This window comes from Macaca fascicularis, chromosome 5 (genome assembly GCF_037993035.2).
Source record: "Macaca fascicularis isolate 582-1 chromosome 5, T2T-MFA8v1.1".
NCBI lineage: Eukaryota > Metazoa > Chordata > Mammalia > Primates > Cercopithecidae > Macaca > Macaca fascicularis.
This window is the reverse complement of record NC_088379.1, coordinates 183,588,016-183,660,104: the sequence shown is the minus strand read 5'-3', so window position 1 is coordinate 183,660,104 and position 72,089 is coordinate 183,588,016.

Genomic DNA, 72,089 nt, shown 5'->3' with positions numbered 1-72,089 from the left:
CTATTTAAAGAAAAACGGACCCATATAGGATCCAGAGTCTTTTACCTTAAAGTTATGATCTCTGTGCTTCTGTTTGAGAATGCTCATTCTCTTTCATTGGTCTACTCTCTTTCCTTACGTCAGTAACAGCATCTCAAAATGCCTAAGGAAGAATTCTCATAAGCAGATTTTCAAAAAGCCATATGTGCTTATTTTCAATAGCTAATTGCACTGGGCTCTTGCCAGTAAGACAACTGATCCTTTGTGTAGTTTTCCTGTTCAGAGAGTGTGAGATACTGCTTCATTATCCTCCCCTTTCCTTGTTAGACTCAGTAGTTTGGAGATTTTCTGAGGGCGCTGAGTTCAGCCATGCTGATGCTTCAATGAAGCATGTCTCTCAATTTTATCTCTGCCTATACCTGCTCAAAATAGGATAGAACCATGCTTCCTCAGTCCAAATCTTCCATGTCCAGTGACTTGAGTTCCAAAATCTCTAACGTATGAATACCAACACTGTATTAACCCAAAATAATTATTTGTAAAGTTCATCAGCTCTGTTTCTAGAATGCATAAATATATGTTCCAAAGATTCTCAAATTTTAAAGCATGTAACATATCACCTTGAAATTTTATTAAATGAAGAATATAATTTAGTAGGTATGAGATAAGCCCCAAGATTTTTTTTATTTTGAGGAGAGGTTGTACTCAAAATATTCAATAACTTAATTTGTATTTATTTCGGGAGCCACACACCCTCAAAAGCCAAAGTTTTAGGGATTAATCAGGAGTTTCCTATTTGCTGTCATGTATCCATATATGCATCCTACTAACAAAAATTCATACATTCATTCAACAAATGTTTATTGTAACTCAGCTCTGTTCCTGTGCCATTCACTTTCTAGGTGCTGGATATGTGTCATTCACAATACAGAATACATTCCAACTGTGCATGTTTGTGCGTGTGTCAAACCAAAAGCAAGAGTTTCATGTTCAGGAAATTCACTATTTCTGGTAGGTCATAACTTAGAATATCATATAAAACTCTTTCCTGCTACCAGAAAATTTTTAGGCAGCAACTCTAGTCTTGGAGCATAGTATTGTAACTGTGCTCGCAGCACTGTCGCAACATTGGGTATTGTATCCCTCCATCTCTAATAAGATATCAGTCCGGGTGTGGTGGTTCATGCCAGTTATCCTAGCACTTAGGGAGACCAAGGTGGGTGGATCACTTGAGGTCAAGAGTTCGAGACCAGCCTGGCCAAAATGGTAAAACCCCATCTCTACTAAAAATACAAAAATTAGCTGAGTGTGGTGGTGCGTACCTGTAATCCCAGTTACTCAGGAGGCTAAGGCAGGAGAATCGCTTGAACCCGGAAGGCAGAGTTTGCAGTGAACTGAGATGTTGCCACTGCACTCCAGCCTAGGCAAAAGAACGAAACTCTGTCTCAAAAAAAGAAGTTATCAGACAGACATATGTACACAAACACACACATACACACACGCACACACACACACACACACAGGAGATAGGATAAATTTATATATAAACATACAGGTATTTTTAATTTTTCAAACACATACACTCACTTTCCTTGTTACAGACTATAATTTCTTACTTTATTTGCCTTCTTATTCTTATAAATGAACTTACTTCAGTTTGATTGTCATCTTTCCGCAAAAACCAACATTCATTGAGCACCATTTTTAGGACTTTCTATTTTGGTTACATAATCTGTTAACATTGTACTTATAAAATATTAAGATTAAATTCTGTAAACTACAATTTTTGCAATCCGCTCCCTTTTCAAAATACCATTCCCTTTGCTCATGAACCAAGTCCTCCACCACCACTTTTGTAATCTGTGTGTCATTTCCTTGACCTTCTCCCAAGTTAATCCATAGCACTTGCCTGAAACTCCTACTAATGAATTTAATGAATTTATAATACTTCTATGACACTATGACAATTTTTCTTTTCTTTCTTCTTCTTCTTCTTTTTTTTTTTTTTTTTTTTTTTTGACAGGGCCTTGCTCTGTTGCCCAGGCTGGAGTGCAGTGGCACAATCTCAGCTCACTGCAACCTCCACCTCTTGGGCATGTAGCTGGGACTACAGGCATGCACCACTATGCCCTGCTAATTTTTGTATTTTTTTGTAGAGACAGTGTTTTGCCATGTCACCCAGGCTGGTCTCGAACTTCTGTACTCATGCAATCTGCCTGCCTTGGCCTCCCACAGTGCTGGGATTACAAGCATGAGCCACCATGGCAGCCCTATACTTTTCCTAATGCACAATTCCTACTATTACAACCTGACTGCTTAAATAATATCGTTGAATGTTGTCTAAAATCACATTGGATTTCCAATTCGTAACTTGCTTTATTATTTCTTTTTTTTTTTTTTTTTTTTTTTTTTTGAGAGGGAGTCTCGCTCTGTCGCCCAGGCCGGAGTGCAGTGGCCGGATCTCAGCTCACTGCAAGCTCCGCCTCCCGGGTTTACACCATTCTCCTGCCTCAGCCTCCCGAGTAGCTGGGACTACAGGCGCCCGCCACCTCTCCCAGCTAGTTTTTTGTATTTTTCAGTAGAGACGGGGTTTCACCGGGTTAGCCAAGATGGTCTCGATCTCCTGACCTCGTGATCCGCCCGTCTCGGCCTCCCAAAGTGCTGGGATTACAGGCTTGAGCCACCGCGCCCGGCCTTGCTTTATTATTTCTTGATTAACTGACATCCTCTTTCCTTACCCACCTTCCCTATGAACTCAGATTTTATAATGCTTCATTCCACTATACTCAAAGAAAAAAAATTCGACTCTTTCAAACTCTTGTTGCCTTTAAATCTAAAGTGTGTCTCGTATAAAAAGCATAAAAAATGGATTATTCTTTTTAGCTATTCTGTCAATCTCTGCCTTTTGATCAGTATGTTTAAATAAATTTATTTAATATAATAATTGATAAGGTAAGATTGACATCTTACATTTTGTTACTGTTTCCTATCTGTCTTGTCTTCTGTTCCTCTGTTCCTCTCTTGCTGCCTTCTCTTTTGTTAGATATTTTCTATTGTATCATTGTAATTCCTTTGTTTTTTCTTTTTATTGAGTTATTTTTTCAGTGGTTGCCCTAGAGATTACAGCTAATCTTTTAAAAATAAAAGCCAAGTTTAGATTAATATCAACTTAATTTCAATAGTTTATGAAAAATTCCTTCTGTATATTTCATTTCCTTCTTACTCCTTTGTGCTATTATTGTGTGAAAACTCCAAACTCCATTTTTTTATGTTATATGCCCCTCAACACAGATTTATAATTATTCTTTTATTTTGCTATCTTTTAAATAAGATAAAAAAGAGTAAAAAGCACACTTACTTCACTCTTTGAAATTGTGTATGTAGATATTTTACAAGTTTTAAAAAAATTTTGTAACATTCAATTTAATCTCTAATATCTTTTTATTTAAAGTTAAAAATTGCAGCATTTATTGCAGTTTAGGCAGACACGCTAATGATGATTCTCTCAATTTTTGCTTATATAGCGATGTCTTACTTTCTTACCTTTTGAATGATATTTTTGCTGGAAATAGAATTCTGGTTGGCAGTTTTTTACTTTTAGCATTTTGAGTATGCTGTCCCACTGCCTTCTGGCCTCCATGGTACTAGATGAGAAATCACAAGCTGACCTGAATTTGGATTCCTTGAACTTGATGCGTTGCTCTTCTCTTGCTTCTTTCAGTATTTTCTTTGTCTTTGGTGTCCAACAGTTCGCTTATGAAATGTTTAGGTCTGAATCCTTTTAAGTTTATGCTACTTGGATTCATTGAACGTCTTAGGGGTATAACTGGTCTTTTCCTTACATTTTGGAATTTTTTAACCATTTTTCATTCAAATACTCTTTCTGTCCCTTTCCTTCTCTCCTCTTCTCTGTGACTCCCGTTATGTATACGTTGGTAGATTTGAAGGTGTCCAGAGGGCCTTGAAGTTCTATTATGTTTCTTTCTTTTTTTTTTGTATCCCTAATTTTATTGCTTCTTCATTTTGGCAGTTCAATTCTGTTATTCAGTCTGTCAAATACATTTCTTAGTTTAATTATTACATGTCTTAACTCCTGAATTTTTATTTGTTTTGTAATGTTTGTATTATTATTGACATTCTAGCTTTGGAGAGACATGGTTCTCATACTTTGCTTTAATTTTTTAGATGCTAGTTGTCTGAATATATTTAAAATAGCTAATTTGAAGCATTTTCTAGTACATCTAACATCTGGGCTCCTTCATAATTTCTACTGATGTCCCTTTTCCCGCATAGGCCCATACTTTTTTTTTTTTTTTTTTCAGATGGAGTCTCGCTCTGTCGCCCAGACTGAGTGCAGTGGGGTGATCTTGGCTCACTGCAAGCTCCGCTCCTGGGTTCATGCTATTCTCCTGCCTCAGCCTCCCAAGTAGCTGGGACTACAGGTACCTGCTACCATGCCTGGCTAATGTTTTTGTATTTTTAGTAGAGAAGGGGTTTCACCATGTTAGCCACGATGGTCTCAATCTCCTGACCTTGTGATCCGCCCGCCTCGGCCTCCCGAAGTGCTGGGATTACAGGCGTAAGCCACCGTGCCCAGCCCGGCCCACACTTTTTTTAATGTCTTGATTTTTTTTCCTTAAATGCTGGATATTTTAGTAATACAATGTGGCAACTATGGAAAACAGATTCTACCTCTCTCCTCAGGTTTGTTCTTGGTGTTTTTTCCCAGATTATATCCTTGAGAAACTTAGGATTTTTTGACATATAAAAAACTGTACTCATTTAATGTGTACAATGAAATGTACTTGGAGTTAAGTATGTATAGCCATGAAACAATCACAACATCAAAGCTATATAATAGCTATATTATTATATAGATAATAAATATATTATCACCTCTTAAAGTTTCTCACCACCCTTTTATCATTATCATCATTATTTTTCTCCATGTGTTGTTAGAACACTGCAAATCTACCATATTAGCAAATTTTAGGCATACATTGCAGTATTGTTAGCTATAGGCCCTATGATGTATAGTAGACCTCCAGCACTTATTTATCTTGCATAACTGAAACTATCCATCCTTTGGCCATCACCTCCCCATTTCTCCCTAGTCCTTGTCAATCAGCATTCTATTATCTGTTTCTGTAAATCTGACTATTTTAGATTCCACATGTATGAGAGATTATACAATATTTGTCTTTCACTGCTGGCTTATTTTATTTAGCATAAATTTCTCCAGGTGAATCCATCTTGTTGAAAACAGCAGGATTTCCTTTTTCAACCCTGAATAGTATTCCATTATATATGTTCAGATTTTCTTGATCTATTCATCTATTAATGGAGATTTGGGTTGATTCTGTATCTTGGTTATTGTGAATGATCCTGCAGTGAATGTGGGAATGCTAGTATCTCTTTGAGATCCTGATTTAACTTCATTTGGATAAATACCCAGAAGTAGGATTGGTAGATCATACAGTAGTACCATATATAACTTTTTGAGGAATGTCCATACCATTTTTGATAATGGCTATACAAATTAACATTTCCACCAACAATGTATAAGGACATCTTTTTCTCCACATTCTTGCCAACATTTGTTATTTATTTTTTATTAATAGTTATTCTAACAGACATAAAGTCATCTTTTATTTTAGTTTTGATCTGCATTTCCTTGATGATTAATGGCATTCAGCACCTTTTCATATACCTGTTGGCATACAATTACAAAGGATCAGAAGAAACTACTATGAACAATTACATGCCAATCAATCTGATAACCTAGAATAAATGGATAAATTTTTAGAAACATATAACCTACTAACACTGAATCATTAAAAAATACAAAATATGAACAGACCAAGAACAAGTAAGGAGATTTAATCAATAATCAACAATCTCCCACAAAGAAATGCCCAGGACCTGATGGTTTCACTGGTGAGCTCTACCAAACAAAGAAGAAATAATACCAACCCTTCTCAAATTCTTTCAAAAAATTAAAGAGAAGCAACACTTCCAAATTCACTCTGCAAGGCTCTCATACCCTATAATTACCCAAAGCCACAGAAGGACAAGATAAGAAAAAATAATTATAGACCAACATCCTTCGTAAACATAGATGCAAAAATCCTCATCAAAGTACTAACAAGCCAAATTCAACAGAGCATTAAAATGACCATACATTGGGATCAAGTGGGATTTAACCCTGGTGTGTTTGAATGATTCAACAAATTCATATCAAGAAATGTGACAAACAATATTAACAGAATGAAAGATAAATACCATATGATTCTTCCAATAAGTTCAGAAAGACAGTCATGGTGGTGTGTACCTGCCATCCCAGCAACGTGGGAGGCTGAGGTGGGAGGATCACTTGAGGCCAGGTATTTGAGATCAGCTTGGGCAACATAGCAACTTATCTCTTTTAAAAAAAATGCAGAAAAAGCATTTGATAAGATTCAATGTAATTTCATGATTAAGTAAAACCTTTCAACAAATTAGGTATAGAAGGAATGTACCTCAACATAATAAAGGCCATATATGACAAGCCTGCAGCTAACATCAGACTCAATAGTGAAAAGTTGTTGCTGGTTTTTTGTTGGTTTTCCTGTTTGTTTAGGACTTTTAAAAGTTAGTTTTGTAAAATACTTTCTTTGCCATGTGTGGTCAATGAAGCCCCTCCACATGGTGGCTTAGTTGTCGGCTAACCATTGGACAAAGATTTTCTTAAATGTCTGGAATCAATAAGTCCCCCAGTCTTTGGCAAGTGAGTCTGTGTTTGGGGGCATTCACTCAGAGATCTGGAAGGCTTTTTATAGCTATGCCTTAGACTTCACTTCTTGCCTGCACAGAATCACTAGGAGAAACAAAAGTGGGGGCTTAGGGCCATCTCATTATTCCTTGTTACGCTGTTAGCCCTGGGCATGCACACAGTCCTATTACCATCTATAGTCACTGAAACATGTCAGAACGTTTCAAAGTCTACTATGCTCATTTAATTTTCAAGCTTTTCCTTTTAAGGTTTTTGATCATTTTGTCATTTGTTGCAATAACTGTTATTGTCACCTAAGGCAGCCACAACGTTAAACAATTTCCACCGGTTGTTTTTGATAGTGATGGTGGAATGTACAATTAGAGGAGCTCAGAACTCCAACCTCTTTCTTCCCTCCCCAGTGCCTTCAGAGTTGAAGAATTTCAATGCTACTATGGAGGTAGGTGGAGGCTACTGGAAATTGTACAAATTAAAACAACACAAAACTTACTGTTCTTCCCAACATTTATCTCTTTTCCTAAAATAAACATCCCTCAGATAGTTGCAATTCTTCCATTCATTTCCAGAAATTTGACTTTTTTTTTCTTTGCCAGTGTTCTCATTGCTTTTATGAAAAACAAGATTTTCAGAGGTCCTTTCTTGGCTACTTCTAACATCACTCTTCATTTTCTATTTCTTATCAAACATGTAATGTTTATATTTACTGTAATGTTTTACTTCTTGTCTTTTAAAGGCCTCAGCCATATTACTATATTCCGTGCGCAAAATTTATGTCTAGTCTAAACATACTTAATCTTAAAAGATTTTTAGGTTCCTCTTAATATGATATAATCCTGTTATAGATTACCACATAATCTTATGCTTTAAATTAAAATCATAACTTTCAAATTTTTTAAGTTAAATATCTGTCATCTTTAAAAGGTTGTAAGGTCTGAGAAAGCATGAATCAATTCTGGCTTGTTTTATGGATTATTCCTAGGAACTAGTACAACTCTTGAGTGACTATCATCCATTAAAATAATTGTAAATACAATAATACTTATTGAAAAAATACATACATAGAAAGTCAGGTTTTTTACACCCAATCATTTATTGGTTGCACGTTTAAATTGTTATTTCATGATTTTTAATTGATAATTTTTGGGGGAGAAGTATAGTATTTATAAGGACTCTGTTCCTATTCTTCATATAAACATTAATGAAAAGAATCACTACACATTATTTTGTTACCCAGACACACAAAGTCAAAAGGATGACTAGAAGTTGTGCCTTTTTTATCTTGAGAATATCATGTGTTTCTCCTGAAAATTCTGAAAAGGGAGATGCTATTCTCACATTTTTCCTATCCACATCCTAACGTTTACCAGTAGAGAATTAAGACAGAATTCTTAATGGGATCAATAATGTCTCAGAACATATTTTTCTGGAACGGTTTTTAGCAAGCAAAGAGTACATTCTTTAGAAAGGAGTACATTCTTTATGAGGGAACAAAATTAGCAATGAGTATGTAATGTTGCATTTAGGTCATATTGCTACAGTAAAATAATAGAGAGTAATGAAGATCTTTGCTGCTTAGTGTTAAGTGATTTTATTACCAAGTCAATTTTAGCAAGGCTTTATAGTAGAATTTTGCTACTTTATTTCAGGTAGGCAATTTTTGGGCACTCATTCAAAGATTCACAGTCAGCTTCTCATTAATGCTATATTTTACATGTGGATTATGGGCAAATTATAATTTCTAATAAGTTAAAGGGGCTATTATATTTGGAGATGATAATTGCTGTTTCTTTGATTTCTGACTGAAGTTTCTTAATTGAGCAAGCATATTATGCTGCCCTAAAATCAAGAGGTTGGTTACCTTGGACTAAATAATTCCATTACTACACATCATGGGAGACTCTTCTCCTTTTGTTCATAATAGGATATCATTTGAAGAAGCATTAAAATGTATCACTAAAAATATTAGGAAGAAATTAGGCCCCAAACTGTGAAGGATCGGATTTTCTTTCACTTTCCAGTTGCCACAGGTACTCATCAAGAGCGACTTGTCAGGTTCTTTCAAATTAAAATAATTTACTAAAGTTTATTGCATACTGAAGCAGTCATAAAACAAATGCATTTACAGGTAAAAAGAAAATGTTGATCTAATCCAATTTGGGGTCAAAAATATTATATCGCACGCTTGTAATCCCAGCACTTTGGGAGGCCCAGGCGGGCAGATCACGAGGTCAGGAGATTGAGACCATCCTAGCTAACATGATAAAACCCCGTCTCTACTAAAAATACAAAAAATTATCCGGGCGTGGTGGCGGGCACCTGTAGTCCCAGCTACTTGGGAGGCTGAGGCAGGAGAATGGCGGGAACCCGGGAGGCGGAGCTTGCAGTGAGCAGAGATGGCGCCACCGCACTCCAGCCTGGGCGACAGAGCGAGACTCCATTCCCGCCCCCCCTGCCCCCACACACAAAATTATACCACAATAAGAACAAAGATACAAAACATAATATTGGAAGAATAGATCTAGTAGGTAACTATTTAGTATTCATGTGAGACTTTACATAAGTCAGTCAAACAATGTCAGAATGCCTGTGTCAGTGTGTTGGGAATTGGTGGGTTGTTGGTCTCACTGATTTCAAGAAGGAAGCTGCGGACCCTCGTGGTGAGTGTTACAGTTCTAAAAGATGGTGTGTCTGGAGTTTGTTCCTCTGATGTTCCGACGTGCCCGGAGTTTCTTCCTCCCGGTGGGTTTGTGGTCTCTCTGACTTCAGGAGTGAAGCTGCCGACCTTCCGGGTGAGAGTCACAGCTCTATAAAGGCGGCTCCACCGAAGTCGTTCATTCCTCCCGGTGGGTTCATGGTCTCTATGGCTTCAGGAGTGAAGCTGCAGACCTTCTGGGTGAGTGTTACAGCCCACAAAGGTGGTGCAGACCCAAAGAGTGAGCAGCAGCAAGATGTATGGCAGAAGAACAAAGCTTCCGCAGCCTCAATGGAGACCCAAGAGCGTTACGGCTGCTGGCCAGGGTGGCCAGCTTTTATTCCCTTATTTGGCTCCACCCATGTCCTGCTGATGAGTCCATTTCCCAGAGCACTGATTGGTCCATTTTACAGAGTGTTGATTGGTCTGTTTTTACAGAATGCTGATTAATGTTTTTACAAACCTTTAGTTAGACACTGAGTGCTGATTGGTGTGTTTACAATCCTTTAGCTAGACAGAAAAGTTCTCCAAGTCCCCACTGGACCCAGGAAGTCCAGCTGGCTTCACCTCTCATTAGTAGCCATAATTAACAGAGAGGATTATTTATAGAAATACTTAAATCTGTAGGGAGGCAGCCCAGATTAGGAATAGGGCTTTCTTGCTTATTCTCTGTTATATTAATGAGGGCTCCAGCACCTTCACTGCGTTGCAGTTAATTCACCCACAGTAACTGCGTTATCTTACATCTCACACTTTTAGAATGATATAAGAGTTTAGGGTGTTAGAGGACGTTTATTCCAGTTATTTTTCTGTAGTTAAGCAGGGATAAATAATTCATATGAAGACAAAAACTAATTATTAAAAAATTACTAAGACTAAAACTTCATTTTCTTTACTTCATATCTGGTGTTTTTTCACCACATCCAAATGTCTTTTATCTCAAGACCTTGAATTGTTCCTACACCTTATTTTAGTTCAGGAATTAAACTTTAGTTAGGTTTAATCCTACACTAAAATAAGACACTGTAAGTTCCAGAAAAAAGACACTCTTTTAGGGTCTTAAATTGTTCCTTTATTTCTGGAACGTATAAGTGTGGATATATGTACATACACACACACACGTATATATACTATTTTTTTAGTGTCAGTGAGCGGAGACCTCTTGCTGGGGATAGGCCAGAGAGTCTCAGGGAGAGAGGGTCTGTGTGCCACCCTCCCGTGACAGCATCGGGGAACCTGTCATGTCATGGCGTGCCCGGGTAGAACAGTAGTAATGGTTCAGTGAGGGGTTGTAGATGGGCACAGTGCAAAAAATAGAACTCAGCTGCTCTCTGAGCATTCCTATAGCCGTCAACTGATTAAATGTATCTCTACTTTGAGAGAAAACTAGCTCTTAAGTTGTTGCCTTTTATTTCCAGTTCTAGAGTTTAATCTAAAAAATCCTTCAGGCCGTTTTTTTCTTCAGTGCTAAGGTTTTGCAACACTTTCGTGAGTTTGAAAAAAACTTTATTGAGGTAAAATGTGTACAGAATAAATTCAACAGTTTTAAGAATATAATTCAATGAATTTTAGTAAATTTATAGAATGTGTAACTTTCAATTTTAGAACATCTTCCATTAACTCAAAATCATCTGTCATGGCAGTTTAGTCAATCCCATCTCCTACCTTATTCCAGTTATTTTTCTATAGTTAAACAGAGGATAAGTAATTCATATGAAGTAAAAAACTAATTGTTAAAAAAATAACTGAGACTAAAGGACTCAGGCAACTTCTAATCTACTTTCTCTCTGTACATATTTACTTTTTCTAGATATTTCACACAATATGTGGTCTTTTTATCTGACTTCTTTCACTTTCACACTGTTTTTGAGGTTATGGAATTTTGATAGCAACTGTACAGCATCTTTAGATCAATTTAGGAACAATTGCCATCTTACTTTTCAGTCATCCAATTCAATAATTTAGAATAGCTCATCATTTCTTTAGATCTTCTTTAACTTTTTGCAATAATGTTTTCCAGTTTTCAATGTAAAACTTGTGCACTATATTTTATTTATGTGTTATATAAAAATACATATAATAAAGATATATTGTTAATACATATCTTTATAGTGTTCTTATATGTAGAATTGTTTTCTTAATTTTATTTCCAAATTATTCATTGCTGATGGATGGAAATACAATAGAGTTATTTTTAAAATATTTGGTGTATTTTACCTGTGAAGAGTTTTGTGCCTGAACTTTGATTTCTGCAAAAATTTAAATTTCTAATTCAATCTTGGTCTGAAAGAGCTAAGCATTGCAAGAGAATGAAAATAAACCTAGCAGATAGCTTTTATTTTTTCCTTTCTAAATATTTATTACATTCACTTTCAGGGAAGCTCTAAATGGTTATTGACAAGTTATTTATATCCAATATTATCTTTATTTTTACCTCCTCAAAAGTCTGGGTCAAACCTTTTTATCATTGTCTTGCAGTGTCAAGGTCCTCTTTACCCCCACTCAGCTTGTATATGACTATGTTCATTCATTTATTTAACATATGGTTATTAAAATCCCTATAATATGCTAAACTCTGTGCTAAGTTCCCAGCATGTAAAAGTAAATATGATCTTTTAGTTTTTTTCAAGTCACCTAAAACTTTCAGGTAAAGTTACTAATTCTATCATCATATCTCACACAACATGCTAAGTGGTATGATACAGACATTGCAGGCACTAATGAAATAAAATGAAGGAATGTTCAATAATGGGAAGGTTAGTTCAGAGAAAGTTCTTCCAGCAAGTATGTGAGGAGAGTCTTGGTGCTTAAATTAATATGATTGTATTTTCCAAAAGAAATCAGCATTTTTCATTAAAACAATACAAACAATTTGATGTATTTGGGTCATAGAATTATCTGGAACTTTGAATATTGTTTGAACATCTCAATGTACTCAGATGACTCCAGATCCACTTTTTTAAAAGGAGTTAATTCTGATCTGTATAAGCCAAATTGGCATCAACTGCTCAGGTGCATTTTTGAATTACATTCAGAAATATACATATATAAACATACACACACACAAATATACATATGCACACATACACCTATACACACACACAAATACAAATAGATATGTATATTTGTCCCAGGCATTTTACTTTTAAGAAATTACTCCAATACAAATAATAACCATGGATTATAGAAATTTCTGCTTGCAATAGCAAATATTTTCAAAAAACTTAAAATCCAAACACATTGGATGAACTGCATATATTATACACACAAACATAATATTTTCCTAAATAATTATACTACATAATATTATTTATATTTACTCAAATGTTTTATACAATTTTCATAAGTAAAAAACAATCAGATTACTTCAGTGCTTCTAGAACAAGATCCTGATTGATGAGATGCAGCATAACAACATTTTAGAAGTGTGAACTCTGTGTCCAGGTTATATGGATCTAAATACCAGTCCTAACAGTGAGTTCATGTTCCCTTGGTCAATAAAATTAATTTCTCATGTGTGATTTTCCTCATAAGAAAATATGGATAATAATAACATCTACTAGACACTATTAGACAGAGGCTTAGTCTTCATACCACACAGTGTAAATTGTAAGAAATTATTCATTCACTGCATATTCTTAAACTGTAAATTTTCTAGTAGCCAGTTTAAGACAACAAAGAAAATCCATTTTATAAATTGTTTTGTAGCTAACAAAAAGATTTTTATATAATTCATTGAAACACATACTAGACTACACCTTTGTTAGTTGTTTTTAGTAAGTTGTAAAACTGTTCTTTATATAATCAATGTCTCATTCAACAGAAAAATATACGTGAGCAAGTACGGTATACCATTAACAACGTAGGCATAGAGTCACCGAGCCCCACACAGTCAAAAATTTACATAGAACATTTGACTTCCTCAAAGCCTAACTACAAATCACCTACTGTTGACGAAAAGTCTGACCAATAACATTAACAGTTGATTAGCACATATTTTATAGGTATTACATGCTGTATTTTTATGACAAAGCAAACTGGAAAAAGAAAATATTATTAAGAAAGTAGTCCCTGGGCACAGTGGCTCATGCCTATAATCCCAGCACTTTGGGAGGCTGAGGCAGGCAAATCACTTGAGGTCAGACGTTCGAGACCAGCCTGACCAACATGGTGAAACCCCGTCTCTACTAAAAATATAAAAATTAGCTGGATGTAGTGGCACATACCTATAATCCCAGCTACTCAGGTGGCTGAGGCATGAGAATCTCTTGAACCCAGGAGGTGGAGGTTGCAGTGATCTGAGATCACGCCATTGCACTCCAGCCTGGGTGACAGAGCCAGACTCTGTCAAAAACAAACAAACAAAAAATCGTAGGAAAATATATATATATGTATTATTGGTTATGTATGAGTGGATTATCACATAGGTCTTCCTCTTTGTCATCTTCACATTGAGCAAGCTGAGATGCTGGAGGAAAAGGAGGGGTTGGTCTTTCTGTCTCAGGGATAGCAAAGGCAGAGAAAAATCTACATATAGGTTGACCGAAGCAGTTCAAAGCCATGTTGTTAAGGGTCATCTGTATTTTACTGTATCTTAGGTCAATACTTGAGAGAACAAAAGTAGTATAGTCCAAATTAGTATTTTCTTGGTGATATGTCTCATAAATTCTAAAAAATAATAAGTAAGCAACAAACACTCAAATGGATCTTGACACTGTTTATTATTGGAGCTTTAAACAATGCAGCATACAAGAACTATTTTTTCTATGGTACACTTCTCATTATTCCATCCTCCTACTGATATTTCTAAAAGTGTGTTATTTATCACAGAATTAAAGCCAAAATCATAAGGATGACATTCAGTAATCTGTAATGGAGCTAAATTGCTAAATTAGTATTCACATTGAATATTTTTTTTCTTTTTTTTTTTTGGTGATGGAGTCTTGCTCAGTCACCAGATTGGAGTACAGTGGCATAATCTTGGCTCACTGCAACCTCCGCTTCCAGAGTCCAAGTGATTCTCCTGTCTCAGCCTCCCAAGTAGCTGAGACTACAGACGTCCGCCACCATGCCTGGCTAATTTTTGCATTTTTAGTAGAGACAGGGTTTCACCATGTTGGCCAGGATGGTCTCGCTCTCTTGACCTCGTGATTCTCCCACCTCAGACTCCCAAAGTGCTGGGATTACAGGCCACATTGAATAACTTTTGACATAGACTTTGTTTTCTGTTTTCTGTCTTTGCCCACATTTAACTTTTTCTTCTAAAATTCACTCTTCATAATTACTTCTTATCCTTCTGTACCAGGACCTCCCTGCTCAAAGCATCAACATACTTTCCCATACCTGTCTTTGGCTAACTTTAGACTCTCCTTTTTTGCTCCTTAAGTGTGTTCCCATAGTAACAATTATAGATAGACAGATGATTGATAGATAGATAGATAGAGATAGACAAGATAAATAGACAGACAATATTTAAATACATATATTCTTCTCTGTGTCCTTTACTGAATCTGAAATCATTTTCTGCAGATTGATAAATTTCATCATCTGTGATACTATTATATTTATCTCCTGACACGAAAAATGTTCTAATGTGTAGTTCTTAAAACAACGTAATAAATGGAAGTGTTACGTATCAATGAAGCAAGACTCTGATCTTACTGTAACTCTCTAGATTAATTTTAAACTTAAAATTTCAGTGGCATTGTATTAAAATAATCTAAATGTCAAAGGAAATTTATATTACATATAATCAATCATATGCCTTTATGTAGACTAACTATAAGGGGTATGCTATTGCATTTAGAAATATCTTTTTCTACCTTCTAGCTCTATCTCTCATTTCCTCATTCTTCCTTTTTTGTCTCAATCCTATTACCACTCATTCAAATTCATTTTTTTTTAATTATATGTGTGCTGGTTTTTGAAATGTTTATAGTTGAAAATTAATTTTGAGTAATGTAGTATTCATATTGCTGCTCTGCAACTCTGTGAGATTTCCTGCTTGCTATGGATCATTCTCTATTTATTCTAGACAGAAACTCAACCTAAAAAATGGAGATGTAATTCGTTTTAATCAATAGATTTTTTTTGCTGGGCACATATGCAAAGCTTCCTTTATTTCAAGTTCAAATGTTTGTTTTCTTCTAGGGATTGCTGTGCTTTGCTGGTATTTATTCAGTGGCCCATAGTTTAGTTACATTATTTGTGGCAAGTAGCAGAAGAAAATTGTCTGTGATTTCAATTTAATTTTGTTTTACTCTCAAATATTTATTTATTTTGTGAAATATAACCAGATAAAGTTCCTTACATTACACAATCACAACTAATTTATATTTTTCTATATTCATAATGTTTGAACTATGAGATTTTTCATTTTGCAGTTGGTAATTTTTTTCAAATAGATATGTTAATTTTCTAGTAGTAATTGCAATTATTTCATTTCAACCCGGTGTTAATATTAAGGCTTTATCATTCTCAACTTGTAGAAAATCAAACTGTGAATGCAATAAAATGACCCTGGTTAGCCACTGCTCTAGATAATTGGATAACTGCTTTTGGTTCTTAGAATGTATGGATCAATACAGGTTATAATATACAATTCAAATATTTTTAAGTTATGTTATTGCTTCTCATGGTTTTTACATTATTTTTATTTCTCTATTGTTTTTATCAATATAAAACTGAAAATAACATTATTATAATAAATTAAGCCTGTTGTGAAATAAGAATCACTGAGACATTTTTTGCCTAAAGAGAAAATAACAAAAGAGACAGTTGGCAATCCAGCAATGCGTTCCTTGGTATTACTCAAGGGAATTGAGAAAAGCTGCTCGTGGATGTTCAGAATAGCTTTATCTACAATTGCCAAAACCAGGAAGAAACCAAGATGTCTTTCAGCAGGTGAGTAGATAAATTAGTTGCAGTGCACCCAGACAATGGGATATCACTCAGCACTAAAAAGAAATGTCAAGCCATGAAAAAACATGGAAGAAACTTAAATGCATATTACTAAGTAAAAGAAGCCAATGTGCAAAGGCTACATACTTTATGATTCCAACTACATGATATTCTGGAAAAGGTGAAACTAAGGAGAGAGTGGAAAAAAAGAAAATGGTTTCCAGGGACTTAGTGGGGACGGAGGGATGAATAGGAAGAGCAAAAGAGCAAAGAGGATTTTTAGGAAAATGAGTGTTCTAATACTTAATAGTGGATACTCACCGCCATTATGCATTTGCTTAAGCCCATAGAATGTACAGCACCAAGAGTAAGCCCTAACATAAACAACAGAGTTTGGGTAGTAATAATGTATCAGTGAAGTTTCACTGACTGCAACAAGCATACCACTCTGGGGGCATGTTGGTAGTGGGAGAAGCTATGTACGTGTTGCGGGGAGGAGGCTCGTGGGAAATTTCTGGACCTTCTGCTCAATTTTGCTGTGAACCTAAAACTGCTCTAAAAAAAAATTCATTTTTAAAAAGGGATACTTGGTGGAAAAATATTTAGAAATACATATCCTACCCAAAATTTATTTCAAGTTGTTCATTTAGACTGTGGCATATTTGTCCTGTTTCTTTATTAATCAGTATTGAAAAATACTCACAAGGAAAAGGTATGTTGGACCTAGAAGTTACCATTATGAATGAAAAGTGTTTTCTACGCTTAAGAAGCTTACCATCAATTGTTTGGGAAACACAAAATGTAAATTATTGAAAAATCCCAGGAAAATATAATATTAGATATATAAAAAGTGCTTTGGAACCAAGAAAAAGAAAAAAAGAAAAAAGAAACACCCTGTTATTGTGCATTGGGTAATTCATTTTTTTTCTTTTTTTTTTTTTTTTTTTTTTTTTTTGAGGAGGTGTCTCGCTCTGTTGCCTAGGCTGGAATGCAGTGGCACAAGCTCGGCTCACTACAAGCTCTGCCTCCCGGGTTCAAGTGATTTCCCACTAATTTTTGTATTTTTAATAGAGACAAGCTTTCACCATGTTGGCCAAGCTGGTCTCAAACTCCTGACCTCAAGTGATCAGCCCACCTTGGCCTCCCAAAGTGCTAGGATTACAGGCACGAGCCACCGTGCCAGGCAGTAATTCAAATGTACAGGCATTGTAATTGAGTGGAAATAATTACATGGCCAATTAATCTCTAGTAAGGCCTTCATGCATGTCTTTATTTTCACAGAAAGATCTCCTACATAGACTGTATTTTCAATTATGAGTGAACTTTTACTACACACCACAGGGAAGACAGACAAAAGATAAGAGTATTCTTTTGTAAATGGGGTGGGTTGATAGTAGAGGGAAGTAGATAACAAAATAACAAATCTTTACTAGGTTAAGGGATTCCCAAATACTTGGTAAAACATTATTTTTGCATACGTTCTTGAGTGTATGTCTGGAAGAGGTTAGTGTTTGAATCAGGAGACTGAGTAGAGATGATTCATTCTCACGGATGTGGGAGGGTATCACCCAATTCATTCGCGGCCCAATAGAACAAAAGATTGGAGAAAGTGTGAATTCACTCCCTCTTCTTGAGCTGGGAGATCCATCTTCTAGTATGACTTGAAGTATCACTGCCAGTGCTCCCATATCTTGGGTCTTTGGACTCTGGGACCAAGAATAACACCTTCCCTGTTGCTGCCCACCCCACCACCATGCTACTCAGGCCTTTAGCTTGGGATTGCAAGTTGCATCATTGACCCCCTGACTCTCAGACCTTTGGACTCTAACTGAATCACACAATTAGCTTTCTTGGTTCTCCAGTTTGCAGGCCATATATTGTGAGACTTTTCAATCTAATTACATAAGCTGATTCCTACAATGTATCCCATCATATACACATATTCTATTGGCTCTGTTTCTCTGGAGAACACTGACTACTACAATTATCTTTCTTTCTCCCCCCATATATAGGAATAGAAGTAGTGTTTAAAACTTACTCTCATATGCAGGTAAGTACCTCTTTTCTGATTAGTTTATATTTTCAAATTTTTCTAAGCACATAAATAAAGATGACACTAATCTTCCAATAAAAGCTCTTAATACAATTTTCACTAGATTCTAGAGGTTTTGGAATCAGGAATACTTATAGTAAGTGTTTGAAATCAAGTTACAAAGTCTAAAAATATGTGTTCTTTTAAAACGAGGCTAAAATCTTTAGTTAAACAATGGTAGGAAACAGGTTCATATTAATAACAAAAGCACTTAGTTACACTGAAGTTTATTGTTGCCTTCGTGTATTTGTTTTGTTTTTGTCGTGGTGGTTGTTTGTTTTGTTTGCTTTTTTGTTTTGAGACAGAGTCTCACTCTGTCACCCAGGCTGGAGTACAGTGGTACAATCTCAGCTCACTGCTCCTGCCTCCCAGATTAAAACCATTCTCTTGCCTCAGCCTCCTGATTAGCTGGGACTACAGGCATGCAACACTACAGGCCTGGCCAATTTTCATAGTTTTAGTAGATACGGAGTTTTGCCATGTTGGCCAGGCTGGTCTCGAACTTCTGGCCTCAAATGATCTGCCCGGCTCAGCCTCCCAAAGTGCTGGGATTACACGAGTGAACCACCATGCTCGACCTTCATGTGCTTTTAAATAATTATATACAATCATAAATGTTAATGTTAATCTTTTCAGTTATATTTTTAATACATCCTGATTTATTCACTAAAATGTCAATGTTCTCCTTGCAGAACTGTGTTATAAATGCAGAAATTGTACCTAGATTGAGAAGCCGCAGCTTGGCACATAAAAAACACAAAATAAATGTAATGATTTGATTTTGTTTTGAAGAATTTAATACATAAAAATAAGTGTGAAAAAAGAGAAGTACACAAATAAAATGGGTACAGACCTCAGTATACATTCACAATCGAACACTACAAACTTTCTACCTATTTCTAGGTACTACACCTTCCAAGAGTGACTTCTATTCTAACTTCTTATTTATTTATTCTCACTTCTTGGCTCATTTTTGAACTTTTTGATATAAACGAAACCACACAGTGTTTTAACTCTTTCATCTGGATTTCTTTGCTCAGCATTATGTATAAGAGATTCATTTGTATTAATATTGTTTTGTATAATTATAGCTGATTATTATCACTGCATTGTAGACCATATTGTGAATATGCCACAATTTACTTACCTTTTCAGCTGAAAGGCATTTTATGTAATTTCGACTTTAAGGCCACAGTAAATAGCCCTGCTGTGAGCATTTTTTACGTGACTTTAGTAAAAATATATGCACATTTCTTTTGAGTGTATACCCGGAAGAGGAATTTTTCAGTCACATAGTAGACATATGTTTCCTTTATGAGAAACTGCAAAACTGCTTTTCAAAATGAATTTGCCAGTGAACATAACTATCAGCCCTGTACAAAAGACTTTCTTACTCCCCAATCTATATAACACTTGGTATCACCTATCATTTACATAGTGGTTAGTGTGAAGTTGTATAACATTGTGCTTTTATGTCTTATTTGCTTGATGACTAAGGAAATGAAATATTTTTTTCCTATGTTTATTAGACCTATTGGTGTCTCCTTTTGCTTCATGCCTAGTTAACTCTCTGGCATCATTATTTCTATTTTTATTATTATTGTTAGTAGAGTTTAGTCATGCAAACTCCTACATTGAAAGTAGCCAAGATCAGCCAGGCGCAGTGGCTCACACCTGTCATCCCAGCACTTTGGGAGGCAGAGGTGGGCAGATCACAAGGTCAGGAGATCGAGAGCATCCTGGCTAACACGGTGAAACCCCGTCTCTACTAAAAATACAAAAAATTAGCCGGGCGTGGTGGCGGGCTCCTGTAGTCCCAGCTGCTCGGGAGGCTGAGGCAGAAGAATGGCGTAAACCCGGGAAGTGGAGCTTGCAGTGAGCCGAGATGGCACCACTGCACTCCAGCCTGGGTGACAGAGCAAGACTCCGTCTCAAAAAAAAAAAAAAAGGGAGCCAAAATCATCGGTTAATATTACGGAAATGATAATGCTGATATACAACATATATACTCTTTTTTTGAGACGGAGTCTTTCTGTGTTGCCCAGGCTGGAGTGCAATGGTGTGATCTCGGCTCACAGCAACCTTTACCTCCCGGGTTTCTGCCACTAAGCACAGCTATTTTTTGTATTTTTTTAGTAGAGACGGGGTTTCATTATGCTGGTCAAGCTGGTCTCGAACTCCTGACCTCAGGTGATCCACCCTCCTCGGCCTCCTAAAATGCAGAGATTACAGGTGTGAGCCACTGCCCCTGGCTACAATGTATATATTCTTACAAAGTTTAAACAATATTTATATATTCAGGTCATACTTGGTGTTTTGACATATAGTTATAGATTTCTAGAATGGGTTGCCTGCAAAGTCTTTTTGTTATATACAAAAAAAGGACATTTTGCCCAGTCCACTAGGTTTAAATACCATTTCTAGACCAGCACCTGATTTTATTTATCCAGTTTGACTTCTCTTCTAAATAGATTTTAACTCCATTTCCCTACTTGACATCTTTAAGTGAACGCCTAGCAGACATCTTTAACTTAACACGACACAAACAGAATTATTGGTTTCTTCTACAGATCTACTCCTTCACAAATCTCATGACTGCAAACGGAGGCCACTATTCAGTTAATTACACAAGCCAAAAAGCTAAGTGTCTTTCCTAATTCCTATTATCCATTAGCAAGCTCTGTCAGTTCTATCTTCAAAATAAATCTGAAATTGGATGATGCCTCACCTACTTCACTACTGCCAACCTAATTCAAATGACCTACTTTTCCTAGACTTGAGATATAGCTGCTGCTTTGCTCTTTCTGATTCCACGGTTACATCTCCCACTGTCTGCCCCACAGAGAAACCAGGGTGTGTAAACCTCCTAGCCTTACATGAACTTCTATAGGTGTCCAAGCCTGAAGATCTACAAGGGAGAAAAATAAGAGAGAGAACGGGTAAACAGATTGTAAGGAAGGCAGAAGAATGGGACTCCTTACAGATGGCTCCCTTTAACAGTAGAATAAAATCTGAAATATATGCAATGTCCTATTACACCCTATATTTAGCTTTTTTCAAGCCCCATCTACTTCCTAGAACCTTGAGTAGTCAAAGGTCTGTCATGATTCCAGCTATGTGAATCTGGAGCTCCGTGTGTGGTCGTTAAGGTGTCTTCGCTCATCTAAGTCATGGATAACTTCTGCAGCTACATTCATTATTGGAGCTTGCTTAGTGTCTATTCAGACAACCACTGAATCAGTGATATTATTTGGTAAAGAAAGTGCTGTTTTCTAAAATTTTTAACTAGGTGTAGACAGTAAGTTACTAATTTGTAAATTCTTTCTCAATAAGTTAATTTGGAAAATTCTGTTTAATAATGAAATTAATACTGTTTACTAAATGAAATTAATTTCATTCATTTTGATCTATACTTAAGTAAATTTAAAAAATATACTAATATCAAATTCTATTATTTCATATGTCAATCATTTATTTGTAAGACTGAAATATATATTAGAGATGTGTGTGTATATATGTATATGTCTGTGTATATGTAAGTTTTATATATACATAAAACTTAAAAAACTTTCAAGACCTGCCTAAGTTACTTAATGTCTCTGAAACACAGCATCTCTTGTGCTTATTTTGGTCTTTTTTTTTTTTTTTTTTTCCTTTTTTGAGACAAGTTCTCACTTTGTTGCCTGGGTTAGAGTGTAGTAGCACCGTCCCAGCTGACTGGAGTCTGAACCTCCTGGGCTCAAGCTATTCTCCTACCTCAGCCCCCAAGTAGCTGGGACCACAGACGTGTGCCATCACATCTAGCTAATTATTTTTTCTTTTCTTTTTTTTTTTTTTTTTTTTTTTGTAGAGGCGGGGTCTCTCTACGTTGCCAGGGCTAGTCTTGAATTCCTGAGTTCAAACCATCCTTCTGCTTCAGCCTCTCAAAGTGCTGGGGTTACAGGTGTGAACCACCACGCCCATTCTGGTCTTGTTTTTCCTTCTTGTTTGTGCTGATCTCTTCTTTTATTTGTAAAACTAGAGCTTTGTACACAGGATAAATAGCTATATCATTTTTGACTGAGAGTTGATATGTGAAATCCTGTAACTTTTCACCATAAGCACCTACAACAGTGTGTATATTAGTTTTGTATTACTGTGTTACAAACTACCACTCATTTAGTGTCTTAAAATAGCAAACCACTGTGAATTCCATGGTTACTGGGGCTGGAAGCCCAGGTACAGATGCTTGCATACTCTTCAGGGTCCCACAGATTGAAATCACAGTATTGACTTGGCTACAGTTCTTTCTGGAGCTAGGGGTACTCTTTCAAATACGTGTGCTTTTGATGGAGTTTAGTTCCTTCTGACGGTGGGACTGAGGCCTCCGTTTTTTGCTGGCTGAAGTCTAGGTGTCACTTTAGGCTCCCAGAAGCCACCCACAGGTTCTTGCCGTATATGTTCCTCCAAACGCGTTCTCACACATTGAGTCTCTTCAACTTCCCCTTTAAAGCCTCACCTAATTGGGCCGGATGCTCTTTTGGTTGATTCAAAACTCATCACCGGAGTGATGCCCTATCACAGTCACAGGCTCTGACCACACTCAGAGAGGGAAGTTATATGACGGATACACCGCGGAAGGCAGGTTTTTTGGGCCGTCTTGTGATGCTGGCTGCTAACCTTATGTGCTTATATTCTACTGATTATAGTGGGCAAAGGAATCTATCTCTGGGAACCCTGCAAATGTGGATTTCATTTCTCTGATACAGGCAAACAGCTAAAACAAGACGGGTCTGCTTCGTGTTGCCTCTTTCGTTTTATCTATTCTAAAACAAATTATCCTAAATATGTATCTACCTAAAGAAGCCTAGATCGTTAAAACATTAGAGCTGCAAATGAAATTGAGACGTTCCATCCTGGCTTCCCTACTTTAGGTAGGCAGGATTCAGAACATGTAGAAATTTCAAAATATAGGAAAGACATTCAAAAGATTCCGGGGAGCCATAAAAAGGCAAAAGTCTATTATATCTCACAAAGTGCCACTTTCTCATTTCTGTGATGCTTGGGGGAGGCGATTTTCTCAAGGCAACTATGGGGAACGCAAGATCAGACACAGCTACCTTCCATCCTCTGCTGCTTCTACGAGGTCTTTTAAGTTCAAAAGAAATTTCGGCTTCTGAAGGCATTTCTCAAGTTCTATGTTAGTTTCACATTTTTTCTGAGGTTTGTCTTTTGCTAGTTCTTAATATTTCCTGAAATGAAGCTGAGGCTTGCTTCTCTTTTAGGGGAGTGGCGGGGACGTGGAGGAGGGTATGAGCATAGTTCTTGTTGGTAAATATTTTGTGTGTTCCAAAAAATATATATGTTACCTAATTTTTAAGTTCAGGGTTGTGTGTGTCTCCTTTCAATTAGGTTGTTAAGTTTATATTCAGACACTGTAATTTTATTTTTTTCTTATTGACTAGTGGAATCTGTTCAAAAATCTCTTATGTTAACGTGTTTGTCAATTCCACTTGTACTTCTAACAATTTTGTTTTCAGTCTTTTATGATCATATTTTTTATATGGATGTTTGAAATTGTCACAATTTCTTAGACAGTTAAATATACGTGACACTAATAATCTTGGATGTGGCTTAAAGTCTATGTGGTCAGATATAAATATATCTACTCTGAATTTTTTAACTGTCATTTTCCACCTTTTATTTTCATTCTTTACAAACATCCTTTTAAACAGCATATGGTAGTATAAAAAATAAACCTATCTAAGTTGTCAATATTTTCAATAGTGTATTTAGTTCAAAAACACTTATTTTGATTTTTAATACACTTAGGCCAATTTTGTGTTTGTCCCGTTTCAATGTTTTGTTTTTAAATTTTAAACATTTGTGTTTCTAGGAATGATTTTTTATTTCTCACCACAATTTTCTTCACCTAATCTTTTGAAACTTATATTTCTTTCATTCTGTTAACTATTTTTCTTTAAAATTAATATAATTTATAACACATTAGGAAAGTCTAATGAAAATCAATGTCTCAGTTGTTTTCTTGAAAAGATTACCAAAATATACACTTTTTTTTTTTTTGAAACAGCGTCTTGCTCTGTCGCTCTGGCTGGAGTGCAGTGGCATCATCTTGGCTCACTGCAACCTCTGCCTCCTGGGTTCAAGCAATTTTCCTGCCTCAGCCTCCCAAGTAGCTGGGACTACAGGTGCACACCACCACGCCTGACTAATTTTTTTGTATATTTAGTAGAGACAAGGTTTCATCATGTTGGTCAGGCTGATTTCCAACTCCTGACCTCAAACGATCCGCCTGCCTCAGTCTCTCAAAGTGCTGGGATTACAGGCATGAGCCGCTGCGACTGGTCAAATATACACATTCTTTAGGGGATTTCAATCTCCCTCGTATTGCCTGGACTTACATACAGTTGATGTTCTCAATTTTAGTCTTTTTAAAAATTTCACAAACTAGACATTATTATAGAGACAATGTATTTACATTAATGTACAGCTTTTCTTATTCCCTTGCTCATCTTTCCTCTTGTATCACAGATTTTTCACGCAGGGTCCTTGTTGTTGTTGCTTTATTTCTCTTCCTCCTCCTCCTCCTTCTTCATGAAGTGTGTCCTTCAGAACTAGGAGGTTAGTGGCTGGTAAACTCTGTAAGTTTTTGTTGTTCTGAAATGTTCTTATTTTATCCTCGTTCCTTTAACCTCAACAAATAGTTTGATTATAAACACATTTTTAGTTCACAAATATTTTCTCTCAATATAGATATTTAGATTAGTCAAAATAAACATGCATGTTTTCTACCTTTTCCATTGGTGATGTTAACATCTTAATAACCCCTATTTAAAATTCCCTGCTTGTTGGTTTCAACACCTGTGTTACTTATGGTCTTCTCTCAGTATTTTTCTACTGTGGATCATCCTCTTGGTATTATAGCTAAGCTATTCTTTGCCTAACTCCATATCTCAAAATGTTTATTTGTAGAAGCTTCAGAATTTTGGATTATCTATGCAGGTGTTTTGTCTATTTTGAGTTAAATTCTGTATATCTTGTGAGGTATAAATCAAAGTTTACTCTTTCTTTTTGCTTATGAATATCTAATTTTACTGGCACTGTTCTTGAAAATAATAAACTTTTCTTTGTTGAATGATGCTCACATCTTTGTCAAAACTTAGTTGACTCAATTTGTGAGTTTGTTTCTGGGTTCTCTAATCTGTTCAATTGACTTGTATTTCTGTTATTTGGTAAATATATTTTGCATTCACACCAGCAATGAATGAGAATTGCTCCACATGTTCACCAGCATTTGGTATTTGTCAGTGTTTTGGATTTAAGCCATTCTAATAGGTGTGTTTGAGTTTCACATTGTGTTTGTTTTGACTTGCAATTCTCTAATGACATATAATGTTGAATACCGATGCATATGCTTATTTTCCATGTGTAAAATTTTAAGTAAAGTTTCTGGTCAGAAGTTTTACCCATTTTTAGTTGTGTTGTTTATCTTCTGATTATCAGGTTTTAAGAGTTCTTGTATATTTTTTATAGAAATCATGTATTAGATATGTCCAAATGTATCACCTTTGTCAAAAATTATTTTATTCTATTACTGAGTCTGTTTTCTGAGCTCCTGGTTCATTAAGCCTTTCCTCTATTTATTTTACCAATACCATATTATCTTAATTACTGTAGCTTTATAATAAGTCTTGAATTCAGGTAATGTCAGTCCTCCAACTTTGTTTTCCTTTTCAGTATTGTGTTGGCTATTTGAGGTCTTTTGCCTTTCTATATTAACTTTAGAATCAGTTGGTTGATATCCACAAGAAAACTTGTGGTTTTGTTGGTATTGCATTGAATTTACAGATCAAGTCTCCCTCTTAATGAACATGGAATATCACTTCATGTATTTAGGCCTTTTGAAAAATATTGTATCAAAGTTTTATAGTTTCCCTCATGTAGATGTTTAACATACTTTGTTAGATTTATAGCAAAATATTTCTTTTTTGTGTGCTAATTTTATCCACTATGTGGGCATAGAGTTGTTCATAATATTTATTTATTACGTTTTTAATATCTCAGAATGAGTCGTAATAGCCCCTCTTTCATTTCTAATATTAATCATTTGTGTTTTAAAAAATTTTCTTGGTTAGACTTGCTAGGTATTTTTAAATGTTATTGATCTTCTCAAAGTTCGAGTTTGTGATTTTATTGATTATCTTTGTGCTTGTTTTTAATTACATTGATTTCTGTTCTTATTTTTAATTATTTCTTTCCTTCTGTTTATTGAGATTTAATTTGTTCTTCTTATATTAGTTTCCTAAGTTGGAAATTTACGGTATTGATTTTAGATCTCTCTTCTTCTCTAATGTACACATTCAATGCCATATATTTCCCTCAAGCATGGCTTCCACTGCAACCCACAAATTATGAGAAGTTATAATTTCATTTCTATTTCCAAATGAATTTTTAAAATTTCAGAGAGATTGAAAGTGAACCAAGCACTTGGTACTACATTAGTTATCTCTTCTATCATAACAAATCACTTAAAACTTAGCAGCTTGAATAATAAACATTTAGTATTGTATGGTTTCTGAGGGTCGTGAAACTGGGAGCAACTCAGCCACATGGTTTGGTGTCAGAATCTCTCAAAATATTTCAGTTTAGCTGTCAGACTGGAATACAGTCATCTCAAGGCTCAATTTGAGCTAGAGAATCCTCTTCCAGATTTAGTCAGATGGTTTTTGATAGTTAAGAACATGTTTTCTTTGATGAGAAAACAACCTCATCTGACTCATGATCACACTAGAAACTATGCAGTTCATAGGGGAAGGGAAAAAAGAGACAACCTGAACACAGGAGTAATCAGTCAAAGAGTGAAGTCCCTTTGTGGGCTGACATCAACAGTTTCCTGGTGAGTCACTACTGAAATGCACTTTATGCATTTATGCAAATATATTTATGCATTCGTGACTGAGAGATCTATTTCCCTAGCAATCAAAGACTGCTGAGCATGGTGGGTCTTAGTCAGCTTCTCAATTATCTTCAAACCTTACAGAAATGGGTATGAACATCAAAACTCTAAATCTGCTCAGCTATTGGAAAGTAGAAGTGCATAGATCGTAACTGGATAAAGGAATTTATCCAATTCCATCCATAGACATTAAATAGAGTAGAATCTTGAGAATATTCACAACGTTATAAAAAATATTAAATTATCCCCAAATGTTATGCTTTTGGCCCAAGAGATAATTGATACTAGAGGAGGGTCTCCCCATAATTTATTGTGCTCCTTATAAGCCCCTGTTATTCACAAGACAGGCTGACATGGAAATGTTGTATACACAAAAAGGAAGAAATAAACCAATGGGGAAAATGTTTGAATAAATTAAGCTATGTGTAAGTATTCAGATGATTAATTTAAAATGGCAAAAAAAGAAAGAAGTGACCATTAAAATGGTAATGTTTTAATATAAGATATTAGGTGGTGCGACTGTTCTACCACCTCCTCAGATAATAAAGGATTATGACAAATTTATTCAATTTATCCCAGCCCTAAGGAATTTATCAAAAAAAAAAAAATCTTAGGAGGATGATGCAAGAGAAGTATCTATAGGTCCTCTGTAACCAGTGCCAATCAATATAGTATGATGTAAAAAGTGTATTCTGATTCTGATTATAGAATTGTCCATATTCTCTTGGCACAACCACAAGAAAGGGACCTGAAATTGTTTGTTCTATAAGTAAAATGCCGTTGGCATAGTGGAGGAATTTTATGGTTATTACTGGACACTGGTGTACAATGTAATACCACACAAAAACCTGTTTATTGAAAGGTAAAGGCAATATGATTGTTAGGGGGATCAGATGATAGTATAACTATAGAAGGAATAAACAGTAAAATAAACAGTAAAGCTATGCTTCAAAATAGGAGCTAATAAATAAAAGTTATAATGGTTTTTACATACTGATATAATTTGGATGTGTGTCCTTGCTCAAATCTCATAATGAAATGTAATCTCCAGTGTTGGAGGTGGGGTCTGGTGGGAGATGATTGGGCCATGGGGGAAGAATTCTCATGAATCACCATCCCACTTGGTACTGCACTCAAGATAGTGAGTTCTCTGGCTTCATACCTTGTCTACACCATCCCTGCACAGAGTTCCTGACCTGTGGCCGTAAAGAATGTCACTTTCTAACAGGTCTGGGAGCTCCAAGTTTATCCTGGGGCCTCACAAGCAGAGAATCTCCCAACTCACAAGTATTTGAGGATACAAACACATGACTGGGCTCGGCATTTTTCTTTTCCCAAAGTGCTAGAATTACAGGCGTGAGCCACCACACCGGCCCTGGGCTCAGCTTTAAAGGTCTTACCTGAAATTCCTTGTGGAACAGCGTTCCATCAAAGCCAGTTCAAAAGGCCTATGTAGAAATAACCATCCTTACTGCACTTTATGCAAATAATCAGGCCAAGTATAACAATAAAGTGTATACTACAATTAACACACACAGTCCTATCATAATTTATTTTTACCAAAAAATAAGGACTAGAGAAAGGAATTGTGCTCCAAAGCTTATCATACTTTTGTCATTAAAACGTCTCATTAATTGTTTTTAAGCTTTTGCCTACATTTTAGACTAACCCTGCCTGTTCCTGTGAATTAAGTGGTAATCTCCTGAAGCTTGGAAGAAACAGAAAGGGATGGGTAATGTACAAATCTGGATCAATATGCTAGTTCTGGGCAATTATCCCGCAAATTCTGCCAGGTGATGAAAGTGAGTAAGGTGCCCACAACCTGGAGGTTTCTTTGTTTGGGAAAATGAAGCCAAGAAACTTCATAGACCCCCACAAAGGGAAATTCTATGTCTTGGCAAGTAAAATTTTAGATGGAAATTGTCTACTACGCCACACTTGTGAGAATTGCTATACTCAGTCTACTATTTACAACAGGGTTATACATGGTAGCACCTCCTAAGTGAAATATTGGACAGAGAGCCTATGTCTTTTTTTAATATTTGGACACTGTATACTCAATACTATAACTCAAATTGTTTCCTCTAGCCTAGAAGCAATCAAACTCCAAACGGTGCTGCAAACTGAATCACGCACGGACACGCCATTCAGCAGGAAGTAGCCTGAAAGAGTTGTCGCCCAAAACCCCCTAACAACAATTAAGGTGACATCTCCACAGGAGGAATATTATATTATTAACCTCTCCACTCTTTAAAACAAACAAAACAAACAAACAAACAAAAACACCCAAAAACAATAAAAAAGATAGTTCTCATGAGATTTGGTCATTTAAAAGTGTGTAGCAGCAGGGTGGTAGCACACGCGGCGGCTCACGCCTATAATCCCACCACTCTGGGAGGCTGAGGCTGGCGGATTGCTTGAGGTCAGGAGTTCGAGACCAGTCAGGCTAACATGGTGAAACCCCACTTCTACTAAAAATACAAAAAAATTAGCCAGGCGTGGTGGCGTTTGCCTATATTTCTAGCTACTCAGGAGGCTGAGGCAGGGGAATTGCTTGAACCAGGGAGGTGAAAGTTGCAGTGAGCTGAGATTGCACCACTGCACTCCAGCCTAGGCGACAGAGAGCGACTCAGTCTCAAAAACAAAACAAAAAAAGTGTGTAGCACACCACCCCCAACATCACTTTCTCGCTCCCACTCTTGCCATGGGTAGTGCCTGCTCCTATTTTGCCTTCCACCATGAGTAAAAGCTCCTTGAGGCCTCCCCAGAAGCCAGCAATGTTGGTGCCATGCTTGTACAGCCTGCAGAATCATGAGCCAATTAAACCTCTTTCTTTATAAGCTACTCAGCCTCAGGTATTTCTCTATAGCAATGTGAGCATGTACTCTTACACATACCCATACACAAATATATTACTGGAATAAATGTGATGTCCGTATGAAGTGAGATGGATATGGGTTAGCAGGTGAAAATATTATCTTTGTCTCGTTTTGACTGGGTATTTTAGGTGGAACCTTTAGGTCTATTTACAAGCATTCACATGGTTATTTTTAAAACGATAAAAAATGCTCAGAGACAGACTATCAAGAATTTTTGTCTTTACTTTAAAAACATGTTAAATGCAATTATAAAAAGAGCCGCAAATCCCTTCTTTTGTGGTTTGTCAGAAAGAAGACCTCTAGGAAAACCTTATAGATGCTCAAGTCTAACTCTAGACTACAAAGGATTAAATACGTTTGAACATAGAAAAGTATCAGCTGGGTTCAATACAGTACTAACAATTCAGCCAGGCACAGTGACTCATTCCTGTAATCCCAGCACTTTGGGAGGCCAAGGTGGGTGGATCACAAGGTCAGGAGTTCAAGACCAGCCAGACCAACATAGTGAAACCCCGTCTCTACTAAAAAAAAAGAAAAAAAAATACAAAAATTAGTTGGGCATAGTGTCGGGTACCTGTAGTCCCAGCTACTTGAGAGGCTGAAGAAGGAGAATTGCTTGAATCTTGGAGTTGAGGTTGCAGTGAGCCAAGATTGCGCCACTGCACTCCAGCCTGGGCAACACAGCCAGACTCTGTCAAAAAAAAAAAAAAAAAAAGGCAACCTAGGCAACAAGATAAAGGAGATTGGTATTCTGTGATGAATTGGACTAATGTTATGGGGATGTGGGAGGGGTTCTTGCTCCCAGAGCTTTCAAGATGATGGCGGTGGCTTCCAAGATGGTGGCAAGCCTCGTGTTCTCTGACCTGGGGTTCTTGGCCTCAGGGATTCCAAGGAATGGAATCTTGGGCCATATGGTGAATGTTACAGCTCTATTAGAGGCTGCGGGTCACAGAAGAGAACTGTGGAACCCAGTGACTAGTGTTCAGCTCTATTAGGAGGAACCCAGGCACTTGGCCATGCAGGAACAATGAATGGTGAGCCTTTAGCCCTATAGGGAGCGGCAATGGGCGCCTGGCTGGATCAGGAGCACAGCAGACACCCTGCTGGATCCAGAGGGATGGAAGTCAGCGGCAGGTCTGTGAGGACGGCAAACAGCAGTGGTGGCAGCAAACAGCAGTGGTGGACAGCGTGTGAAAGTTCAGCTTGAGCCATAACAAACACAGACCAGAAGAGTGCAGTTTAATAGAGTGAAATGGAGTGAAAACAGAACTCCCATATAAAGGGAGGGGATGCAAACAGGGTAGCCGCTGGCTTGAATGCCTGGGTTTATATCCCGATCATTGTCCCTCCCACTGTGCTCTCAGGTGACAGATCATTGGCTTTCTTTACCTCCTGTTTTGGCCTAATTAGCATTTTAGTGAGCTCTCTGATTGGTCGGCTCTGAGCTAAGTTGCAAGCCCCATGTTTCAAGGTGGATGCGGTCACCTTCCCAGATAGGCTCAGGGATTCTTAGTCGGCCTAGGAAATTCAGCTAGTCCTGTCTCTCACTAACACTTTCTTCTTAATTTCTGTCTTGCAAGAAAATCAAAGCCAATTTGAATTCATGTGTGATGGACTCCAGTATTTATTTACTGTGCTTTCTTAAGCATATTTAATTTTTTCTGCTTATTTCTACAACCTGGTGAGATGAGACTTAAGTTTTATTCAGGTTAGAAGTATAATTTGCTATCTTTAATATATATTACTCATATCTCAATCTGAATATTAAGCTAAAACAGAATCTCTAGTGCCAGTTAATCATATGACCAAAAGGAAGTACATGTACTGAATAAATGTTAAAATGAAGAGGAAATACTTATTCCTCAAGCAATTAAAAATAGGTTATTTTCTTGAAATAAAAACAAGCAGGGTAAGGTTTGAATGTATTGTTTGATTTGTGAAGACATCATCTGTCACATCTGGAAATTTCAGTCACCCTGACTCACAAAGATATGAGGAAAAAACTGAATTTTCTTCATGTTCTGGACAACTGCAGGCTCTCTTGAAGCCTCAAAGAACTAACACCCAGTAGATTCCTTTGGGACAACACTAGCGTGATGTTCAAATGACATTGTGTCAGCAACTTACACACAAACAGAAGCCTTCGGCAAAAGCCCATGATTGCCAACCAGTGGCTATGGTGGGGACTTGGGATTAGAAATTATCTGGGTTTACCTCCAGGCATAACTTTTTAAAAGACAATTGCTAGCCTATTATTGAACTTCAGTGGAAATTGTTAATGTTACAGAAAGACATAAAATTATTTTAACACCTGAAAACTCCATAATGTCATGGGTTATATCAGAACAACATTCTAAAAGGAAGGGAAATGTATCCTAAAATAGTCAGGGTATATTCAACAATATATGTCAGGGAACCCTTGAGGACACCTATCATAACTGAAGAAGAGGCTCTTAGCCTTTGAACTCTACATTAGGCCTTCCTGATTATTTATCTAATTAATCGCTGAAGGCACCACTTTCTATAATTGTTTACCAGAATATGACAGAGTGGCATGATTTACAGAGGGTAGTAAGTAATACAGGACTGAAATTCAAACTGAAGGCAGCTGTATTGCAACTGTTCAAGGTTGTATATTGACTGGAGAAGGAAAAGAAAATCTCAACAGACAAGATAAAAAGTGGTAATCTGCCGAAACCAGTTCAGTAGGAGAGACCCTAACCCCACGGCGCTAGAGGAATTAAAGATACACACACAGAAATAGAGAGGTGTGAAGTGGGAAATCAGGGGTCTCACAGCCTTCAGAGCTGAGAGCCCCGAACAGAGATTTACCCACGTATTTATTAACAGCAAGCCAGTCATTAGCATTGTTTCTATAGATATTTGATTAACTAAAAGTATCCCTTATGGGAAACAAAGGGCTCCACCAAAATAAAGGGGTTGGTTGGGCTAGTTATCTGTAGCAGGAGCATGTCCTTAAGGCACAGATTGCTCATGCTAGTGTTTGTGATTTAAGAACGCCTTTAAATGGTCTTCCGCCCTGGGCAGGCCAGGTGTTCCTTGCCCTCATTCTGGTAAACCTACAACCTTCCAGTGTGGGCATTATGGCCAACACGAACATGTCACAGTGCTGCAGAGATTTTGTTTATGGCCAGTTTTTGGGCCAGGTTATGGCCAGATTTTGGGGGGCCCGTTCCCAACAGTAATCTTCATAACATCATAGAGAATAAATAATAGCAGTCACTATATTAAGAGATGTCAGGCCAGGCACAGTGACTCACGCCTATAATCCCAGCACTTTGGAAGGCCGAGGCTGGTGGATCATTTGAGGTGAAGAGTTGAAGACCAGCCTGGCCAACTTGGTGAAACCTCATCTCTACTAAAACCACAAAAAATTAACCAGACATGGTGGTAGGCACCTGTAACCCCAGCTATTTGGGAGGCTGAGACAGGATAATCGCTTGAACACTGGAGGCCGAGGTTGCAGTGAGCTGAGATCGTGCCACTGCACTCCAGTCTGGGTGACAGAGCGAGAGACCCTGTCTTAAAAATAAATAAATAAATAAATAAATAAATAAATAAATAAGATGTCCATAAATGCAAACCTAGCAGACCATTCTCCCTTGTCTAAAGTTAATGGTCTAAATTGGTATGGGGAAGATTTAGGAAATATTCAATTCAGAGTAATCAATGTTTCTGATATATCTTGATGATACTGGATGAATATTTACAATGATTCTAATATCACTCTCTCTTTGGTTTCTATTTTGCAGGTTTTATCTATTACACAGGGTGCATTCTTAGGTAGTAAGTAGGAAGTGTTGCTTCCCAAAACAGTGGACTTTGTTCAATAGCCGAGATGTGGAAAATACATAACTTTTAAACTAATAAATGCCCTTTTAACAAAGGTGTCTATACATAATGGTCAGATTATCTCCTGCTTTTACAACTCCTTATAATATCATGTGCCCTAATGCTTACAAATCATGTACGCATTTGTGGATAGAGGGCAATGGTGAAGGTAAAGTGTCATTTGGGGCGTAACTTGGAGCCCCGTGAGTCCTTTCAGTTATTCAACACCATGTGATTGTCACATGCACTGCCTCTCTAGCAATCCCCAGCTTCAGATTACATCCATTCTATTCCCAAAGCATGTGAAATTTTGCTAATAACTGTCTCTACAGGTGAAGGCACTGCATAAAAATTTATTTCTTGTAATTTTCAAAAATAGAGGGGGAATCCACATAACATAAAATTAACCATTTTAAAGTGAACCACTTAGTGACATTCTCTACCTTCACAGTGTTGTACAATCACCACCTCTCTAGAAATCCCATGCGTATCAAGCATTTATTCCACAATCTCCGTTTCCCCAGCCCCTGGCAACCATCAATTTTCTTTCTTTCTTTATAGATTTCCCCTACACTGGATATTTTATATAAATGGAATCACACAACATGTGACCATTTTTGTCCAGCTTCTTTTACTTAGCAAAATGTTTTTGAGGTTCCTCCACTGTGTAGTCCAGCACTGTCACTGATGCTTGGGAAAAGTCTGTGAATAAAGTAGATGCAAATTCACACTCTCAGGAGTTTGTAATTTAGCAGCTAAGGAAAGTCAATGGCAATAAATGCAACATAGAAACAAGTTTAAATTTTATAGTATGGCAGAAGATGATTGCTATGGGAAAAAGTAAGGCAGGGTAGGTGGGATTTTGAGAGATGAGGGAGGAGTGGGTGCAATAATATATGATTGACCAAGTTAGGACTCAAAGAATGTGGAATTATACTAAAGAAGACAACGAGGTGCGAGCATTGGTTAAATTGAGGTGATGGGGCACATCCAGTGCAGAAAAAAATAAGGCTGTGGAATGCTCTGATGTGAAAGTGTTCCCATTGTGGTCAAAAAACAGCAAGGAGGCCGATGTGGCTGGATCCCATAGATTAGGTGAGGGTGAGAAAAGGGTAGAGATGTAAGGGTTGGGAGGTGGCACAGATCACATACAGCAGGGTCATGTATACCATTGGCAGGGCCTTGACTTCTGCTCCGATCTGAGGACTCCTGGGAGAATTTTGATAATGTACTTATGCCTTAAAATTACCTAATTGCTCTATTGAAAATAGATTGGGTGATATGGTAGGTTTAATATTTCAGAGAAGAGATGATGATAACTCAAACTATTAGGTAGCACAAGGATGGTGAGGCATGTGTGTATTCTCAAGTACTATTAACAATTCCCTGATGAATTGGATGTAAAGGGAAAGAGTGAAAAGTGACTCTGGTATTTTGGGACTGAGCAATTGAGCAGTGAGATGTGATAGGAGCATCTGGATGTGCACTCACTGGAGATAGAATTTAGGTCCAACGTGTAGTCTCTTGGAAGATTTGTGGGAAAGTTTAGATTTAGCTCTTGGTTTTGAAAACTCAAAAGTCTACCAGGAGGAAACCAGCAGAGGATCCGATGCTGAGATGGGAGATTATGAGACACATTAGCCAGGCCGCACAAGGAAAATGCCTGGTGTTGATGCCCAAGCACAGCACATAGAGGAAACGTGGCATCTTTCCGATTTGGAGTTTAATTATCTTCTTGAGAAAGTTTAGTCTCTCCGAGAATCTCAGCAGTGGAAAAATTTCAGAGAGTGTGGGAAAGCAGGAAGTTCGGCACATATTGGCAGGTCTTGGCACTCGTTATTCTAGAACAGGGACTGGGAAATTATGGCCCACAGGCAACATCCAGCCTGCTGCATGTGTTTGTGATAAAGTTTTATTGGAACACAGTCACATGCATTTGCTTACATTTTGGCTATGGCTGCTTTAATGCTACAGTGCTGGAGTTGACTGGCTGCAGTAGAGACCATATGGCATGCAAAGCCAAAAACATCTGCTATCTACTGTTTTCCAGAAAATGGTTGCTGACCTCTGTCCTTGAATAAGTTTGAGGGGGAAAAAAAAAAATCAGCTCACCCTCCTGATTAGATGCTGTAGTGCAGCTTCTATAAATGCTTCTCTTTTCACGGTTTCACTTTTTGTTTATATATTTCTTGTCTTATGATCACTGTCCAAACAAATTCAAGATTTAATTAGAGTTTATGTCAGAAATCAGTGCTAATAACACTTGTACAATAATGGTTATGACCAGGCTTGAAGATTCTGAGGCTCTATTAATGACTGATTACTGAGGTAAATAATCTTTGTCAAGGTATTCCAGGCTCATGGAGGAATATATAAGATTCTCCAAACAAAATTATTTGATAACTGAAGTTGGTACAAAAGTTATGAAACAATACTTTTTGGTATTTTATTTCCCTTTTTCAGACCTGCAGAAAAAATATATGAGTATTTACATGAATGACTCATACCTCTGACAGCAATGTTTATTTGTTTGTTTGCTTTTATTATTATTATTTTTGAAACAGGTTTTGCTTAGTCACACAGGCTGGAGAGGAGTGGCATGATTATAGTTCACTGCACCCTTGACCTCCCAGGCTCAAGCGATCCTCACAACTCAGCTTCCCAAGTGTCTGGGACTACAGGTGTGTGTCACCATGCCCAGCTGATTTTTATCTTTTGTAGACACAGGCTGGCACTATATTGCCCAGGCTGGTCTTGAACGCCTGGGCTTAAGCAATCCTCCTGCCACAGCCTCCCAAAATGCTGGAATTTCAGGTGTGAGCCACCGCACCCAGTCATAATGTTTAAAGAAATAAGATAATGATATATTAGAATCATATACAACCATCTATTACTCTTTGCTGCTCAGGCAATGTCTCATACGGCTTCATAAAAAGTAAGTATTCCAGGACTCGGGAAGCATGTAAAACCTTTAAAAACATATAAAAGTTTCAAATAAATCCTGGAAAATGTTAGTCAAAGGCAAAGAAAGTGTTTTAATTACTTCATTCTAGAATTTCAAATGCCTTTACACAGAAGATATTGGCCAGCTGTTCTTCATTTCCACAGAGAGGAGAGCAACCGATGCAAACTTAACTAGCAGCAATAAAGCGAGCAATAAGGAGATTCTACCAAAAGCGAGAGTGAAAACATTTTAGGGTACATTAAGAAACCTTCTCTGGAGATTTTTTTTTTAGTCATGGATAGATTCTCATTTGTCTGGAATGGTGAGCATGTGGCCCAGGAAAAAGTTAGGGAGAGGACTAGACATACTTTTCTGTCCTTAAAGTTTTGTAGGTGACTTTAAAATTTGCAATGTATTTCTCAACACTTCCAACATATGGACACTAATTCATGCAAGACATTTCATAAATTGTGGGTTTTAGTTTAGAATCATAAGATATACTTTCCATCCTTGAACAATGAGTAGAAAATTGAAAATATTTTAAAGACAATATTTAGCAGATAACTCCAAAAATAAATTTTATATGTTTGCTATTAAAGATTTTAAATCATAGGAAGAGATAATGAAGGCTGCCTTTAATTTTTCACAATAATTTAGAAAACAGGACCAAGTATTTTTAGGTCTCATTTCAAATTAGGAAAATAAACTTTGGATGAAAAATAAAATGTATAAGCAATTCTCTAGATGTTCGGTGTATGTGGTACATTTTTTTTTAATATGAAAGTATTTAATTACCTGTGGAGTAAAACTTTTTTATTATCATTTTAGCTGTTTAGGTGAACTATTAAAAGAGGCCCTCAAGAAGAAAAAATAGATATAATAACAAAGCAAAAAATAAAATATTAAAGGAAGCACTTTCAAAAAATTGTGGCAAAATATTCAAATTAAAGAAGAGAAAAGCAAAAAAGGCAAACAAAATTCATTCGGATTATTAGCCTAGTTCTTAAGGCTTTTCTGTCAGGGAGGCATTTCAGGAGTCGTGGATAAAGTATACTTTGAAGTGGAAATATCAGATTTCATATTCTGGTTCTAACGCATACAGATTTGTGATTAGGAAAGATATTTCATTTTCTTGAACCTCTGAGACTCCATTTTTGAAAGGAAAACAAGTTTCATGGTGTTATTAATAGCAGCAGGAGACAGTCAAATTCCTAAGCAGATAGGGGCGGGTCCCTGGTAAAACCTGACCAAGCCAAAGACAGTTTTGCCTGAAAACCAAGCTGCTGGACCAGAGTGAGAACTTCTATTTCGGTTTGTCCACTCTCTCTCTATTCCTTCCTTCCGGTTTGTCCACTCTCTCTCTATGTCCGCGCGCTCTCCCTCGCTCTCATCCTTCTGGATGAAGCTTTTTAACCAATCAAATGTTGCCTTCTCCAAGGCTACCTTACAGCCCACACCTCCTCACTGAAAACCTACAAAAACCCTGGACTCAGCCTTTCAGACCTTTATGCACTTTGGGGCTCCTTCTCACACAGATGGCTACCCACTTCGTGTCCCCTCTCATTGTGGAGAGCTTTTCTGTCACTCAATGAAATTCTTCTCTGTCTTGCTCACTTTCCGGTGCCCACGTACCTTATTCTTCTTGGTCACAGAACGAGAACCTGGAACCTGCCGCCTAGTGGGAGTGAAAAGGGCAGTAGCACGCTTCCGGCTGGCTCGCCCATCTGCAGGCAGTGGGACCGAATGAGTTGTGACACGCCCTCGTTTGCTGGGCTGTGAATGGCGGGAATGAGAGAGAACCATAACACTTCCTGGGGGCCCACACCTCAGAACTCCCCGAGCAGAATCTGTGGCACCTCCTTGGAGTTCCGTGGTCACTGTTGTCTCCGAGCTTTGGGGCGCCACAGCGTCCCCCTTGTCTGAATGCTGGCTCCCAGACACGGAAGCCACTTGTGGCACTCCTGGTCCTGCCATGGGATGGACCATGGTGACCACACAGCCATGGTGGTCATGGGATCCAGGCTGGGGAGTGAGTCCAGTGCAGCCTGCCAGGATGAGCAGGCTGGTGTAAAACCCGGGCAGAGGGGCCACTGGCCACAGAAGTTTCTGGCTGGCAAAGCGGCACTGAAAGTATCCTGTGTCATTAATAAAATTAAAATAGTTAAGAAATATAAAGCACTTACAAACGGTACTGATGACATGGGCAACGTTCAGCAAATATGGGCTAGTCAGTGTCTCAGTGGAAGTAATGTAGTAATAATAGGCATGACAGTGGTACTCATTACTATTGTATTTTATTTATAATGTAATATTAAGATATGTGGTTTTATGTAGTTTACTAAAATTATTAACTTTGAATTACATAATATAATGAAGTAGTACATTAAACATAAAATATTGTGTATATGATAAAGTGGAATGGCACTCAATAATTTAAAAAATATGAATTAGGCATGGCTATATTCTGGACAATGTTAATAGCAGAACTTTTCAGGACCTGACCAGTCTGTTATAACTAATATAACTATTAAGGAATATCATTATAACATTCTTTCAGTTCATCTGCCAAAGGTAAAATTTAAAAAAAAAAACTTACAGAAATGTAATAAACTAAAAGTTTTCATAACATATTTTGAAAAGAAAGCACAAAAAGGAAATTAAATGCTACTTATATAAAAAATTTTATGTAGTCAGGAGCATCTAGCCAACAATAACCACTTAGTACCTGATAGAGCCTGGATTTGAACCAAGGAAGTATAAATTCAGAGTGGATATTTTTAACTACTAAACTACAACATAGACTCCTACCTGCAAGTCTAGTACAGAGGAATTGCATAAATCATCCCTAAAGTCTTATTATATATCCCAGAAGAATACCGGATTTGCAAGAAGATAAAACATATTTTTGAATTTATATAAAATAAAATTTTCCGATCTTATAAAATTATTTTATGTTAATATTAAATTATGCTATTATTTGGAATTGTAAAATATTCTCTTTTTACAAAGTATTCATTTTTTCCTCATAAAACTGAAACAAGATCATGTAGATTACTGATTAGATATACATGACTTTGTAACACCATGTGTCACCGTGAAAAGGTCTTAAGAGTTTTCATCAAAAATAATTTCATTTAAATTTGCCATAGGAAATACTATATTTGAAGTTGTCATAGACACAGAGATTACAGGAGAGGTAGTCTTTGTGGTTTCTTGTCAGTCTTAAATGCCTAACTGTGTTTCTGAATTCATTTTTGTTCCCCTTAAGTAACTCCTAAGTTGCACATTATTACCCCCACATTACTATCTGCTGCAGCAATACATCGAGTGTTAGGCCAAACAACTCCAGCACATGCTACAACTTTATTCCAGATTAATTTATTTTTAGCTTTTTTCTTTCTTCATCTTTTTTGGTTAACTCTTGAGGGTAACTCTAAGTAAATTATCCAACTTCTGAATCATTATGATTCCAATTTCCAATTATGATTCTAATTTCTGTAAAACTGTGCCTGAAATGTTTCCTACTACATTGTGAGGGTCTTTTCCCCAAATTACTTTAAATCTGATAAATGTCAAACTATGGGAATTTTTCTAGTACATATTCAGACATTCTACCTTGAAGTTTACTACTTCCTCCTGTCTTATCCAATTACAAAAATAAACTATATATTATTCTAGGCTATCTGATGATTTTGACAATAATCGTAATGAAGTTCGTAGTAGCATTGGTAGCAAACATATCCTATTTTTACTGTTTGATTTAAAATGTTTCACCTATATCTTCAGGTGAAAAATGGAAAGATACATTACATTCCAAGTTGATAAATTGCCTGGCCCACTCCATCTGCCCAATCTCCTCTAACAGATCTTTTTAGCTTGTTACTATAAATGGAGCACTGATTTAAAAAACAAAACAAAACAGTAGCCAGACATGGTAACTCACACCTGTATTCCAGCACTTTGGGAGGCCAAGGTGGACAGATCACAAGGTCAGGAGTTCGAGACTAGCCTGGCCAGCATGGTGAAACCCCATCTCTACTAAAAATACAAAAATTAGCCAGGCATGGTGGCGCATGCCAGAAATCCCAGCTACTTAGGAGGCTGAGGCAGGAGAATTGCTTGAACCCAGGAGGCAGAGGTTGTAGTGAGCCGAGATTGCACCACTGCACTCCAGCCTGGGCAACAGAGCGAGACTCCATCTCAAATAAATAAATAAATAAATAAATAAATGAAATAATGATAATAATTAAAGAAAATGTTCTGATTTGCATCACAGCCTTGAAACAATCAGTTAATTTTCTTTTTGAAAAGTTACATACAGTACACTTACCGCATGCATGATCTGCACCTTGTCTTTTAGAAATCAAAGAAGGCAGACTCAGCGAAGGTTTCAGTTTGAAATGGAGCTAATTTTTACACATTTTGAAAAAGCACGTAAATTTCAGCTTCAGGACTTAAGCTATTCTTAAATTGAGTAATCTTAGTTCTATGATCATCATGAGTCTGGTCTACTCGCTGCTACAATTTAAGGATTGAAATACATAATTGTTTTCCATAGGTATTACTTTATATTATTAGGTTACAGATGGAGGCATATGGGATTTTTATAATTCTGAAGTAACATGCCAAGCTGTTACCATTATTCTGATTTACTGTGGAGCAGCTACAAACAGCAGCCACATGGGCTGCACAAAATGAAGAGGTTGTTGAAGTCCCTGGGCCCACAGAACTGGAAAGTCAACATGAGATAGATGGGAGAACCTCTGCTTGCCCTGCCTGCAGCAACTCCTCTGGCCATTTTAGACCTGGCACTGATGGATTTCTGAGGGAGTGACATTCGTGTGCCCTTGGGCAGAAACACATCATCTAGTCTGAGGATTGTAAAGACTGAATGCTTTTAAGGAAAAAGCTAAGATCTTTTTTAAAAGTAGCAATTTTAAAGTTTTCTTCTTCCCCAAACTATTAATATGAATATAGAGACAACTTTTCTTTAATCTGTACTTCATGTATCAACATGAAAGACATTTTTAATCTTGACTTTATAAATTCTCTAGATATAAGCATCTGATGGAAAAGTGAACTTTCTAAAACCTCAATACAGAATATTCAATACTTCCTTTCCCTCACATTGACTTCTACTTATAACAGCCACATAAAAAAAGTCAACAAAAGTACCACCTCCCTTGTTGCACAAACTCAATATGCACTCCTCAAATATGCTACTGGGATCCTTTGATGCAATGTGAATGTTTTCAGGGATTTTCCTTAACCTCCATGGCAGTTCTAGATATATGGATTCAATCTAGAATACTCAGAAAATTTTGCTTTAGCGAAGTAGTCTTTTTCTTTCATAAAAGAGGCAATACGAATATGTAAATATAACTCAATCTCATCATCTCAATCTTAAGGTATCTTAAGTGAAATTTAAACAAAAGTAATTATTGACATTTTTCTATTAGTTTAGAAAGAGAAGAAAAATATCCATATTATTCCATTATGTACATAAATTGGCCTTTTCTATTATTATTGATATTCATAAAGAATCTCTAATTTAGAGAATGCTAATTCTCTAAAATAATTTCATCTAAATGTGCAAATTGTTCATTAAAGCCTTGTTTGTAATAATAAATTTTTTTTAAAATCAAATGATTGTTTAGAGCACTGAATAAAGAAATTATGCTACTCCCATGGAATAAATGACTTAGGATATATTTAAAAGAAAGACATGCTTTATATATACTTTTATTAGAAATGGCATTAAAGAAAATTATAGAACAGTGCTGTGTTATAATCATGGTTACTGCATATTTTACACACATGCACACATACACGCTTTTTTGAAAAATTATGTCCCCAAATGTGAACAGTGAATATGAGTCAGAAGTAGGAGATTTTGCTTATAATTTTTTATTTTTCTATTTTTTAATTAAAAAATAGATATCACTGTTCTAATTGTAAAGGAATATATGTTTTAAGGTGAAGTAATAGAGACATGGAGACATGTCAGAATATAGCACTTTGATATTTTTAAAGCACTGAATTTTGAGGTTTTTCAGTTAAACAAGACTGTCCACATGTTATCTGGTGTACGATTTACTAGTAAAAAGAAACACTAAGAGTCAGGCTCCATCTTAAAAGTTTCCTTGCACTATCCATTTCATCCCTCAAAACAAACTGAGGTCCCTGAATGGTTAATAAACAAGCAAATAAAAACTTACACTAACATTTGTCTAAGATTTAATCTTGCCTTTCTGAATCCAAATTCAATTTCTTCTTGCTACAATGTGTTAATGTTAGACATATATCTCTTTAAGAGTACAGGGAGAATAGGCAGGCGTGGTGGCACAGGCCTGCAGTCCCAGCTATTAGGGGGGCTGAGGGGGAAAGATTCCATGAGCCTTGGGGGCAGAGGCTGCAGTGAGCTGAGTTCATGCCTTTGTATTTTAACCTGAAGATCTTGCAAAACAGTTAATGGAAATGAGGAAGTAGTAATTTATTCTGCTTTAGAAACATAGTTATCTAAAATGATCTAGAAAAGTAAGGTTGAAATGGAATCTAAAGATTTATATAATGATCCTAGTGGAACTTGGGGATAAAGATTTTCTATGTGCTAGAGGTTTTCAGGTCTAATATTTCTTTTTCATAATTGTGAATATATTTGTTTTATACAGTGTATACCACTCATTTGTAAGTGAATTGAGAATATATTAAATTCAACCTGAGAGGATTATCTGCCTTGTCATCCTTAATATTTACATAAAGGCAATGGGACTGCTTAAGCTATGATTCTCCATATGTTAGTGAAGGACAACCTCCCACACTTCTGCATAATAGTTTATAACTCCCAGCAACATTTTCAATTTTGTTTAGCTAGAGACTAAATATGCCTCAGATAAATAAGACAAGAGATGGTTTCCTGGAGATGATATAGAAAAGAGAACACACCCATAAACCTAAAAGAGAGATACTTTATTTTTATTTTTATTTTTGAGATGGAGTCTTGCTCTGTCGCCCAGACTGGAGTGCAGTGGCGCGATCTCGGCTCACTGCAGGCTCTGCCTCCCGGATTCACGCCATTCTCCTCCCTCAGCCTCCTGAGTAGCTGGGACTGCAGGTGCCCGCCACCTCGCCAGACTAAGTTTTTGTATTTTTAGTAGAGACGGGGTTTCACCATGTTAGCAAGGATGATCTCGATCTTCTGACCTCGTGATCCGTCTGCTTTGGCCTCCCAAAGTGCTGGGATTACAGGCGTGGGCCACCATGCCAGGCCACTTTATCATATATACATATACTTTAAGTTCTGGGATACATGTGTAGAATGTGCAAGTTTGTCACATAGGTATACACATGCCATGGTGGTTTGCTGCATCCATCAACCCATAATCTACATTAGGTATTTCTCCTAATCTTATAAATTGTATTCAATGATCACAGATAAGCCTAGATAATTACAGAACTTTTAATAAAAGCATTGTGGAGGTTTTCCTCAAGGCAAATAAAACAACCATTTGGATGCCCTCACTTTATTTTGTGACCCTGAGAGCTTTATTTGCAGCAGAATAAAAATATTGAATGGTAGGAAGATTTTATTGACAGATTCTATATTAAGCAGACACCAAAAGATCTATAGACATGAGGCTTAAAATCTTTAGGATTCTTTTTATTTCCACTGGTAGAAATCCAATTTAAATGTACAAATATTTGTTAAAAATGTTATTTAAAAATACTCCTTTAATTGATATTATTTGTTCTTCTCTGCTTTATTAAAAGAAAATCAACTTCCAAACTGTATTTTCTGCTTAGGATTACAAAACTACCCAAAATTATCAGACATTTGCAATGTAAAATTAAAGGAAACCCAACTCCTCCTCCCTCCCATCCCCCGACCAGATACCATTTTGGCATAAGAATTATTCTGAGCAGAAGTGAATTGAGAAATGGCAGATGCAGGAAAACTTCTCTGCCTTCCCCCTGTCTGCCCAAAAGCTGTGCAAACATTTCCTTTTGTGTAGGTGTCTCCTTTATAATAATAGAAAAGCAAAAGAAAATCTTCATCAATGGAGATGGAGACGACGCTAGATGGGTCTGCATAAACAGAACTTTACTAGATAGCCTTTATCATTTATCAGTGTCCCCATATATTTACCTTCCTTCAATTTACTGCCCCTAGAAGCTAAATCTCCTTTCTTTTATCTTGTGATAGCTCCACAATTAATCACCCTTTGTTAAGCTGGGATACAAGTCCCCTGAGCTTAACTGTTTCTTTGGGTCTTTGCTTTCTACAAAATCCTCTGTGCAGACACACAAAAATTAAATTATTAATTTCAAATAAAATCTGCATGTATTTTCTCCCATTAGGTGCCTTTTGTCAGTCTAACTCACAAGCCCCAGGTGCACATCTGAAGAGGACAGAGGAAAGTTTTTATTTTGCTCCATTTCTGGCGACCACAAAGCGACAGCAGAGACTGGGATACCTTGTTCCTCCAGAGCCTGCAGCTGAGATCTTGGGATACCAAATGCTATGAACTGAATGTCTTTATGTCTCATCCTGGGGTCATATGTTAAATCTTAACATGGTTTTAGGAGGTGGAAGCTTCGGGAAGTAATTGCATTTGAAAGAAAGACCCTTATGAATGGGATTAATGCCCTTATAAGAAGAGACACAAATGCTCGCTTCTCTTTATCTCTCCACTATGTGAAAATAAAGCAATAAAGTGGCTATCTGTAAACCGGGAATAGGGCCCTCACCAAGAACATGACTGGGCTGCCACCTTCATGTTAGATTTCCAGCTTGGAATTGTGAAAATATTTGTTTTTTTAAGCCACCCAATCTATGATATTCTGTTGTAGCCACCCAAACTGACCAAGGCACCTCACAAAGACTGAAAAAGTTAAGAATTCTTCTTGACTAAGCCTCTTGCATTTTCCATTGTAGGGTCTGACTGAGAGAGGGTTGTAAGATCTGTCTTTTCTTGTTCCTTTTTAAATTTCCAATTTAGATTAACAAGGTAAAAACATTTGTATGAATTAATTCCTTAGGTATTGCCACTTTTGTTTTGTTTGGCCTTTGCTATTGATCCATTCCCCACCAGGGCAGCCGTCATTGTACTTTGCCTTTGTCTTTTGTGTCCTTTGTCATAGGCAGGGAATCATAGTGTTCCTGAACCAAACTGAGGGTCGGGCTGCTATTTCTCGAGGCCCAGTAACAAGATGCAGATGAACTAGGGAAAAAGAGAGTTTTTATTTCTGTAACTGGTTACAGGGAGAAATCCTGGAAAATATCACCAAATCAACTCAAACTTACAAAGTTTTCCAGAACTTATATTACCTTCTAAGCTATAAGTCTACGTGTAAGTGTGCATTCATCCAAAGACGTAAGTGATTAACTTCTTTTAGTCTATAACTAAGATCTGAGTCCTGAAGACCTTCCTCTGGAGGTTTACTTAATCTAAATAGGTCCAGGTGCTGGGGTGATCACCCTTATCTTGTCTGCTGCTAAATCAAGGAGGTTTGGGGAGTTTCTTCAGATCCCCAGTAAACTTGTTTGTGGAAGCCTGGAGAGTTTCTTTGGACCCCCAATAAAACTTGTTTAATCCTAAACGGGTCCTGTTAAGAATTCCCTCATTATCTTGTCGTGCTTCAATGCCCAAGAAAGACCCAAGCAAAACTCTTGGTGGGCTTCTGTTACATTTCAGCCTTTGTATAAGGGCACTGGCTCTATCAGTTTTTAATCTTTAACTTCACCACTCAGGCAGTACTGAGACAGTTGCTATGGAGGCCTGCGTTAGTGAGACCTGGCCTGCCACAATAGGGCAAAATGCAGAAATGGGTTTCCAAAGCCTATTGTTCAGCTGGTCTGACAGAGTTTATGGTTCTTACTAGATTGCTATTCATTTGGATAAATTTTGCCTGTGGACACCAATAAAACTGAAGGAGATTTTATTTATTTATTTATTTATTTATTTATTTTTTATTTATTTTTTTTTTTTGAGACGGAGTCTCACTGGATCGCCCAGGCTGGATGGAGTGCAGTGGCGCGATCTCAGCTCACTGCAAGCTCCGCCTCCCGGGTTCCCGCCATTCTCCTGCCTCAGCCTCCCGAGTAGCTGGGACTACAGGCGTCCTCCACCTCGCCCGGCTAGTTTTTTGTATTTTTTAGTAGAGATAGGGGTTCACCGTGTTAGCCAGGATGGTCTCGATCTCCTGACCTCATGATCCGCCCGTCTCGGCCTCCCAAAGTGCTGGGACTACAGGCTTGAGCCACCGTGCCCGGCCAGGAGATTATTTTTTTAACCCACTTAATGTACTGGGAGCTTGGCTGGAACCCAGTGAGAGAGCTGTCTCTGATTTTTCTACCTGCCCAGGGGCCACAGGCTGTCAGGCCTGCACCTGGTGGTTAAGAGTCAGGCTGGAAGTCTGGTGCACAAGCAGTATTATCTGTCTGACTGTGGCAACACTCAGGGGAGCTTGTCTAAATAAACGGTTCCTGCCCACACCGGTATCCCCTGCCTGATATCACAGGTAAGCAGGTCTATGATTGGAGGCATCTCACTTTTGTGAAAGACCAGTGACCGGAGTTTTCACACAAACACCATCCTTACCAACCTCGGCAACAACTGTCTTTACTTTCTTTTGTTATCCTTGGAAGCGACATTCTGCATTATGGAAGTTATATCTTCTGAACCTGCTCCAGGGATGTATCTTGCCTCTGTGGTAAAAAGAAAAAAAAAAAAATCACTTTATGCCTAGAAAGTTGCCTCCAGGTCATTCCAGAAAAAGGGTTTTTTCTTTGTGCTGCATTTGGTGTCTGAGTCCTTCATGATTCTACCTATTGATGACCAGATGATGGACCTTTTGACTTGGAAAAACGTTTATATTTTAAAATAATTTTTAGAGAGCTCTCATTCTAAACAAATGTCCTATTAGGACCTATGGGAAGATCAGATTGTAGGAAGAATGCAAAAAAGCATTTTGGCTAGTCTGAGGGATTCCCTCAACAAAAATCAACTTGGAACAAAAGTTGAAATCCATAACCCACTATAAGTTCCCCTTTCCAGGCTGACTCTCTATCTCTGAAACTCCAGAAGATCTTTTGGATCTCTGGAACCTGCCACAAATCCCCTCCCCAAATTTTGGCCCCACCTTTTCAACAAATTTCTTTCATTCACAATACTCCTCCAAATTCCCTAGAAAATTTTGTAAACACCCAGCTGTCCAATTTAACTTCCATTTCCTTATAAGAATTTCCCGAAGCACTGCTGCCTGACCTCCAGGCATGGGCCAAAGGAGTTACTTATGCAAATGTTTATAGCCAGAGGCCCCAGGTACACACCACAAGGATGATTTTGCTGTCCCTTGTAACTATACCTACATTTCAGGAATCTAATCAAACTCCATCCATACCAAGCCTTCCTAGGCAATGCCCTTTGCCAATGTATCCTAGGCCCTGACTGCAAAGAATTTATATCCTCTGGATTGTAGCATATCTTTTAAATTACAAAACATTTTTACCTCTATTTCCAGAAGATTATCTACCGTATTTAGCGAGTACCTTTAAAGATTAGTGGCCATTCACTAATGTCACACAGGGACCTCAACTGGCTACTAAAATGTTTGCTTCCCACCCATGAAAATATTATAGTTATATGCCAAGCCAGATGGCTTCTGTGAACCTCTTCCCAGGGGAAGCCAGTGGCCAGATCCCTTCCAGGCACTCCAGCAGAGAGCCAGAAAACGCTCAGCTTAGGGCACTATTCAAGGCCTGATAGCAGTTATTATGGAGGCCTTTCCCCCTCAGGTAAATTGTTCTAAGGTTAAACTTTGCACTCAAAAAGAAACTAACACCCCAAGTCCTTTGTGGAAGACTTTATACAAGCTTTCCAAAAGTACTGTATCAAATACAAAGGTCTAAAGCATACAAATCTTTGAATTTTTGCCTTAGTCTGAAATCTTCTCCAAAATATAAAGGAACAAATCTAACCAAGTGTGGTTAGATGGCAGGACAACCTCTCAGCTTTATTATTAAGGCTTTTACCCAATTCTTTGAGAATATTTTGTAGGAAAGCAGGAAAAAGAAAGAAGTAAAATAGCAGTCTTTGCCTTACAAATTGTGTTCTCGCAAAAACAGAAACGTGACTGAGAATAATTGAAAGTGCTTCCAACCACAGAACCTCTCCTATTCCTCTCGAGATATTTACAGATAATAAAAAGCCAGGATATTGGAAGCATAAATGCCTGAAATTTAGAGAGGGAAAGTTTAAATTGCACTTTCCTTAGGCTTCAACACCCTCGGAAGGTCCATTTTTCCTCTTCTCTAAGACAATTTCCTTATAAACCCCACTGGTTGACACGGTCAGCCAATCCTCAGTAGCAACCCAGACACACCATTAAAATTAAAACAGAGGATCAAGAATGCAATTTTTAAATTGACAGAGTGCAACTTTTTCTACTATTCCCTCAGAGGATTTCAGTCTACCCATCACCTCTAATTCCATTTAAGCTATCAGAGTCTCTGAGCAACCTGTTTCACTGCCCACATCTCAGCACACCTCAATATCCTAAGGCCTTATTAACACCCACTATGCCTTTCTAATTTCTCACACCTCACCAGTAAACCTTGTAGGTAGAAAGTAGTTGTGCAAATATCATGTCAACACCCTCACATTAATAAGAAGTGACAGGTTTACTTGCATGGCCTCACACAAAGGCTCAGATTTCTTGCTTTCCCTGATGGAGACTCATCTCTAATCAAAATCCTCTGAAGGGGACTTCATCATAGAAGTTGTCCCAATTAGTCTTTGGACCTTGAATGCAAATAAAGTTGAACTACTACTAAGTACAGAACCTGTGCACATTTCCTGAAAAAGGAATAAACCCTTTCATTCAACAGCCTGATACCCTTTCTGTGGAGATGTAAAATAAGGAATTGAACTTAAAATAGACTCCTTTTTACAGCAGGATGTTTATATTTTTGCCTCCTCATTCTGCAATACCCCAATTTTAAAAGAAGGAAGGGAAAATTTATTCAGAAGTGAATCAAATCTATTTGTGCAAGATCTAAGGGTCATAAACCCTTTAGTAATTGTTTACCATTCTGAAGTCGCTAATCCAGTTACTATTCTTACTTCAATTCCAGCTGATGCAGCCAGGTTTACAGTAATTGACCTACGCTCAGCTTCCTTTTTTATTTTATTGCTTTAGACTTGTAAATTATTTTTGCATATAAATTTAGAGGAAGACAAGTAACATGGACTCACATACATTGGGCTATTTGGAGGTCCCCTCAATATTTTTGCAGGTCCTTAAAGCCAACATAGACTCTGAAGCCTTTACCAAAGGCCTTGCTCTTGTTTAATATGTGGATGACTTCTTACTTTGTACCTCTTATAGAGTTCCTCATTCGCCAAAAGCCCCTCTCTGAAAGAAGCCTCCAGGCCTCCAGAACAAAACTCCACTGACTACAAATGACTGCTACCTACTTTTAGGACCTGAGATATTTCAAGACACTCAAAATTTACCCCCAAATGCCTTGAGTCTTTTGTCCATCTCTTTCCTCCGAATGAAGACAGAGTTATGTACATTTTTACGGGCAGCTGGACACTGCAACCAATGGACTGCTAATTTGCTGCCCTTGCTAAACCTCTATATGCTATCTTCCAGGATCCTGCCTCAAAGTCCATTTCTTGGCCCTCAGAAGCATTACCCACCCTTGAAGTTGCAAACTCAGCATTGTCTACAACCCCCAGCACTCAGCTTACCCAATTTGGACAAATCTTTTCAACTATACTGCCATGAAAAAAAAAAAAAATGGGATGACTATAGGTATTTAAGGACAACCTTTCACCTCTCAGATACATCCTATAGCCTATTTCTCATGTCAATCACACCCTGTGGTCTCAGGCATGCCCTCATGCCTTCATGCTGTAGCCACTCTTGTAGCCTTGACAAGCCCTTACACTTGGTTCCTTTGTTCACCTTTGTTTTCTCTATGCTGCGTTGGCTCTTTTAGAAGTTCATAAAACACAGTAACTTTTAACATTGTGATAAACAACCCACGAACAGGCCTATTCACCAGGCTTCCATTCTCTCACATTGCTGTGGCACTCTAAATCCAGCTGTTCTGACACACCACCATGGTGATGGAGACGTCCCACTCTATTCCATGGGACTGACATGTGACATAGGAACAGTCTCAAAGTCACAAGACGACTGCTTAGATATCGTCTTGAACAACCCAGACCTATCTCTATTTTGTGCTGGCTCCTGTAAATGAAATGCTCGTGGAAACATAATGACTGGTTATGATGTGGCTGTCTCACATGAAATCCTTGAAACATATTCTTTGCCCAGTGTAAAGTCAGCTTACACCACAGCACTTATGAGTCCTGTGGAAACCCGTACATTGATGAAAGGACAATCTACCCCTGTTTACGTTGACGAGATTTGCTTTTGCAGTCTGCCATGTAGTTAGCACATTCTGAAAATCCCACAGATTCTTAACCTCTGCCAGGCTCTCAGTGCCAAACAGACATATAATTGCTACTCCAATACAGGTTATTTATCTCTCTCCTAAAATTGCTATTGTTCCTTGTCCAGTTTATCCCAAGGAAATTGACATCGTATCTCCAGAAAATAATAAGCCTGACAAAGCTGCTAAGTACAGAGCTAAAAATGTACTTCTCTATCCCTTTACTACACAATTTATAAACCTGCCTCTATCCCCGACTGATATTATTAACTGTCAGACAAATGTCCCATAATATGAAGAAGACAGATGGATACAAAAGAGTGTCAGATAATTATCAAACTGATTAAACAATGGACTAAATAGGCTTCCTATAGCCCTTTATCTTTTGAACTTCTGGCTTGCACTTATCTCCCATCAGATAAAAATGTACCTGTTGATGGGGGATAGTTAAGGAGCTAAAAGACAATTGACTCTATCCTGCCATCCACAAAAATTCTGACTAAATTATTTCCCAGTGTACTACTTGCAAATTTCATCAAATTTCTGGAGAAAACCAACATAGCTGAGGAAATCTCCAAGGCCCTCACATCCCCTTGCAGTACTACAAATTGATTTCATAGCTTCTTCTCCAGCTTTAGGTTCTTCTTACTGTTTGGTTGTCTGCATGGTTTGTGGCTAGACTGGAGGCCGCCCTGCAGGCATTTCAACACAAGAGTGGTAAAGAAGTTAGTAACTGAGATCTCTCTTTTTTTTTTTTTTTTTTTTTTGATATGGAGTCTCACTCTGTCACCCAGGCTGGAGTGCGATGCTGTAATCTTGGCTCACTGCAACCTCTGCCTCCTGGGTTCAAGCGATTCTCCTGCCTCAGCTTACCAGCTGGTTGTCATTACAGGCACCAGTCACCACACCTGGCTAATTTTTGTATTTTTAGTAGAGACTCGGTTTCACCATGTTGGCCAGGCTGGTCTCAAACTCCTGACCTCAGGTGATCTGCCCACCTCAGCCTCCCAAAATGCTGGGATTACAGGCATGAGCCACTGCACTCAGCCTCCATAAAATATTGTTAACTGTCTACATTGCCACGCCAAGCTACACCCATATCATCACTCTCAAGACAAGTAAAAGTCTATTTCTGTAGGTGACTGAAGTTGGAGATTTTCAGAGTCACATCCCAGTTCCGGAAGTAAAAAACACCTCAAAGTAGGCAGCTCTTGATCATGGATTCAGAATTTCATCCTTACCTAGTTTTTTTTCCCCCCTGGATATCTTCCTCCTCCTTAAGATGGGGGAAAAAAAACCAACCTCTTTTGATCTTTGAAACAAACTCCTTCCCACTTACTTATATCTCCTATTTATTAAAAGGCTGACTAGAGAGTGCTTGTCTCAATCTATTTTATTCTCTCTCTAATCCCCCATGATGAGCTCTCCTCTGAACAGTGTCTTGCATCTATTAACTTTTCTATTCTCTCAACGACTCAAGCACAAGCATGACACCTCTCTTTGCACCAGTTTTCCAAACCATGGCCAAGATAACTAATCAATCTAATTGCTAGTTATGTCAACATCTAGGCAACACATGGACTACATTTTCCTTTGTGTATGCCTCCTCCAAAAAGGATGCCTCCCTTTCTTGTAATAGGATGGGAAAAACAGCCTTTATCACTGGACCTGCAGATGACACTGAAATGAGTCTGCATAAACAAAACTTACTGATAAGTTATCTTCTATTAGTTGTCCTCAGAGATACTTACTTTCCCACAGTTTTCTGCTCCATGAAACCCACAACTCTTTTCCTTTGTTTTGTTGCTTCTCCACAATTTATTTTCCTGTCAGGATAAGATATAAGCTCCCGAGTTTAACTACTTCTTTCGTCTTCACTTTTTATAGAAACCTATGTACACATTAAAAAAAAAAAAAAGAAAAAGAAAACATTAGCATTTAATAAAATTTGTATATGTTTTCTTCTGTTAACCTTTGTTATTCTAATTTGTTGGAAGTAACTGTCTAACCTAAGATAGAAGAATGTTTTCCTTCCTCTCCAAATGCATTCTAATTGGTCCAGAGGAGAGCAAAAATAGTATGAGACATTTTCCCAGCTATCCATAAACTTAAAATCTAGATGGCAAAAGGGCAATTTAGAAAAAGATATTGTACACTAATGGAAGGTGACTCTTCATTAAAAAATCTAGTCAGCAGATGACGAACATGAGTGTCTGGTTCTTAAACGATAGACACAGCTATCACAGGTATTAGCAATAAAATAAAATGTGGGCCTATGTGAGTGAGAAAGCATCTCTGGGGGAAAGGAAGATATTTTTAAGAGCAAAGATGGTGTATTGGAGCATACTAATATTGAAAATTTAAGTAGTTGATTTTGAAAAAACCTATCAAACTGTTGATAAGGTGCCCTGGACATAAAGAAAATAAAAATTAGAAAAAAAAAAAAAAAAAAAGAAGGAAGAGGGATATTTTGGTTGCTGTGAAAAAAAAAAAAAATAAAAAAGTGTCAACTTCTGATGAAAGATTATATAAAATGAATAAAAATAAGTTATGCAGAAATCATTACTATAGGTTATTGGCTATGGAATTAGATAGCATGCAACTATTTTGAGTAACTATCATAAAATTTAAAAAATAGAGTAAACAAACTAGAGAAGAACTTGAAATTAAAGGAATAACTTTTAAAAACGGGATATACATATAATACATTGGTAGGAAATGGCGTGACTGAAAATATAGAAGCAAAGACGTCATCAAATATTCTTTGTAAGGAACTGAGAAGATCAAACTATATCCATCTCTGGGGAACTGTGCTTTTACCTCACTATAGATAACGCAATTGATCTAGCAGATATTTTCATTTAGTTGAGGAGATATTTCTGATTTTGAAGACTTCAGCCCAGTTTTACCTAGAAAATATGGAATGCTGCATAGAATTTGGAAGACAGATATAAACCCTATGATACACCCTTGTAGAGGTCTTTCCACACAGATGTGTCACCACAAAGAGCCAAAATAAAGAAAAACGGTAGACATAAAAGAAAAATGCTCTATCTTAAATTTGGCACTGGATGGAAGATAAATGTATTTACCCTGAGAATTTGTAGCTGCAGTTAGTCCTTGTAAATTTTCTGTCAAAATTCATATGGCTACTATGATCCATTAAATCTCAAACTAAGGGTTAGTTATCAGGTATGCCCAGAATAAGAATATTCTTGTGGAGAAATGCAATTATACCCCTTTCCTCAAAGACAAAATTTCTGAAAGAAGATTTTATGACTGAAAAAAAAAGGCTTGGGAAATATAATCTGCATTAAAAAATCTTTCAAATATAGGAGAGGAAATTATAAAATTATAATTTTAATTATCAACTAAAACATTAAATTTTTACAATCATAAAATTCAAATGAGAAAAATTATAAAATTATAATTTGTAACATTGAAAATGCAGTATCACTTTAAGCTGCTGATTAGAGTGTGAAAAATAAAATTTGAAACTGAAAATGAATCCAAAAAGTTTTTCATATAGAACAGGAGTTGCAAAGTACTTTCCATAGTACTTTCCATGGAGTCAGATGGTAAACATTTCAGATGCTGAAGAGACAAAGCTGAAAATATTCCAGATTTGGTGGTAGACACCAATCCTCAGGCTAAGGAAGTAGATCACTTTACAGATAAGAAAAACACAACGAATTAAGCACTGGATATATCATAATGAACCTAGAAAACATCAAAGATGAAAATAGGATGTTAAACACAAGTTGAGAAAAGGACAATTCATAGGCAAGACATGACAATTAGACTAACAGCTGATTTTAAAACAGAAACAGTAAAAGCCAGAGGTAGTAAAAGAAGAATTTTAATGTGTGGCATTAACCAACATTTTTTGCACCAGATTTCTATGAAATTGTCAATAATTTATGAAATTGACATTAGTAATTGTCAGATTTCAATTACATTTTTCAATTTAAAAATGTCAATAAAGAATATGAGATAAAGTAATTTTCAGACAAAACAGGAAGGGTTTACAAATAAAGGGCATTCCAAAGTTTGAAATTCAGGAAGGAAACTGGATCCTAGATGGAAAGTCTGAGATATGAAATGTAACAGACAGCAAAGACAGCGGTAAGCAGGTGAATAAATCCGAATGGACACTGGCATTTAAAAATGATGACAATGTTTAACTAGTAAAGGGGATGCAACTAAAAATGAAATACTAAAAATTATAATAATGTATAAGGTAATAAATGTTTTAAAATATTCTAAAATACATTTTATTGTTTGAGAAGTGATGACATGATTTTCTATGAACAAAAATCAAGACAATTTATCTAAGATGTGCTTGCAATAAAAGATATTGCTGGAATTAAGATTTTTATGTAAAACTTATTTGAATTTCTATATAGCAACAAGTTGAGAGCATTTAATATGAATGATACTTTTAATAATATTACAAATTATGTCATACAATATGCATGTGAGTCCTGTGAAAAAGATAATATAATATTACAGATGTAGATTTGACTTAAACAATTAGAGAATTAGAGATAGAAATTATATCTTAAATATGTAAATCTTCTTAAAGTGCATCTGAAAATTCAGTGTAATTCTACATAAACTTTATTTTTTAAAACATGGAGGAATTTATTCACATTTTTAAGTGGAGCAATAAAGATCCAAGAATAACACCTTTCAAGACAAAAATAATGTGAAGGAAATTATTTGTACTAGATATCAAAGTATTTTAAAAATATATAGTAAGTAAGCATTTTTATAAGCAAAGTAGATAGATAAATTTACTAATTGAATCTAATTTAGACTTTAGAAACAATTCCAGGTTTACATGAGTCACTCGTTTTGTGGAGGAGATGATATTGCATGTGAGTGAGGAAAGGATAGGCTACTAAATACATATTTCTAGGAAAAAAATGCTTCATCCATGAGGAAAAAAAGGAAAGGCGTTCAATTTTTTCATCTTTACATCATATTCATATTAGTAAGTGGTATATTATTTCAGTTTTTACACTTAAATATATAAATGTAATATTGAAATGTTAAACTTTTTGAAGAGAGAAAAGAAACAAAAACAAGATGCAAAAAGCTGACAACATTGATAAATTTACCATATTAAAATTAGAAATTCTGTTCACTAAAAGATTCCATAAGGGTGGCATATGGTGGCTCATGTCTGTTTTTCTAGTACTTTGAGAAGCTGAGGCTGGAGGATCACCTGAGCCCGGGAGTTCAAAGCTACAATGAGCTATGATTGTGCTACTGCATTCCAGCCTAGGCAAGAGTGAAAACCTGTCTTTAAAAAAATTTTTAAATTTAAAAATTTAAAAATGCTATAAATTGATAGAAGGTATAGATACTAAATAGGATAAAAATAATCACGTGATATTAATTCTAAAATTATTATAGATTTATATTTTTAATATAGTTAAAATTCCTACAAGGTAATAGATTTAAAAGAAAAAAGGCAAAGTATTTATAGATATTTTCAGAGAATAAAGAATACTAACAAATTCCTGTGGTGAAGAAACACAAAAATATTGTTCAATCTCATTATTAGTTAAGGAAATTAAAAATAAAAACTCGATGAGATCCAATTTGTAATCACTGGGCGCACTTATATTAAAAATTTAACAGTATCAGGTGTTGGAAAGTTTGTGAAGAAATGAGACTTCTCATCCTCTGCTGATTGGATTACAAATTGTCACAAACTTTTTAGAAAATAATTTGACACTACTTGGTAAACTTGAAATTTCCTACTTATCCTATGTGTTATGGCCACCTTGAGGATTGAAGCTGGATCCAAAATATGGTTCAGATGTTAAGACTGATAATGTCACCCATACACATACCCAAGAAAATAGACAAAGTTTTATTATTTATATAATGAGACATTTTGGGAGACACAAGACAGACTTTCCAAGCTGATCCAAACATAACTTGAGTGCACACAGAAAGAAAACTGATTTGGGAATTTTGTGGGGTTTAGGAGGTGGGGCCAGGGTCAAGGGTTGGACTTCCCAGAAGCGCCAAAGGAGAAAGTACCAGTGCCTTCTTATTAGCTTGCTCAGAAAGGAAGAGAAAGAGATGAGGCTTAAAAGCCATCAGCACCGAAACATCAAAAATTGAGTCAGGTTCCATATCATATTGTGGTCCAGTCCTTTTCCTCTCCTTATATACGCCAAAGAAACTCTTGCACACAAGCTTCTGGACATACACATAAGAATTTTCATAACAGAAATAATACTATTGTTGGTTTTATATATGCTGGCAAAAGACAAACAGATAAATTATAGCAGTATAATCATATAATGGAATAATATACAGCAGGATAATAAATGGACCAGTTATAATCAGCTATAAGTAAACCTCTAAAATAAAGTAATAAAAAAAACTAATTTTCCACCTGCATGTTTTGAAACTGGTAGATAAAATGTAATACATATGCCCATATAAAGTTTTCAGATATACATTTAGGTATTAAGATGTAAGGAAAATCGAGGACCTCTTCAAAAGAAAATTGAGCATTATAGTTAATTCTAGTGAGAAAGGACGGTAATAAAAAGGGTGAAGGAGGTTGTCTGGGGACTTGACATCCATGAGTAGTCTTTTGACTAACATCAGCAGCACCCCGTGCAGAAGCACCTGGGAGAATCTCAGGCTTTGCTCCAGATTCCTGAATATGAATCTGTACCTAAAAAAAACTCCTTATGCACAATAAAAATCTGAGAAGCAACAGCTTGAAGTATTAATTCAGTTAATTTTTTAACCTAGGTATTGCATACGTTAGTATTGGTTTTATGAATATTTGAAATTAAGTATGTCTCTTGTTTTCCTTTTGTGAATATCACTACTTTAATGACATACCTGTTATTTGCTTTTTTTTTTAGTTTACAAATTATGGCGCCAAACTTTAATTTTGCTACATCTTTTAAGGCTTTAAATAAAAAATAAAACTCAAAGGCCACACCACTACCATCTGAACGGACTCCCTCCTTGGCCAGGGCACTTTAAAATTTAACTTCAAAGACTGTTTCAGGCCAAGATAGGAAGTGGGGGTCAGCCATGCCTCCTTATACCCCTCCAACCTAACATCAACTCAGACCTTAAATTTGTTAAGAAACATTTACAATCTGCTCTCTCTGTAGCTGGCTGCTTAGAGGCTTCATCTGCATGAGAAAACCTTGATCTCCACGATCCCTTATCTTAACCCAGATATTCTTTGCTACTGATAATAACTGTTTCAACCCATTGCCGATCAGAGTATGTTTAAATCTACCTATGACCTGGAAGACCCCCGCCCCCCACTTTGAGTTATCCCACCCTTTCAAACTAAACTAATGTAAATCTTACATGTATTGATTGCTCCCTAAACTGTACAAAAGCAAGCTGTACCCCAACCACCTTGGTCACATGTCATCAGGACCTCCTGAGACTGTGTCATGGGATGTCCCTAACCTTGAAAAAAATAAACTTTCTAAATTGATTGAGGTTTGTCTCAGATACATTTTGGTCTACAAGGCACCTGTGGGGGTGTTTTCATATCATGGAAAAATACCATTGTTTCAAAAGCATTTCAACATCTAGTAATGAAGTTTTCAATAACAAATATGTTACTGGCACATACTATTTTTGGTGCAAGCATTATGACATGCATTTATATTACAAATAATTAAATCATATTTTTGTGCCTAATGTTTTCCTACTCAAGCATTTCTAGATTATTTTATTTTATACTGTATTTATTAGGTCATTCTTGCATGGTTATAAAGAAATACCTGAGACTGGGTAATTTACAAGAAAAGAGGTTGAATTGGCTATGAAGGAAGCATCGTGGCATCTGCTTCTGGGGAGGCCTCAAGGAGCTTCCAATTGTGGTAGAAACCAAAGAGGGAGCCAGACATCTCACATGCTAGGGGTTGGAGCAAAAAGTGGAGGTGGAGGGGTGCTACACACTTATAAATGAACAGGTCTCACAAGAACTCACTCACTGTTGTGTGGGCAGTACCAAGAGGATGGTTGGAAGCCACTCATGATCCATGATCCAACCGCCTCCCAGCAGGCCCTACCTCCAACACTGGGGACTATAATTTGACATGAAATTTCTTGGGAACACAGTTCCAAACCATATCATATACTTTCTCACTTTTCGTTAGAATATAATCTGTAGTTTAAAATAATTTTAAAATCATGTAAGAATTAGAAGTGATAATAAATTATTTAATTATTCTGATATCACTGCTATACTATAGACCTTTAAAGAATGTCATTATTCCCAGCAAACTTCTAAATATAATGCTCAGGTCCATTAAAATATGGTCACAACTTCCATTTCTGGTTTTATCTTCTGGTAGGGGGAAAAGCACCCCATATTCTGATTTAGGTATTAAAATACCTGAACCTCTCCTGACTGACTTGTTTTATTCCGAGATTATTTTTCACATGCTACTCCCTCTCCATAGAATAAGCCATTCCCCTGATTCTGACTTTCATTCTCTACTCAAAAACTAGCTTTTTCTGATGCCTCTCTGGATACTTCCATTCAGAAATAAATTATCTTTTTATATGCTTTTACCAATAGTGTGATTAAATTTCTTTCAATACTTACATTGTGTCTGACATTATTGAATATGTGTTATTTCCCCTCAAATAAAATCCTTGAGAAAAGGGACCACATTTTACTCATTTTAATAACCTCATTATACCTACTGTGCCCTTGTAAATTTTTAATACATTTCAGCATAAATTTCTACTGATGGAATACCACAAATTTCTTATCTAATATGAGAAGCATAGACAATGAGAAAGTCGTTGTTCTGTCGGGCTAGAACATTGGTTTACTTGGGCTTCTTATTTTAATATTTGGTTTCTACATAGAAGAAAACAAGGCATCACTTCACTCAGTATAGCACAGTATTTCTGTTTGGTGGTCTATGTGTTTGTTTTTGTTTTTTGGTTTTGTTATTTTTTTTTAGATAAAGCCTTGCTCTGTTGCCCAGGCGGAGTGCAATGGTGCTATCTTGGCTCACTGCAACCTCCACCTCCTAGGTTCAAGCGATTCTCCTGCCTCAGCCTCCTGAGTAGCTGGCATACAGGTGTGCACCACCATTCCCAGCTAATTTTTGTTTTGTTTTGTTTTGTTTTTCAGGAGAGATGGGCTTTCACTGTGTTGGCCAGGCTGGTCTTGAACTCTCGACCTCAGGTGATTCACCCACCTCAGCCTCCCAAAGTGCTGGGATTATAGGCATGAGCCACTGCACCTCTGTTGATAGCATCACACCAAGACTAAGGTCCCACTCCGTGTCCCCCTTTCTATGTGCAAAAGCCATGTTATTTCCTTACTTACTACATGAGCTCTCGGGGTGTTAACAGTGTCTGGCTGTTACTAGTTTCTGTATGTTATGACCTCCCTTATTCCCTTAACAATGCTCACTCATATGAATTCAAGAGTTTCCAAATATAATTTTTATGTATTTTGAGTGGCATCATCTATCTAAGTGTCTTAGTCCACTTGTGATGCTATAATGGAATACCCCACGATGGGTAATTTATAAACAATAGATATTATTTCTCACAGCTCTGGAGTTTGAGAAGTCATAGAGCAAGGGGCTGGCATCTGTTGACCACCTTATTGCTGCATCATAGCATGGTGCAAGGCATCATAGGGGCAAAGAAGAAACGGAAGGGGGCCAAACTCATATTCTTAAAGGAAACCTACTCCCAGGATAACGGCATTAATTCATCCATGAGGACAAAATCCTCATGATCTAATCCCCTCTTTAAGGTCCCACATCTCAATACTGTTACATTGGAGATTAACTTTCCAGTGCATGAACTGGGTGGGGGGGGTGGTGCATGTTTAAACCATATCACTAAAATTGATTGACATGAGTGACTCATATCATCTAAGACTCTTTATTCCATATTATGTGTCTGAGGGCTGAAACATCCTTCTGGAGGTAAAATTCAGGACTTGCTATTTTCATGCTGCTGGGTATTTTTAAACACATAAAATGGAAAGGGATATTTAGAGAAACACTACACTTGGCTGATTACTATATTACTAGACACTGCTAGATATAAAGTTGTTCTTAATGAAAAATGCCATTTTAATTATGTCAACATGTTGCTTTTCAAGTATATTCTGCAGTCATTGTGCTAAAATGGAAAAAGAAAAGTGTGACCATAGAATTTATTCTTACTAAAGAACAGAAGCCCTCAGGGTTAATATCAGCCTTGGTGCTCTCTTACCCCCAGGATTATGTTTTTCTCTTTGATTTAGTTATTGCATGTCATTTACATTTTGTTAATTCATTTGTGGATTACAAAGTTTTTAGCTGGATTTTATCCATGATTTATTAATTTTGATTGAGAAAATCTTACAAGCTACTATCCTTCCAGAAATAAAAATTGTGACTGTTAGTTTTTCACCTTTGTATCTCCCAGTACTTAGCATGAGTAAAGCGCATAATAAACAACTCAATACACACGTTATATGAATGCCTGTATAAATCCTCTCTGTGGTTAAGCTCGTAATCCTTAGTAATTCTTAAACTAGCTGATGAAACCTTACACCTTTGTCTATATGTGACACCCCAGTCGCTATAAGATAAAATACTGCTAAGACTTCTGAGACTTTGTCTATTCCCTCGTGTAACTTTCATAATCACAGTAGATTTTGAACAACAAAGATCCCTAAAACCTTGTAGCTATTTCAAATGAACAAAGAGAGATTTTTGTGGGTTTCTCAAGCCAGCACTTATAATTAGGAACTTCCCATTATGCAAGAAAAAAACATAGGATTTCTAGACTTTACTTAGACGTGCTTCAAAGAGATAAGAGGGCAGAATAATTTCCACAACTGCTTGCCCCGAAGCAAAATTTCTAAGCCTGGCTTCTCATAACAACTAGTCAATTGTGGACAGAAATGCAAAAATAATAAGCTAAGTCAAAGGGTGATCTTTATCATCTTAAGTAAAAAGAGCGCATGATTAACTGTTTAAGATTTCTAATGTGAATTCATGGCATGCTTTCCTCTTCTCATTTTGAATTATTGAGATACTACTGATCAATGATGTAAATCACATCTGGGATAGAAATATAACGCTTGTCATTGTAAAAAATGTATTGTCCTTATTGAATATTTTATATATTCATAATTTTAATTTACTTAATAAAGTAATTTTATTCAGAATGTTTGGCAAAGGAAAAAAAGCGTACCTTTGCCACTCATGACAATTTTTAAGAAGTTTTTTTAAAAACATAAAGCTTTTGGCCTGAGGCTGTATAATGGCAAATTTCCAGATGAAAGGTGAAATATTCTTCATTCTCAGAACATGGAAATTGAGATATAAAAGGAGATCTTTTTGCAGCTGTAACTACACCTGTCACTGCATGTGACACATATAATGAGTGTGGTTCCCCCAGGTCCCAGGGAAAATGAAATAGAAACCTCAAGAGATCTTATCATGTATAAGAAACTTAAAAGGTTGATAGGTATTTTTCTCAAATGTGTGTACTTTTTGTATTCTCCATTATGATTTTTCATTCAGCATTGTTATCATTAATAATGTCATTTATTACAAACAAAAGTGCTGTCGAACAGCACAGTCCAACAGAAATAGAATGTGAACCACACATATATGAGTCCTATGTGTAATTTTAAATTAAATGTATCTTCTTAAATTTAAGAATTTCTTTAAATTTAAATAAATTAAATTTTGAAACTAGTTTCAAAACTAAGTAAGTTACAAAAAAGAGAAAACTAATTTTAATAATACATATTATTTAACTCTATATACCTAAATATAATATTATTTTACTATGTATCCAATCTGAAATATTAATTATATTTTGTTTTATTTTTATGAAACAATACTTTGCAATGAGCATGTATTTTACACCACTTACAGCACGTCCCAATTCAACTAACCGCATTCAATAGCCACATGTGGATACTGGTTACTATTGCACGGTGTAGCCCTTGTGAATGCAGATTATTTATTCAGACTGAGCCACTGCAGTGTCTAATTACTGACATTATCCATGTCTTGCCGTTACACGTGCTTTAATAGAGATGTGACAACATAGCGAAAACACTCATAAAATTTTGAACTCAGTTTGCCGTGAATTTATATTTCAGTTCCAGTATTTTTTATAAATAATGTTGCAGATTTTATTTTAATAAATTAATCTTCAGATTCATTTTAAAAATGTGATGTTAATTAAGCTTTATCATGTGGAAACTTGCAAATTACATTTGATAATTTATATAAAATGTCTAGTATAAATTAATGACATACAATTAACATTATTAAATTAACAATTATTAAATAAATTATATTTCCCATATAAGGTTAATTATTTTCCAATGTCATTACAGATGCTTTTTGTCATTGTTTTGGGGGAAACCATTTACTAATAACAGGTAACAGCAGAGTGAATCTAACTTAAGAAGATAAAAAACAATCCTTATTAGACCACACTCATCTCCACTTCAGTACCTGTGTAAATTGTAAAAATAAATGAGCATAGATCAAGAATGATAAGCAAACATCTCTTTCAAGATGACCATTTAATTATCTTCAATAATTTGATTATGACTTTTATAGAGAATGATGTCATACATGCATACAGAGGTAACAAATGAATTTCAATTTTTTTAAACATAAATTTCTTTTTCAAGCACTCTTCTTCAGGAACTTTGTTAAATAATAAGCTTTGAGTATTTTAAATATGAAGATGAAATAATTGGATGGATGATTTTCAACATTTTTTCTAGATGTGTTATTTGATGATTAAGTAATTATATGTTTTAAATTAACCTAATTTATCAAAAAGCGGTCATGTAACACACAGAGGAAAAAGGCTGTGTTCCAAGTATTTTAAGACAGACCAGTTGAGAAAATCTGGGAATGATTTTATTTGTTTTATTTCCTTACTTTACTAGACATCTATTCTTCATTATAGTTTCCATTTCACTGCAGTTGGATTTAAGGGTTCGACTTATCTCAAGTTGGTTTTATGAATAGCCTAAAATACTCTTGTATTTGTTTAAATAGGTGTATAACTCAAAGATTTGTCCAGTTTGCTGCCCTCTTCCTGAACAACCTTGTAAATGAAATAAACCACATTGTAATGAATAACAACAAATAAAATTAACCAAAACTTCATATACACCTAATTTTGTGTTCAACCCTTTTACAGAATTAGACATGGGGGGAGAAGACAAGTGTGATAGAGACAAGTGAGATAGAAACAGGAAACCGCTCACAGAGCCCTGGGTGACAAGCAAAGAAGGAAATCAGTAAACCTTCGCTCATCATAATCATATCCATTATTGATGATAAACTTGCCTTTAAATTAAGACGTTGGAGTCTCTGTGTCAAAACACATCATTCAAATAGTTAAAAGAAACTTTACCAATTTGAACAGGAAGCCTGTTCAATCACTTATATGTTTAAAAGAAAAAAAAAATGTACTGCAAAGTTCCAAAGATTTGATAAACACAGTGGAGACTGATTATTCTTGCCTTCATTAAAAGTATTCCAAATTAAGACAAGATGTGCCTTGGGAAACTACTCATTATTAGAGCCTTTATTTATTTTTCCCTTTGGGAAGCTGTAGGGTATTCAGTGAAGCAAAGAAAGAAAGATGGGGCTTTTCAGAGAGAAACTTAAAGTCATGATTTTAATTTAGTGTCTAATAAAATACTTAGAAAACATTAAATTTACATCTTTAGAAGTTCTTTTGTTTAATATATTTGAATAAAGTCATCTTAGAACAATTAATATAGAAAATATATTATTTTAATATGAAATAAACTATAGCAAGCCCCAAAATTTTATGATATTTAAAAGTACACCTATATTCCCAAGAAAGTAATGTTTTAGAAGCATTGTTGAAAAAACGTATTTATGAAACTGCAAAACATGTAATTAGGTAGAATTAAAATGGGGTACTTTATTTTGCACAAACATGGTCTTGAGATGGTGAGTTGAACAGGTTCAATTTTGTTTTATGAACTTGTAAAAAAAAATCAATTAGTTCTGAACTTTCTAATGAGCATAATTTATATTTGCTGAATTAAATAGAATTTAAACTATCTGTTTAAATGATTTTTACCTGTTCAAATTGATTTGAGTTGTTATATCAGTGCTTAAATCTGCTTCTTGGTATTTATATCACAAAAAATATGATTGTCATCCTAAACAGCAGTTTGATTGTTTTGACATTTAGGAATTGCGTCATGCCGTATTGAAGGATGTTAAAAATGATGATCCTTTCATGTATTTAAGGTATAGGAGGGGTCTCCAACCCCCAAGCCACTAACCAGTACCAGTCCATGGCCTGTTAGGAACCAGCTGCACAGCAAAGGTGAGCAGCGAGCTAACTAGCATTACTGAGCTCTGTCTCCTGTCACCTCAGCTGGGGCAGTACATTCTCATAGGAGCACGAACCCTGTTGCGAACTGTGCATGTGAGGGACCTAGGTTGTGTGCTCCTTATGAGAATCTAACTAATGCCTGATGATCTGAGGTGGAACAGTTTCATCAGGAAACCATACCCTCCCCTCACCACACCCCCCACTCCCACCCCCATCCATGGAAAAATTGTCTTCCAGGAAACTGATCCCTGGTGCCAAAAAGACAAAAAGTTTGCGGGGACTGCTGAGGAGCAGAACTACCACTTAGTATTTGTAGTTTGTATATTGGGATGGCACATTATATGATATCAAGGAATTCGATTTAGCTAGTTTTATACATAAGTATGTATGATAGTAATAATTACTACATTTAAATCAAATTATGATTGTTTTTGTTTCTGTAACACATTCGATGCTCTAAACATCCATGGCCATATTTAGGAGTGCTCTGCTCTTTTCCACTCTCAGGTTGCTTATGTCTGTCTCTGTCTTGTCACACAGCTCCCACTAGCCACCTAAATAAAGTAATCAGATTGAGGTAATAGTGGAGATTATTGAACGTAATGTATCGATCGCCACTCAATTCAGTAAGAACTTGCTGAAGCGTAGTCATATCATCTTGGAACATGTCGGAGAATGGAATTAATGTCAGAGATTTAGGTATCCCATAGATTCACAGGGAGATCTTTAACAGAAGATAGTGCTTGTACTCTTTATTACATAATGCAAACACAAACTCTACAGCTAGAAAACAGTTCTCCATTTTCTTTTATTTTATTTAAGAAATATTCCCAAATACATTGGAAATAGGATACATCTATATTGGTTATTTTTATATAACTAAAAGTCAAGAAGCCCAGGCAAGAAACAAGATACTCTTAAATTTAATTCAACTTATAAAATCTTTAGGTGTAATTGTCATAAGTTAAAAGAGATGATGGGAATGTATACATGGCACTTAAACATAATTCATTAAGGTTCAATCCCACTGTTCCTCTAACTTGCTTCATAAAGTTGCCCGTGATCCCCACATTGCTGAATTCAGTGGTCTTTTATTGCTCCTCCTCCTGCTTGGCCTACTAGCCACATCTAACAATGTCTCACTCTTCTCCTCAGACTTTCTTTACTCAGGTTCTGTCTCCAGTAAGTTCCCATTTGCTTGAGCTTCCTTGTGTTTCTCTAGTTGTTGTTTTCCACTTTTCTTTCCTGATTTCTCCTTTTATTCCCAAAGATGAGGTCCACATCCTGTTTTCTCAGTGTCTTCTTCACTGATTCCATTGAAAATCTGTTTAAGTTTTGAGGCATTTGATACCATCTATGGGATAACTCTCACATATTTAACTTCAAGCACATCTTATTCCCAAATTCTAAACTCATATCCAACAGCATTCTTGACTACTTCATCTTGGTTGTCTAATAGATAAAAACAAACCATCCCCTAACTTCACTCCCGTTCTTCCCAATTTATTCTACCCACTATTTTACTTATACTCATTGATGACAATCCACATTCCTGTTGCTCAAGCTAACAATCTGGCAGAATGTTTCTTGTCCCTTCTTACAGCCCATCTTCTACGTGCAGGGAAATATCTTGTGTAATACCTGGAATCCAAGCATTTCTCACCACATCTACTGCAATCAGCCTCCTCTGCTTTGTCCTCATCTGTTGCTTGGATTACTGCCATTACCTCCAGCTGTGCTAACTGCTTCTACCCTTTCCTTCCTCCAGCCTATTTGCAAGACAGCAGCCAGAGTGCTCTTTTTAAAACAATCACTAAATACATCGTTCCTCTGTGTTCAAGCCTTGGGAATAACTTCCCATTCCACTCTGTGCAAAAGCTTATTTCTTAAAACTGGTCAGCAAGGCCCATGAGCTCACTTCCCCTGTTACTGCTCTGGCTTTATCCTATTTCACCTCCAACTGAGATCATTCAGGCCCAAGATGTGTTGGCCTCCTCGTTCTTCCTTGAATATTCCACGCATGTTTCACCTTAGAACCTTCGAATTGGCTTTTCTATCTATCTGGTATATTATTCCCCAAGGTATTTGTGTAATGAAACTTCACACTCCTTTAAGGTTTGCAGGGAAGTCATCTTCTTAGTGAAGACCGTTCTACCACTGTGTGAAATGTCTAAATGCACCTGCCCTCAGCACTCCTGACCCCTTCAACTTACCTATATTTTTCTTTTTCACAAAATGATTTATCACCTTCCAATATACAAATCACTTGCTTGTATATTTTTTTGCTATTTACTATTTGACTTAGGTCCATGACAGCTGGGATCTTTGTTTGGTTCACTACTATACCATCTCATGTACTTTGAACAATTATTAGCACACAGTACTCACAATAAGCAATTAATTAATAATTACTAAATACTTGATAAAAATATAAATGTAAAAAATGAGTAAAAGTCAAATTATACATTTTTAATTTTCTTCACTTAAATGCATTTTAGTCATATTTTGTTGAATTCAACTTACATTAGAATACAGAATGTATTAAAGTTCTCCAGAGAAACGGAACCAATAAGATGGATTTATTTATTTCTTGCAAGGCATTGACTCAAGCAGTGATGAATCTGTACTCAGCGAGCTGGAGGTCCAGGAGTGGCAGTGGCATAGTTCCAGTCCCCATCTGATTGCTTCAGAACTAAGAAAACCAATGACATCGTTCCAGTCTGAGAAGTTAACAGCCTTGAGAACCAGGAGGATCCAGTATTTCCACTTGAGTCTGAAGGCAGGAAAACAAATCAATGTCTCAGCATGAAGATAGACAGAGAGAAGAAATTGTCTTCCTTAGACTGTTCCATCCAGGCCTTAAACTGATTGGATGAGGCCCACCCACACTGGGGAAGGCCATTTGCTGAATCTACTGATTCAAATGCTTATCTCATCCAGAAGCCCTTGATAGTTACACATGGAATAATATTCGATCAAATACTGGGGCATATCCTGGCCCAAGGTGACACATAAATGTACTTACATTGAGCTTAAACATGGCCATGGCTGTTTCTCTTTTCCTTAGCAGCCTTTCTTCAGAGGCTCACACTTGTTCCTCCCAAATGTCACCATTCCATAGAGTTACAAATAACGGTTATGGAGTGATTGAATGATAATTGAGAATACACAGACCTATGTGCTGCTTGATTATATTTTCTGTGACAACAACAAAAAAAAATGGCTAGCTAAATTAATTGATACTTATCAAATGAGTCTCTAGTTTTCTTTAGCCACTTGTTCTGGTGTCTCAAAATCCCACTGACCCCGAGTTAAGAGCACTGAGCTTCTTTTATTAAGTCATAAAAAAAAAATTCACTCAAGCTGTTTCATCTCTAACCTATCAATAGCAATACTTAAATGAAAATGAATCCAAATATAAATAAACTACAAATAATCATTGCAGTCTGGTTACTGTTTCTATATGATTACAGGTGTCAACTCACTAGGTGACAGGTAGTAAGCCAGCAAGTCATTTCCTCCATGATTAGGTAATAAGTGAATTGAATAAACTGATAACATAAAATAATGCTGTTTTTTGATACCCTGTAAACTTGCCTATGAGTTGTCTGGAAGGTCACAGTGAATTCTTTTCACCATGATACGGATTTCCTAGATAATGCTTACTTACTTACCAAATAAATATTTTAAAAATATGTGGTTGTTACGTTTGATGCATTAAACAATTGGCAAATGAGTACACATTTTTGCAATATCTATAAACTTCTCCAGAATTTTGGAGTGAAGTTATTGTCATTGCTAATCAGGTTACACGGGGTTCTTGAAATTATCATGCACATGAAAATAACCCAAGCACATTAGAAACTGATAACATTGCCGTCTTCGTGTTTTCTATTTGGTTTTACAGTTGAATATTTGATTCGGAAACTTGCATTAATCTTCAGAAAATGGACATATTAATATGTCGGAACATTCTGGTCTAAAATTTAAATTGTTACTATAAATAAAATAATAGAAATATGCACAACAGTCCAAATTGTACAACTAAATAAATATCTGTGTTAAGTGTGAAATCAAAGAAAGCAACCTAGGGACACTTACAGAGTTTCCAGTGGTGGGCACTAAAGGAGGAGAATGAGCTTCGGTTTACAAAGATCATTTTGGCAGTAGGTGAAGGAGAAAACTGAGGTGATTGTGATTATAAACACTTAATAGCTGTTAATAGACTACTGCAGAACACCAGACAACAAAAGATAAGGACACTCCTGAAATGCAAATGTTGGATTGGGGATGGAGAAGAAAGGTCTTATGTTAAGGATCAAGCATTATCTTGATAATATTATCTCCCATAAAATTATATAAAATATATAACCTACGACTCTCTGTTTGTTAAACATGCACCATATTAAGAAGGAATAAGAGACGGGTAATGCATTTTACTGCCTTATAATCTGCTACAGTATACTGGAATCCTTTGGTTATGAGGAAAACAGCTAAATGTTAGAACTGGAGCCACAATGGTCCAGGAGAATATTTGTCTAGTTAGATGGTATCTACACTTGAAATCTGGTGCACTAACTTTTAATATGACTAAAATGTTCTGACTGTCACATTTAAATTCCCATATTAAAAAAAATGAAAGCTAATTCATGTAAGTTTTGTTCTGTTTCTTTGTGTGCGCATGTGTATGTTTATTTTGTTACTCTTATGAGGATTAAGCTCTGATTTTTATCTTATCCAAATTCCTTTGTAAGGGGTCTGGGGAGTCATGCCCTACAAACCTTAAATTCTAATCAGATGGGATTTATTTAGCCCTGTATATTGTAACTTACTTTCCAATCTGACTCTGGCATAACAAAGAAGAAAATCAAAATGCTTTACCCCGAGATATATTTCCTTGCCATACCTTGAAATTGCCCTGCCAAGTCTCTTGTGGGAAATAGCCACATTCTATAGAGAATCCCCTTCCCCCTTTGTTTTCCTTCCTTCCTTCCTTCCTTCCTTCCTTCCTTCCTTCCTTCCTTCCTTCCTTCCTTCCTTCCTTCCTTCCTTCCTTCCTTCCCAAATCTAGGAGATAATCAACTAAGAGCCAGGCACCCTCTTAAGTCCCGTAAGAAACAATTCACAACCTGCTGTCTCTCTGTTCTCTTAGCTATCTGGGAGCTTCCTCTGTACAATAAAACGTGGTCTCCACAATCATTTATCTTTAACCTGAATATTCCTTTCTATCCATCCCAGATCTTTAGACAAAGTCGACCAATTGTCAACCAGAAAATGTTTAAATTTACCTATAGCCTGGAAGTCCCCGCTTTGAGTTGTCCCTCTTTTCTGAACCAAACCAATGTATTCCTTAAATGTATATGATTGATGTCTCACGCCTTCTTAAAATATATAAAACTAAGCTGTACCCCAACCACCTTGGGCACATGTTCTCAGGACCTCCCAAGGACTGTGTCACAGGCCATGGTCATTCATATTTGACTCAGAATAAATCTCTTAAAATATTTTACAGAGTTTGACTCTTTTTGTCAACACTTACATTCTTTTGCAAAAAGAATAATATAAGAATAAAGTGTTATCACTTTATGAGTAATAGGGATAAAAGTGCTTCCCTAGTTAGGGACAACAGTGAGACTATCACTTCTTTTTTCTGAGAAATGTTGCTGAGATTTGCCAGAATCATACTTGTTGTATTTCTCATTCATTTTGTAAGCATAATGAAATGATTTTTTTTTCCAGAAATATTTTGTTTAAGGCTAAGAAGCTTTTATATTCTTCTAAGTGTTCAGGTAAACACAGAAACTTAATGTTATGGGACAGTTACTCAACATCATAAAAATATATAAAAAAATCCATGGACCTGCAAGTTATTCCTCTAGGAAACAGTTTACATGTCTTGGCTGCTATACACCATACTCTTGTGAAACAAACTTACTTTGACCAAAGTTTACAGAGACAGGCAATTAATAAAATGATCAATTACATGCATTGAGTACTATCACTGCAGACGAATACTTTAATTGCTATGAAAGTTTACAAAAGATTTTCACTCTTTCTCAAGTAATTTAAAAATTAAGAGGAAAACTAAAACAAATACAGCTGCAAATAGAAAAAAATATAACAAACACTCAAATCAAAATACAAAGGAATATGATAATT